Source organism: Alligator mississippiensis, chromosome 14 (genome assembly GCF_030867095.1).
Source record: "Alligator mississippiensis isolate rAllMis1 chromosome 14, rAllMis1, whole genome shotgun sequence".
Lineage (NCBI taxonomy): Eukaryota > Metazoa > Chordata > Crocodylia > Alligatoridae > Alligator > Alligator mississippiensis.
Genome location: NC_081837.1, coordinates 28,876,864 through 28,947,230, shown reverse-complemented (window position 1 = coordinate 28,947,230; position 70,367 = coordinate 28,876,864). Strand labels below are relative to the sequence as shown.

At 47.9% G+C, this 70,367-nt stretch overlaps 1 protein-coding gene across 1 annotated transcript; it reads right to left on the bottom strand.

Annotated features, from left to right (window-relative positions):
* Positions 1 to 9,655: 9,655 nt before the first annotated feature.
* On the bottom strand, positions 9,656 to 58,851 carry LOC132243166 (myeloperoxidase-like). The gene is made up of 12 exons (XM_059717547.1): positions 58,830 to 58,851; positions 57,339 to 57,432; positions 53,394 to 53,569; positions 47,421 to 47,544; positions 44,810 to 44,939; positions 42,398 to 42,601; positions 38,403 to 38,718; positions 36,663 to 36,823; positions 32,357 to 32,609; positions 16,112 to 16,282; positions 13,599 to 13,836; positions 9,656 to 9,956 (listed from the first exon to the last, which is right to left on the bottom strand). The coding sequence occupies exons 1-12, from the start codon at positions 58,849 to 58,851 to the stop codon at positions 9,656 to 9,658; spliced, it is 2,190 nt and encodes a 729-aa protein (XP_059573530.1).
* Between the last annotated feature and the right edge of the window lie 11,516 nt (positions 58,852 to 70,367).

Below are 70,367 nucleotides of genomic sequence, written 5' to 3'. Positions count from 1 at the left end.
AAGTCCACTTTATGGAAATGGGAGACTCCTCCCTGGCTTACTGCTGAGGGCAAGCAAAACTCGTGGGCATCCAAACCCCAAGCCTCCAGGCTTGGGCCTGCAAATAGGATGTCCGCCAAAGTTTTTGGAAAAATCTGAAACCCCAGATGGCCATTTATGGTTCTGGACTGACTCTTGGATCTGGAATTTGGTTTGGCTAATTTGACCTGGAATACAGAAAATAAAAAAATAAAAACAAAAACCAACAAAAAACAAGTTTCTGTTCTTATCAGTTTAAGCGCTGATACCTCCTCGTTGCTCGGGACCATTTCCTTGGGACTGAGGCTTGGTACCAGCTGCACTGGTCCTGGCAGGATGGTTGAGCTGGTGCCAGCTCCCCTTGGGGGCAGCTGTCCCCGTGGTCCGGACCTGGAGCTGATCTGTAGTTTGATGGCAGGTGACTGTGCCTGCTCCAGTGCAGAGTGGGGGAGGAGGGTGGGAGGAGGGATCACTGCAGAGGCAGCAGGGCTGGCCAACCCTCTCCAACTTTGCCAGCTCCCCCCCAAGATGGCTTCATTCCACAGCTGGGAGCAGAGTCTGTTCACAGCCCACTCCTGCATCCACACAGGCAGTAGCAGAGACCCATGCCTGCAGCCCAATCCACATTCCTGTCCCTAAACAGTGGCATCCCTGGCAGCACCCACCTCCACATCTTGCCATGCTGCATGTGGATGGGGTGCACGGAGCAGGGAACTGCTGCAGCAGTGGGACTGAAGCTCAGAGCTTGCTGGATTCCAGCCAGGTCTGGGGACTGGCTTTGCTCTCTTCTGCTCCCCAGGGCTTGGTACACAAAGTTGCATGGGGTCCAGCAGTGGCAGCCCACCTAGACGGGCTCGGTGCTGGTGGGGAAAGGTGCCCCAGACTGGAGTTCCTGGATCAGGGGTCTGGAGGCTGGGAAAAATAGAAAAGCTGTGGTTCCAGTCCCTGGGCAGCTCCACGAAGCAGCCAGGGGTCTGAGTCTACAGAACATGAGGATGGGGAGTAAGCCTATGCAAGTAGCCAGGTATTCAATCCAGCTTCAGATCCAGCCACTTCAGATGTCAGTGATCTGACCTGGAGCTCTGGATTGGTTTGCCGCTTCAATCCAGCTGAGCCGCCTTGGAGATTCGTCCGTAGGCTATAATGGGGGATCAATGAAATATCTATAACTTTGTTGTTTTGTCTCTGATGTGGGTGAAACATTCAGGGTTTGTAGTCTCTTCTGAGAGCATGAAATCTGCCTAGCTTTAAGAAGATAGGTGCAGGGGTTTGGGGCGGGGGAACTGCACCCTAAATTCTTGAAAGCAAAACTCATGTCACGTGTATGTGTTACACCACAGTAGGCTGAAAACTGCAGGGATGGTGGCCCCTGCTCAGGCCACAAAGCATGCCAAATTTCAAGAAGATACATGCAGGGGTTTGGGGGGAACGGCACCTCAAGCTGCTGACAGGCAAAACTTATGACACAGATGACCCTGTGTGTGTTAAGGCATAGCAGGCTGAAAACTGCAGGGGTGGTGGCTCCTGCTCAGGCCACAAAGCATGCCAAGTTTCAAGAATATATGTGTAGAGGTTTTGGGGGAACTGCACCTCAAGCTGCTGACAGGCAAAACTTGTGATGTAGGTGGGCACTTGGGCAACTGCGTCTGTCTTGGGGCACATGGAGGTGGAATCTAGTGCAGGGCTGGGTGCTGGGCCCTGCCAGGCCACAAAGCCTGCCAACTGTGTGTGTGTCTCACTGAGGGAATCTGTCTTCTGGAGCCCTGCACCTCAAGCTGCTGACAGGCAAAACTTGTGATGTGGGTAGGTGACATTGTATGTGTGTGTTAAGGTGTGCCCTTCCTGGGGCTGGGGCCTCTACACAACACGGCAGTGTGCCCCAGTGAGGCTTCCTCCTCTCCTACAGCCTCATGCCCGGTCCACTACTTTACGTGACAACAGGTAAAATAACTTAGCTGGCTCAACACCACTAGCAGCAGCAGCAGCATCAAAGGTACCCAAACAGAACTGTCCCAGAGTCTTTCTTTTCATAAAGGAATTGACAGCAAGAAGTAAAGATGTTGTGTTGTGTTGTGTTGTGTTGTGTTGGGTTAGACATATGATGTTACTCATGGTGTGTGATGGCTTATCTTGTTTTTGTATGTCTATATGTGTATTATGAAAGAAAAAGGAGTACTTAAAAATGTATCTTTGGAAGCTTTAGGGTTGAAAACCCCTTTGTCAGGCTGAGGAAGTACCTGTAGTTAGTTCTGGATGGAAGGAATAGTAAAGAAGCCAGAGGCTGGCTTGGCCCGCAATTCAGTGAAAATGGAAATGGAGGTGTCTGGGGTGGGAGGTAGGGGGAAAGGGAGATGTAGCAGGGCAGGTAAAAGTGCAGAGGTGCCTGGGGTGCCAGATGTCCGGCAAGTCGCAGTGTGCCAGAAGTCTACTGTGTATATTGAGTCCATGAGTTTCTGTACCTACTACCTAGGAGGCTGAAGAAGTGCAGCTCATAGGCCCAGCTCTGAAAAGTGGTTTGTACATTCAAACAAGCACCTAACCTCATCACCAGAACTGAAGCCAACTTCCTACAGCTCAAGACACAAAACCTGCAGACTATCTCCAGTACCCCCACAAACTGCACACCACAATCTATCAAAGACAACAAAACCCAACTACCTGTGGGGGCACGTTCCTCACCAAAAAAACACTCTGCCTGATCTGTCTCTCAGGCCTGATCCTGAGAGGAAACAAATTACAATGCAATGCTCTTTTCAGAGCTGGGCCTGACAAAGGGGTTTTCAACCCTAAAGCTGGCACCCTGGGCAGCTAAGCTAAGCTCACTGGGAGCATCACAACTGCACTGCAACCAGGAAGCGTCAGGCCTGTCAAAGACGTGACAGGTCTTGGCATTCCCCAGCCAGGACTTTGTGCGTGTGTGCATTAGCTGGAGGTTATGGCACCGCCTACCCACCTTTCACCAGGGGATTGTTGGTCCTGCCATTTATGGGGCTGCTGCACTGCCAGCAGTCCCACCAGGCCTCCCTACCCTGGCAGGGTGCAATTTTAGTGGTCATGCCCAGGACCTGGGACCTCCTCCTTCCCCATAGCCCCAATCCCATAACTCGAAGTTCATCCTGGCAGGAGAATGAGCTCAACAGGGGCATGTTCTTCCCCTGCTGGCTGGTGATGCAGTTAGTGCCCCCTCCAGCTGAGAGTGGGGCATTACTCGGCTTTTCAAAAACTCAAAAAAGGAAATTGATGCAGATGGAGTGAGGAGGGTGGCACTCAGTCCGTCTGCAGGTGGAGCTTGGGGAACCCCAGCAGTGGGAGGTTCACCTTTAGGACCACCAGCTGCTCTACCAATGTAGGATCCAAGCAGGTGTAGTGGGGTGTCACAACATCCTCAGCAATGCTTGCAACACTGGTCGGTGGACAGAACAGGTGTTGCTGGGCAGCCATGGCCAGATCCTGCCACATCTGGCTGTGGTTTGCCCAGTTGGCCAAGAGGTCACAGTCCAGTGGCTCCACATCCTCAGTGAGATAGGTAGCCACCGAAGCCTCAGCACTACCTTCCTAAGGCTGGGGTCTGATGCATTTGGACCCCAGTATTAAAGCCATGCCCATGGCCCACATTGGCAGTGGCTGGCATGGAGGAGACTGGCTGGTGCCAGTGCCAGTGCTGGTGCCAGTGCTGGTCCTGGTTCTGGGAGTGCTGACATGGGAAAGTGGATCCTCCTTGTCCACATCCCCTCACCTCTGCACTTTGGCCTCCCTGACTTTGTTGACCAGAACCTGCGTCCAGTGATCAAGGATCTGGGGGCTGCCAGTGCACATGCTCCCCTTCACCCTCAGGTTGCACATGCCCACCATCATGTGGACCGTACTGAACTGCAAGGGATCCAGCCGTCTCCTGATGCCCTCCATCAGCCATCTCATCAGTGCCTGCACATCTGGTGACAGCGGCCTGCCCCAGCAAGGAACATTGATCCCCTGGAACTTCTCCATTTGGTTCTCCAGTTCCCTCACTAGGGGGATCACCTGGCTAAGGAGGGCATCACCAGCGCTAAGGGTCTCGGTGGCCCCGAGGAAGGGCTTGAGGACTACCAAGATCTGGGAGATGGTATCCCACCCAGCTCTGTTCAGGGGGCTGCTGATCCCAATCTCCCCAAGCAAGGCCATTTCATGGATGGTTTTCTGTTGTTCTTCCAAACTTTTGAGCATCAGGTATGTTGAGTTCCACTGAGTCTCCACATCCTGCATGATTTTGTGCTGCGGGATGCTCATCTCTGCCTGTTTCTCCTGCAGCATCTTGCCCTGCTTGATGCTGTGGTGGAAATAGCCCACCACCTTCCTGCATCTCAAAATCAGCTGGCTTGTAGCAGTAGTGGCGGCGGCACCATCACTGGCAGCCCTGTTCCCCTCCAAAGCATCCCTCACTATTAGGTGCAGCCTGTGTGCCACACAGCGGATGCCAACAAAGTTGACATCATGGACAGCCTTCACCATATCGGCCCCATTGTAGATGACCATAAGCCCACGGGTAAGCTTGGCCTGCCCAATGAGCCACCCCTGCACCATGCGGTTCATGGCCCCCATGACCTCCCTTGCCACGTGGGACTCATCCAGCACCTCGGCTTGCAGCAGACCCCACCAATGGCCTGACTGATTGCACCAGTGCCCTGTGAGGTAGAGGAAGGCGTGATCACCCCCGGCTGCTCCAGATGTCAGAGGTGAAGTGCAAGGCTACCTACAGCCCTGCCTTGCACAGCTCCTCCCTCAAGTACTCCCTGCATGCCTCAGACAGGGAGGGCACCACCATCCTGCTAAAGGTGGTGAGTGTGGGCACTTTGTAAAATGGGGCCAGAAGTGCTATGAACTGCCTGAACCCTGGCTGCTCAACTAGGGAGAAGGGCTGGCTATCCAGAGCAAGCATCTCCCCAGTGCTCTGGGTGATCTTGCTCGCCTTGGAAACGCACCCCCTTTCTGTCCACCTTTCCCCCACTGGTCCAGGGTGGCCTGCCTCTGTTTTGGGAGAAAGGGGGCTTTGGAATGAGCAGGAAACTTCCCTTTCAGCACACTCACATGGGTGCCAAGCTGAGCAGGAAGAAGGGCAACGGGGTGCTGCCTCCTCAGATGCAGCAGCATCGCTGTGGTGGAATAGTGTCTCACTTTCTTGCCACGGCTCATGTACCTTTGGCAGTGCTGGCAGATGGCAAGCCTGGGATCATCTGCCAGCTCAAAATGCTCCCACACTACACTACTCTCCTGCTTCTGGGTTGAGGCTGAGGATCCTGCCTTATCCCACTCCTCAGCAGGCTGAGGCTCAACAGCAGGAGGAGTTGCCTCAGCTGAGCCACTTGCCTCCACAACCTCAGCCCCCTCCGAGGTGCTGCTTTTTGGAGGAGACCTGGGCCTAGGGAAAATTTGAGGGGTGTGGAGCACAAACTCAAATCCCCCCTCAGTCCCCAGAATTGCTTGAGCCAGTGCTCTCAGCATCCCTGGTTCCAGCTCCAGCTCCTCCTCTGGCTGTGGGAGGCTCATGCTGAGATGAAACTGGGGTGGAGGAGACAGTGATTCCACTGCTGGTGCCTACTTCTGGACTAAGCGGAGGTGGTGCAGGTGCAGGGACATCAGGCACAGACACTGCTTCCACCTCCTGGCTTCCACTGGCAGCACTGATGTCATGGCTGCTTGGGAAGAGAATGCATCTATGTTGGGGGTGGGGGGCTTGCAGCTCTATCTCTCCCCCTACCCCCTCTCCCTCCCCTGCCAGAAGACCTGGCACCTGCCTTTCCAGCATGCTTCATATTCATCTTTCCTATACTGCAAAAGGTCTCTGTGTGTGTATCAGTCCTTTTGTATTATGTGTTTTATTCCCTCTGTTGCGTGCATGCACTGGCCTCTTCTTTGATTGTTTGCTTCAGTGTTAATAGTTATGTAAAAATTGTGTGTTGTCTGTCTGTCAGTCTTCTTCTACTATGAATATCTGATTTTTCTTTATATTGTGTGTCTGTGTGTCTGTGTGCGTGTGTGCGTGCAATCTATGTGCCTCCCTGCACAGTGATGGATCACACTGGCAGGGAAAACACAGCTTTCTTTTTTCAAAGTTTCCAAAAAAGAAAAAAGAGCAAATATAAATTCAAAGAAATGAATTGAATAGTAATAGTAATTGAATAGCTAAGCTAAGATAAATCCTACCTAATCCTTTCTAACAAGAAAAAGGAGAGGGCAAGTTCAACTACTGAGTAAAGCAAGCAAGCTGAAATGCTTGAGTCTGAGGGTTCCTTTCTCATGCAATTCCTGAGAGGGAACAAGCTAGGAAAAGGCACAGCATGCCACCAAACAGAGGCTTTTATGTTGTTTCTAGGTCCCTCCCCCCAGGTGCTGTCATTGGAAAGGCAGCCAGAATGAAATCCTTCTCACCGATCACCTACATGTCAGTCTTCCCCCCCCCCCCCGCTCCCTCCCTCCCACTGTCCCTTCCTCCCCTGCTCCCCCCCCCCTCTATCTTTCAGTTTCAGTGTCCAAAGCATCAGAAGCATTTCCGAAGTGCTTTGGAAGCTCTGAACCGCTTTGGACAGCTTAGCTGAGCCCACGCTTCGATCTGGGCATACTGCTCTGGACTCCGAAGCACAATCTGAAGCCTCGCACAGCCGTAGTGGGGAGAGAGAGAACACTGTATCCTGGGATATTGGAGGAGTTTAACTTGAGCAGCTCATCTATGGGGAGTGGCCACACCTTAATGGAACAGAAGCTGGGTTCTGTGGATCAGAGATAACCCTACCCTGGAGTGGCATAACTTTGAGCTACATCATGAGTGCTTTAAGCCATTTTAAGGTATTAACATAAGAAAATCCAGGAGCTGGGAGCTCTAGGAGTTGTACAGAATTACTGTGCAACAAAGCCCTAACACTGCTTTTAATATGGTATTAAATTAATGTGCTTCAAAACCTGTATTTGTTCCATTGTTTCATTTACTACACTGACAATATTGAGAAATGGGAATTGCTGGTGCCTTACTACAGTTTGTACATAAATGAGAATTTATTGAGTTAAGATACTACAAATATAAAAATTTCTGATTCACCTTTCTAGCAAATATGGGAAGAGTATCCATCATTTTAACACTAAGGTATTAAAAACTAGTGCCAGTAGGCAGCCTAAAATCACTGATTTGTAAAATCTTTACTTCTGTGATTTGCTTGAGTCTGGATTTTCATATCCAGTAATATTAGAAAATTATGTTTCTCATAACAATGCCTACATGAAAGATAATACAGTACTTGTAAATGAATGACCTCAAAGCCAATACAAAAGCAGACACATCTGACAGTAGCTGTGCATCACTAGCTGTGAAGACACAGTTAGTTTGAGAGAACATGGCTAGTAGTCCTTCCTGGCAACATCCTGCTGTCAGCCCTCCAGGACAATCTTCATTTACATCAGAAAAAGTCACTGAACTTCGCATCTGTGGGGTGAAATAAGAGGGTGTTAATAAAGGAGAGAAGACCAGTGGGAGACTGGGATTGCCCACCAACTCTCACTATAGAAGTTATTTCACTCAACTCAGCTTCAGCTGCTTTCCAATCAGCAAGAATAACATCCTGTAATGTAACTGAGAGCCAGACTAGATAATTACATGGTCCCTACTGGCCTCCATCCCTATGAAGAGGTGCTGGTTAAAAATCAGGCAAAGTTTAAGCCAAATACATTCTGCTTATGACAAACACAACTGCTCTCCTGCTGCCCTGCCACTGTGGCATCTGGCTCCCCACTGAACTCAGACCCCAGTACAAAGCATTTATCCTGATTTTTCAAGGCATGATCCTGTGAGATCAGCTTCCCCTCTGTACCTAGGATGTCCCATGACAGTTGAATTTCACTGGAAGGATATGATTGGCCACTAGGGCTGATGGAAAACAACAGTTCTCTTTCATGAGAAATGTCAAGGTTTGGGAACAAATTTCCATCCCATGCAGTTGAAGGAACTAGTGAACACATTTTGTTTGATTAAAAAATACGTTTGCAAAAGGGAATTCCATTGACAATTATAGTTTTCAGGAAATGTTGAGTTTTTTTGCTTTGGCCAAAGTCAGAATGAAGGCAAATTAAAGAAAAAAAATCTTTTCTGTGATCTAGGAGCTGTTTTCCCACCAACTGAACATGCAATGAGAGATGGACCATGAGCAAGATCTTCATATGTGTGAGGTGCAGGAATCTGTAGAACAGCTCCCAGGGGAAGAAGCATTCTAAACCCTATTAGATGGGAAACTGAATGTAACACTATACAGAGGCTATCGGAAACAATCCTATGCTGATCCCAGGGAGGCAGCCTTTGAGGGACACCAACTCCTTCCATTCTGTGCTATAGGAATCTGTCTCATACAATGTTTACGTACAGGGATCCATATGGTGCTCGCAGAATATGCTCCACAAATAGTGAAATCTTAGAGCTCTAGGACCCAGTCTAAGTTGCAAAGGCATAAGCAGAAGAGTTCCTTCAGCTTCAGTGTGCCTGACTTGGATTATAACTGTGAGCAGGTTGAGCAGTTGCAGTCTGTTCAATGAAGAGGTTAGAGCTCCTGTGGCAAGGGTGCTCTGAACAGTTTGCAGCAGAAGGCCAGACACCCTTTTGGAGAACAGTGCTGAGGGACTGCAAAGCATAGTGGAGGGCCAGAGAAGCTTCAGGAGCAAAGCTTTAGTAGGGCAAATGCATCAGAGAAGGGAAAACCAGAGAACTAATGAGAAAGGACTTTGGTTGTGAAGGACATTTTGAATAAATGCTCTGTGTGAAACTGCTGTGGGACTAGGCTAGCCTACAAGGGCTTTAATCCTAATTATCTGAAGTGGATTAAACCAATATGGACAAGGCACTCCTCCAAAATATAGATGTACCCATTGGGAGGGAGCTCAGCAGGAAGGAGCAAATGTACATGTAGGTACACCTATGAGTGGGAAATGAACTGAGGGAGAAAGGTAAAGGTCAGGGACAGGGGAAAGAGTGGGGCTGTAAAGGGAGCACTAGAGTAGATCTGGGCTGAGAAGGCCAAGAAGTACCAGGAGGAAGAGTTTCCACAGGGGTCCTATCACCCATATTTCTCTTGGGCATGACTACACTTGTGCATTTACTGTGCAGTAACTGAAATTACTTCGCAGTAAGGGCATACGTCTACATGTGCATTCCTATGCTGCACAGTAAATATGGAGACTTACAACTCCAGTGTAAATTTGATACCTGCATAACGCAGGTATTCAATTTGGAACCAAAATTAATCCCAAAGGTTTGCAGCCATGTGGCCGGAGGTAGGAGCTTCGCCCCTCCCACTCCCCCCCACCCCCTAGTGGCCACAGGGGCACATGGCAGGCTGCTCTGACCCAGGACTAAATTTAGTCCTAGGTCACCCACACATGTAGACACCAGCCTATTCCCGTTTACCACACAGTAATTTACTGTGCAGTAAATTTAAGCTGGCATAAATGCATGTGTAGACACACCCACAGAGATATACCCTTGTGATTTCCAGGGCATGTCTTTGTAAGCAGGGAACACATTACCTGTTGTTTCACAAGATCTATTTGTGGGACAATAGGTGACATTTCACACAGTGATATGGATCAGCTGTGCCAGCACATATTCCATGACAGCTGATCCACTTCATTTGGCGATGTCTATTTCAAGGCTATGTGTCGGGGAAACGTGTAGGCAGAAGGCCAGAGAGATGGGAGGGTCCACTCTACCTTCTGGTCCGCTGTGACTCTCTTCTTTCCAGGATGACAAGTCAAGACTGTCAATCTTGCTACAGTTCACAAAGTCCCAGGGATAGCTGTTGACCTTGAACACATCCCTGGGCACCATTCTGATGCGGGTGTTGTCACAGATCACCCGTGACAATGAGATGATGCTCAGGGCACGACGCTGTTGCAGAGTAAAAACCCCCGGGTTCTCCCACCAGAACCTGCAAAGAGGCAGCAAGAACAACAGAGTAAGAATCTGTGCTTTTCTTCCTTGGCGGTGAACTCAGCCTGGGGGATCATGGCTTTATTTTCTCCACAGGGATGAAAAGATGGCTTTGCTGTAAAAAGCGTAAATGGAAGAGAGAAATGTAGGTCCAACAAAGCCACAAGTGAACCCCCCCTCCCCCATTGCTGCAATGAAGCTACAATTCCATCATTATTTAAACAATTTATTTCTTTATACTAATAAGTATCCTGTAATAAGGCAAACCCCTTGTAAAGTTACCACAGAATCCTAGGGACTCTGTGCAGCTCAAGTGCACTGTGAAAAACAAAAGATGTTAGTGATTGCAAAGCTGAGGACTGAATAGCAACTGTCCCTGTTATATTTGTTACATGTCCAAGCACAGCCACAAATAAAATGACTAAAGGCTCTGGGGTGTGTAAAGGCGCTGCCATACTGCCATTTTGAGCATAAAGTAAAATTAAGGATTAGTTGCCATCAGCAGATATGGCAAACAAAAGCTAAGTCTAGATTTCCATGTCCACAGTTAATTCATATTTAAATATTTCAGACCACTCAGGAATCATGGAGCGATGCTTTTGGCCAGTGCCATGCAGGAGCTCAGACTAAGGGTCAGATACAAATAGAGCTTGCAAACTGTTTAGGCAGCACACCATCAAAAATATAAGCACTGACACTCTGGAAGGGTGATCCAATTCAACAAGATTAAATCTCCTTCACAGAAAATGAGGAGACTTAGGCACTTTCCAGGAGCAACTAAGGAAGTAGAGATGCTCAGCAGGTAGGTACCTACAGAAGCCATGTGGCCTAGCTAAGAGCTGTGGGAAGAGTTGCCTGAAGTCTGACTCATCCTTGGACCTTAGGTATATAACTTGGGGTGCTTGGGATCCATTCCCAAGATGACCCAGGAGAAGCACCTACCAGCTACACACACTCACTCTTGAACAATGGCGGTGATGATGCCACCCACCTTTCTGCCTACTAACATGGTAGTTAGAATACTCACACAGGAAGTGGAAGACCTCGCTTTTAGACATTCCTCAGCTACAGGGGGATCACACTCACATCTCCCATTTCCCAGTGAGTGTTTCAACTGCTGGCCTACGTGGAAGCAACCTGCATGCCTCTGGTTGCAGTTGAGCAACCATACAAACAAGAATACAAGATCCATGGCGTTAGAAGGAGCGCAACCCCAATCACATTTGGTACTTTTATGTGCAGTGAAACAGCCTCACAAAGATGAAATGAGAGCACCCAGTTCCAGAATAGTGTATAGCTTGTGAGGGAACTCTCCTGAGGCTGGAGCAGATGGTCCTGAATCCCCTGAGGCGGCAGAAGGAATTGCATTGAGTTCTAGGCTTTTCTCCTGAACTGAACTCGGTCTCCCACACCCTGCTCTAATGACTAGACTGTGGTATAAAAGGGGAAAGATCACCAACTTTTGAATGTATAAATGGCCTAAAGGCCATTCATTGTGGGAAAGTGATACCTGACTCTGATACCAGAGTTAAAGTTGTGGCAGAGTTTTTGTTTACCAGTTGAATTAAAACTGCATATTTTAAGACCTGCTAAGGTGGCAATAAATGAAACACACTCAAATAAACAGGTTTACATGTTTCATGTTGGCCTGATACAGACTGGTCTCCATCCATTCAAACATTACCACCTTCAAAGAGATGTAATGGTGTGCCTTGCTTTTCTTCAGAGTCTGTTTTCAGAGACTAATGTACTGGGGCTCTAATATTTTTGCTTCACAATCTCTTTCACATAAGAATAGGTGCTAATCATGGCAATATCAGCTTGAAGTAGCTGAAGTATCCCTTCTCTATTTAAAAATGTCTGATCAGTAAATACACTAACAGGATTCTGCTGTATGTAGGCACTGCAATACTTTTTTCCACATAGAAGTTCCTGTGATAGACTGTTTTCTTCACATGAGGTTGTCATGATGCAGTTTCCAATAGTGCTGGTACAGCACTGGCCACACTGTCTCAAAAGGTATCACATAATAAAAGAGTTCAGAGACAGGCAGCAAGGGTGATCGAAGGCATGGTGAAACTCCTTATAAGGAGAGAGAAAAAAAAGAAAGTAACTGGAAAATGGGAGAAGACAAAGAGGAGGGACCATGAAAAAGTGCATGCAGGAATAAACTACCTGAAGAAAAGACACTGGAATGCCTGCTAACACTGTTTCACAACACCAGAACTAAGAGAGAGTTGATGAAACTGGGAGGAAGCAAATTCAAACCAGATGAAAGGAAACACTTTCCACATAATCCATAATTAGGCTGTGACACAGGCTATCTATGAGACAAAGAATTTAGTAAAATTCAAAGAGGATATCCACATAGATAACAGAAATAGCTAGGGGTATACTAGATATTAGGCCTTAAGATTTACACCAATGTATCAATTACAAAGCAGATGATTGATTGAATGTAGGTGACAGCTCATCCCACACATGCCCACTGTGGGATTCTTACCCCTTTCCCTAAGCAGTTGGCACTGATTACTGTAAGAGATCGGGAATTGGGGTAGATGGAGTGTGGTTTGATCCAGGCTGGTTGTTCCTGTGCTCCATGCAGGCTGGTGGCATGCAGTGTTTCTAGATGTGGATCAGCTCCAGATTCTGCATGGCCCTTACACAAGCACTTGAGATCTCCCCGCTTTACCTAATACCATAGGGACAAGGGAGGGCCTTTCTCCAAGGCACCAAGTAATTGGTCTCTCCATACTCCTCAGTGGGTAAATGACACCTCCACTGGAGTAAGGACTAGCAGGGAGGGGCACAACTACAGGCCACCTGTGCAGTATGAAGTGCCAGACCAGATGGAGTTAATCAGCTGCCCCTCACCACAGGAGGTCCTTTCAGGTGAGACATACTCTGGTGCTGTGTCCTGGAGCTGGGAGCAGTGGGCCGGTCCCCTAGGGAGGAAATGAAACAGGTTGCTGAACACATGCTGCTGGTTGTCTCCTCTGTAAATTGCACGTGTAACGTATGCATTGTGTAATGTAATGCATCGTGTGCACTGAAAAAATGATATGTGTGTGGGACAGAAGGGGAGCAAGCTTGTGGAGATCAGCTGACTGACCATAGACTACAACTGGAAGCAGGAAGACAATGTGATGAAAAACCCTGCAGAGCCCTGCTGCTGGACTGCAAATCCCAGAAAACCTTGGGGGCAGCAGGAAGAAGCAACCTCTGAGCCCTGACTGGCTATGTGGGGGCGATGGTGCTGCTGTTGGATGGACTGAAGGAAAGAGGTGCCTCTGCACAGAACAGATGAACCACAGACATGATCCCTGACCAACAGATCTAGACAGAGCGACTCTAGACTTAAGTCTGATTCTTGGGAACACCTCCAGAGGTAGGCAGGGGACTGGGCTGAATGTATGTACCCCAGTGGTACTGACGACTGCCTGTTTACTTGTCCTCTAAGTGTATGTTGTTATACTGTGAATGCCTATTTACCCGTTTTTGTCCTTTCCCATTGGTCTGTGACCCTAACCCCTAGGATACTCAATATAAAGTAAATCCCTCATTGGCTGTAGTGATTGTGCCTGACACTGCAGGGGTTTGCTACACATGGAAGAACAGATCCATTTGCAGGTCAGCCTACCTGTCCCCATCTCGCAAGTTCCTGAACTGAACACCAAAGATACAAGCCAGGAGGGGCCCCACTCTGCCCTGGGGAACAAAGGGCTCTGCAAGGGCCCCAATCCAGATGTCAATGTTGTCTGGTGTCCCATACAGGTCTAAGAACTTCTTTGCCATATTTTGGTTTCCCAGCACATGAGCGAGTTCATCCAGGTTGTGAGGTTCTGAAAGCCCACAGAATCGTCGCCAGGCATTGTACCCTGTGGGAGCACAACAGAGCAGTCATTGCTACCATCTTCCTCTCACCAGAAACAGCAGCTCCACCTCTGTGCCCTGATTTGCTGTTTCACATTAATGCTGTCTACCTTGTTGATGTCTATTAGGGTTGTGCAAAACGGCACCGTTCCATTTTTACTTGCGTTTTGATTTGAAACTGCTGATATAGGCTATAGGTTGACAGGCTATAATGGGGAAGCTCGAAACAGCCTATAACTTTGTCATTTCTGGTCTGATTTGGATGAAACTTGCAGAAATAATAGCCCCTTCTAAGGTCATGAAGCATGCCAAGTTTCAAGGAGATAGGTGCAGGGGTTTCAGGGAAACTGTACCTCAAAGTCTTGAAAGCAAAAAACTCATACCACGTGTATGTGTTAAGCCACAGCAGGATCAAAACTGCAGGGATGCTAGCCCCTGCTAAGGCCACAAAGCCTGCCAATTTTCAAGGAGATCAGTGCAGGGGTTTGAGGGAAACTGCACCTCAATCTGCAGACAAGCAAAACTCATGACATGGGTAACACTGTGTGTGTGTGTGTGTGTGTGTGTGTGTGTGTGCGCTAAGGTGCAGCAGGGTGAAAGCTGCAGGCCTGCTAGCCCCTGTTGAGACCACAAAGCCTGCCAACTGTCGAGGAGATAGGTGCAGGGCTTCTGGGTTCTGAGGCCCTGCACCTCTAGCTGCTGACAGGCAACACTTGTTACAAGGGTGAGGGTGGGTGACACTGTGTGTGTTAAGGTGCGCCCTCACTCAACTGACACCAAGGCAGAAAGCAGGGCACTTCATATAATGCTGCCTTTTATGCAGTTTTTCCATCCATCCCCCAGAGCACTGGGATTAGAAGAGACCTCAGGGAAGGATGACAGTCACTGGCCAGCTACACAGTCAATAATGAGAGTAGTCCTTCCCCTCCCTTCCTCCCTCTTCCCCCTCCCTCTCCTTACATCAGTTTCTGTTTCCCTGCAGGCAAGCCCAGCTTGAGCTTTAAAACTCGAAATGTTTCAGCTTGCCTTATTTTGTTTTGAGGCTGTTTTAAAGCTCTCTGTTACATTTTGATTTTGCTGTTTTGAGCTCAAAACAAGTTGAAACAGCATTGAAACAAAACTGCCGGCGAAATTTCGCACAGCCCTAATGTCTATCTTGTCCATGTTCTTAAGAACCCCTTCCGTAGATGCTGCCATCCAGCACAGAGCTGACTGCAGCCAGCAGCGTGTTTTCCCAGATGCTGTTTACATTCACAGGTTGGACTGACCAGGTGGGTCACCTTTGCAAGTAGGAGTAGCCATTAAAGTCATGTCTGCACTATGGGGACCTCAGTGACCCATTCCCACTTGCACACTCCAAACTCAGAGAAACACCAGTGCAATTGCTCCAGTGCAACCCTCTCAAGGCTGAGAGAGAGGAGCTGCTGGGGACAATGCTAGAGACACCTTACTGATATATTTCCAGGGTGGGTGGTTTGTGTTTGGAAACCTCCCAACCAGGATGCAGTGGTTCCACGATGTGGGCAGAGCCTTAGAAGGTAGGTATGGTGTCCTATTTACATTATAACTGTCAAGCACTGGGGATGAAGGGATCAACTAAGGCTGAAGAATGGTTTGCACTGTAAATCCCTGTTTTCAGGTACTTCCAACTTTCTGAAGTGTCACCCCATGGCCTGGCATTTCTACAAACCAGACTGTGTCCAAAGAACAGAGTCCTAAATTAAGGCCAGTGTACTGATGCACTACCTATCCAGGGACTGTAGTCTTTGCTGTGCGCCCAGAGGACAGTGGTCCCAGGGACATGGGTCTATGCTGACTTGCAGCAACTCTTGTACTGAAAAATCTACAAGGGATAGGAGACTAAGACTAGCCTGGGCATTTTCTTCAGCTCAGACCCCTCCACAGGTCCTCACATCTAGCCAACATTTAAATTATGCTCATTGCTCCACACAGCACCACTAAGACATGACCTCTATTATTCATCCTGTCCCCGGTCACCTCATGTCTCAGCTATTGCAACATAATTTTCTCTGGCCTTTGCAAATGCAATTTTATCTCACTCAGACCTAGCCAGAAGACAGCTGCAAAGATCCTTTTTTCCATCCCATCACATTAATCAAATCACCCTTATGGGCTGGTTCCAGTTGCCTGTGTTTATAGGCAACTATTTACCAGGAACCATCCCTTCCTGCTGATCTGTAAAAACCCTAGGACATCTTGAGAACTGCCACAAACATAGAAGAGTAATATAACAAGACAAGCAGTCTTGTGCTTCTCTACCTGGAAGACCATGATCTCTTCCCCGTTGCATGTTAATGGCTGGTAGATCCAAACCCATCACTTCTTTTTGTTCAAAAAGCCGCTCCTGGAGTTCCACAACAACCATTTGGCTCTGCTTCATCAATTTTGCATGATCAACGAGCAGACCACGGAGAAGTGGATCAATGCCACCTGTAATAAAAGCCCATGTGAGGAAGAGACAGAGCAGTCAGTAGCTGGTGCCACCTCTTAGGCTACATTTTGTATAATTGCACCTTAATCCTAATATTCCCTTTTCTCCTAAAGGGTCATTCATTAGCCCAAGTGTCCTTCACTCTCTGGCTGTTCCCTCTATGAAGCTGCAGAGGTCTTTGTTAACCGACAGTATGTATCACATTCTCACATTCGATTAAGGAACTGGAGTGGTTTAAGCAGTGTCTGTAGATACAAAGGCTGTGGTTTTATAACAAAATCAAGTCACAGAAGACCAAACAGTTCTATTAAACAAACTATGTAGGCATCAAAGGAAGAGTCCCCTTCAGGAGAAAATATTCTAGTTTTACTTCAGAGCCCCAAAGCAGATACCAGAAGAGGCCTGGTTGGTAAAAACTAATTTGAAAACATATTTTTTTCCCATTTTGTTTGGCATTTTTCTTTTTTTGTAGGGTAAGAAGAAAAAGGTAGAGGTGTCACCCTGTAGGCAACTCATTGAAACACACTGTTGCCGCTTGTCACAAGTAGGGATGGTCTACCCATGTCAAGCAATGTAACTTTTCTATTTGGCAAGTAGTGCATGTAATCACGATCTTGGAATCCAAGATGGCTGCCACGGATTCGTGTTTTGGTCAATATTTGGCCCTCACTAGGATTAGAAAATGAATTCCAATGATCAAACCAACATTATATGAATTGAGGAGACCAATTGTAACATTTCCATCATGGTAGTTATATTGGATTCCAAGGTGGCTGCTGTGAATTTACAACTTAGTTCATTATTAGATACCCAAAAGGTTTGCAAAACTGATGCATCAACTCTGTTCTGTTTCAGATGACCTTGACATGAAAACCTCTGATGGAGATTGTCAAGAAGAGACTTGCCCTTGTCACCCTTAAGCAAATGTTACAACAGAGATGATAGCATCACTGAATACAAAGAAGCATGGGAGGTATGACTCAGAATTTACAAGATGCATCGTGTGTCTTGAAGTAGATTCCCAATCAACAATTAGCCAAAGTACACATGCTGGAATTGCATGAATAAACAAGGCACTCATTCAATGTAGAACAGCAAATAGGTAGAGCCCTTTTCTCCCCAGCACCACCTGGGGTGATGAGGATCAATGGTAATAAGCTGATGGAGAACAGGTTTAGGTTAGAGATCAGAAGGCAATATTTTACAGTTAGGGTGGCCAAAGTCTGGAACCAACTTCCCAGGGAAGTGGTCCTCGCCCCTACCTTGGGCAAATTCAAGAGGAGGTTGGACGATCAGCTGTCTGGGGTCTTGTGAACCCAGCATTTGTTCCTGCCTGTGGCAGGGGGTCAGGCTTGTTCTGTTCAGGTCCCTCCTGACCCTAGCTACTATGAAACAACTGCTGAATTCAACACTTGTTACAGCAATATTCTTGATAAACTATCATATTGAGTTGATCCTGTGCTGCAATATTCCAAAAACTTCAATTGGCACTGTTCTTGGACCACAAAGGACATACTGAGAAACTTAAGAAAGCCATGCAAGGTAGAAACCCTACCAACAACATCAAGTGAAGAACACACTGGTAGATCATCTATTCCAGCAGTTTGCACTGTACATATTAATAGTATGTACATATTCTGCCAGAAACATTCTAATAAGAAAACCATGAGTCTAGTGTTGTCACTTGAATCAACCAATGCATTACACAAGCTGGCAGAGAAGAATCAAGTGTTGCATTGCTGAATTGGCATTGAAGATCTAATAGCTGTTGAGGCACATTACCATCCTGAATGCAGACAGGAGGAACAATGGAGGTAACAAGTCTCTCATTCCCATTCACGTGTGGATCTTATACAAGAAGATATTCTTCTTTCTCCTGAAGTGAGAGTATGGTATCAAGTGACTGATGAACTAGATGCTGGTTTTGCATGGGAAAATGTGTGCAGTCTGAAAGATATACTTGAAAGAGATTGCATTTTAGTGGAGGATGAAGGCAGTGAATGTCCTCAGACTACACTGAAGCAACTTAAGCAAGAACTTCAGACTTACTACCAGACAGCCATTCAGTTTCAGCACCAAAGTCTTCCACTCCTTGTATTCTGAACTGCTATAATTGGTAAAGCCATACAAGCAGTAGTAACTTCACATATAAGTGATGAAGAAGAGGTTCAGAGAAGAGTTTTCAGACACACAAAACTTGTACCATGCTGCTCTCAAAGTTAAAACAGATTTGAAAGTTATAGCCAGTAGGGGTGTGTGAAACAGGCCCTATTTGATTTGGATTTGGCCCGAATCTGGGACAGCGATTCGATTAGTTGATTCGGACCACTGGCCCTGATTCGATTTGGCAGAATATGAATCTGAAGATTCAATGCTGATTCAGAGAATCAGCAATTCGGACAGGGACACAGCTTTAAATGTTTTTTCTACATACCTCGAGGTACCAGGCATGGCTCGCGAGTGCTGTGATGCTGGGGCAGATGGAGCATCCCACAGGAGTGTGGAGGGGTTCCCCACATGCTCGGCGGCAAACCTGGAAGTGGACCAAAAGTACTTTCAGTCCACTTTTGGGTCTGCCGGGAAGCGTGCTGGGGCACCCCCCTGCACCTCCCTCGGCTCGGCAATCATCCACGGGGGGACCCCGGGTGCCCCCCCAGATCCAGAAGGCACCAGTTGCCGAGCTGGGAGGGCATGGGGGGACCCCCCTGAATGCTCTCCAGTGGACCCAGAAGTGGATCGAAAGTGCTTTTGGTCTGCTTCCGGGTCTGCTGCTGCACTAGGGAGCCCCCCGTGCCTCTGTGAGACACTCCATGCGCCCCAGCATTGAAGCATTCACAAGCCACCTGCTACCTAGAGGTATATAGAAAAAACATTTAAAGCTGTGTCTATGTCTGAATCACCGAATCTTTCCAACTCTCTCCAAATTGATTTGGAGGGTTCCGATTCAATTTGGAGGAATTAAAGGGTTCTCTGATTCAATTCAGATTTGGAGATTCAGCCACTGAAGTGAGCCAAATCTCCACCTAATCAAATCAGGGACAGAAGCTTCACACAGCCCTAATAGACAGCATGAAGGGGTACAGCAACTTGAATAAAGAGCAAGCCCAAAGAATGTGTTCCTGATAGCCTTTACATATTGATCTATTTGATTTTGGAAGATGATAATGATGACTTAGATCAGAGGCAGGTAATTATTTCAGGCGGAGGGCCATTTACCGAGTTTTAGTAAGCCATCAAGGGCTGCAAGGATAGCCTTGCCTCTTGACAGGTGCCACACCCGCTGGTCACCATCTTGGGACTGAAAGTCCCACCCCTAGCCCCTGACCTTTGCCACCAGAAGTCCTTCCCCTTGCCACCGCAAAAGTACTCCTTTCAGTAGAGGTTTGCCATCTCAGCACCAGAAAAAATACTAAATTATATTCTAAGAATCAAATATTTACTACAACATTCATTAATTTGATTTCAAAAAATATTTTTGTCCTCATTCACGTGTTTGTGTAGTGTACATAGAGGTGATTGCACAATAGCTTAAAATAAAGTCTTACTCTTGTATATTGTAGAGGGGTGTGGGTGGGTGGGTATAGGTCTGTGGGTATGTGGGGTTTGGGGGAGGGTGTGGGGTTTGTGGGGTGTGGATAGGTGTGGGTGTGCATATGTGGGGTGGGGGAGCATGTAGGTGTGTGTGGATATGGGGTGTGGGTGTGTATGGGGTCTGTGGGGGGCTGTGAATGTGTTGGGGGAGGGTGGCTGGTGAGGGTTGTGGCATGTGTGGAAGGGGAGGATTTGCCCACAGCCCCCCTGTGGCAGGCCGAGCCCCCCACAGCATTCTTCCAAGCCACACTCCTGCTGCTTCTGGCCCCGGGGCACCGGTGCAGCCCCGTGCTCCCGCTTACAGCCACTTCCCCCCATCTGCCACTGCTGTCCTTCTGCTGCTTCCTTGTTCCCTCTCCCAACCCCCTCCACAGGTCACTGCTCTGGTACCACATCCCAGCTGCATAGCCAAGACTGCAGGATGCAGCAAGAGCCAGACCAACCCAAATGGCACTGCACAGATCCAGCTGAGAATCGCAGGGGCCAGACTAGCTCCTGCTCCATCCTGTGGCCTGGCACCACAGCTAGGAACCATGTGGTGCCAGGGCCACCAGCAGAGGGGTGGAGGGGAGCGGTGGCAGTGGCAGGCAAATGGCTGCAGCAGGCATGAGGAAGTGGCAGTGAGTGGGTGCCAGTGTCAATGGTGCCCAGAGTGGAGTGGCAGGAATGCTGGGCAGAGCCTGGCATGGCTCTATGGAGCCAGGCTGGGCTGCATCAGCAGAGAGAGGGGAAGAGCCTTGCCACCCTGGCCAGCCCAGCTCCAGAGCCCTACCAGCCTGGCCCCATGCTCCTGCCACTCCTGGCCCCAGTGCACCACATGGACCCCGTGCTCCTGCCCAGCTGTTGCTGAGCTCTGCATGCCCGCCCACTGGCCTTTCCCCCTGCCTGCTGCTGCTTTCACAGCTTCCCTGCCCATGGCTACCACTGCTCCTCTCTACACTGCCACCTGCTTCTCTGGCACCACATGGATCCTGGCTGCAGCACCAGGACTTCAGCAGCCAGCCTGGTCCAACCCTGAGGACTGGGGTGATCACAGTCCTCCCCTGCCTCCCCCCACTTTCTTATCTGAATTTCCCCCCAGTGCAGGGAGATAGGAACAGCCCTAGGGGCCCAGGTCAGAAGCCTCTGCTCCACACAGGGGTTCTGGCGGGGAGGGGCGGCGCAGGCTGGGGCCACTGGGCCTTGCTTATGCAGCTGCTTGATCCTGCTGCTGCTTGATCCTGCTGGCTTCCCCTGGGTCCTACTGCTCCTGGCTTCTGTCAACTTTGACAGACAACCAGGGGCAGATATATTAATTTTCTAAAATTTTTAGGGGCCCCATGGGCCAGATAGAATGGCCTTGTAGGCTGGACCCAGCCTGCAGGCTATATTTTGCCTGCCCCTGACACAGATGTTGAAAGTTCTGTGCAAGACTCTAGACAGGCATGTACTGAATATATATCAGGATTTGATTTTCCTGCAATCAAGACGCAAAAAGATAATGCCAAAACATGTTAGGCTTGCTGATACATCATGCAACTAGAACTAAGAAGCTGGTAGAAAAATCTCCATGCTCCTGGGTGCATCATACCATATGACGCAGCTTGTTGCATTGAGACCACCATTGCTGAAAAAAACTTAAAGGAATTTAAGGAAAATTGAGTTGTTATCCCAAGGAATCTTATTCCCAGCCATTTTGCTCAGTTTTCACATTGGACAACATTAACATCTTGAAGGAGACATTGGAAGGAAAACACATTTCATGCAATGCAAATTGTAGCATTTCAAAGAGGACTATCAAAACCAGTTGAAATTGAAGGTATAGAACCTTGAAAGATGTACTATCTGAATTTGGCGAAGTCTCTCCAGTGATGATGACCCATAACAAGTCATTGAAACCACCTGTCCATAGTACAGTAGTAACATGAATGAAAAACTCAACAACAAAGCTGTTCAGTACATATCAGCAGAGCTACCATGGATACTGGGTAGCATATCAGCCAACAACCATGAGAACATTGCTATACCAGAGTGGACAGCATTTAACCAGTTTCTTTCTGATGATACTTCACCACCACTGATTTCTGGATTTTGTCCATACTGCTGGCACCAGCATCTGAATACACCATTTGGACTGCCATCATGCAATGTAAAACAATTACAGGATGCCTGGGATAACAGCACACAGTAATAACATTTGATCAGGCATTATATTGCAAAGCAAATGAACTTGTGTTGGCTCAGCCAGAAAAGACTGAAAGAGTAATAGATTTCACAGATTTCTAGAGTCAGAAGGGACCTAGTAGATCATCGGGTCCGACCCCATGCTCCAGGCAGGAAAGAGCACTGGGGTTAGGTAACCCCAGCCACATGCCTGTCTAATCTCCTCTTGAACATCTCCAGGGTAGGGGAAAGCACCACCTCCCTTGGAAGCCCATTCCATATTTTAGCAACCCTTACCATAAAGAATGTCTTCCTTATGTCCAATCTAAATCTGTTCTTCTTCAGTTTGTGGCCATTATTTCTGGTAACTCCAAGGGGCGGTTACCAGACTGGGATCATTTGACTGGGAGGCTTTGACATCATTATGGTTTACCTAACAGCAATTGGTCAGCATTGGATGGCAACTTGGGCATCAGTGACCACAACATGTTTGAGTTCAGGATCCTGAGGAAAGGAAGGATGGAGAGTAGCAGAGTAAGAACCCTGGACTTCAAAAAAGAAGTCTTCCACTGACTCAGGGAACTCCTGGGTAGGATCCCCCGGGAGGCCAGGGGAGGAATATAAGAGTATTGCTTGGGCATGCAGGGATGAAATCAGGTAGGCCAAAGCATAGATGCAGTTAAAGCTAGCAAAGGACATGAAGGGTAACAAGAAGGGTTTCAACAAGTATAATCAGCAATACGAGGAATATCAGGGAAAGTGTGGGTCCGTTATTGAATGTGGGAGGCAACCATGCACCCCAGCTCTGGTGAGAGAGACATGGGCGGAAGCCCGTTGCGCCCCCATGAGCCCTGGGACCCCCAGGACCCCTGACGAGCCTGGTCTACCTGGAGGTAAGCAGGGGCCCGTGGTGGGTGGGAATTAGCCCAGCTGCTGGGAGGCAGCTGAGAGAAGCTGAGGAGGGTCACTCCCCCTCCCCCACCTCCTACTTTATTCAGCCCCACAGGGAACCACACAACCGGAGCTGGAACCAGCCCTGGAATGGTGTCCTCTTGGGAGTATAAGGAAGCCTATGGCTTCCAATCGGACACTTACATGTCTGTACACCAATGCCAAGATCTTGGGGAATAAACAGGAGGAACTGGTCCTCCTCTAAACAAGAATGACTACAATCTCATAGGGAGAACGGAGACCTGGTGGGACTCCATCTATGACGGGCTATACCCTGTACCAGAGAGACATGCCGAAAAAAGGGGTGGGGTGTAGCTCTCTATGTTAAGGAAAGCTACACATCCCTGCAAGCTGACAATGGCACCCATGGAAGGTGACTGGAGACCCTCTGGGTCAAAATATATGGGGACTATGGCATAGGGGACACAATGGTAGGAGTCTACTACAGACCTCCTAATCAGGAACAAGAGCTCAACCAGGAATTCACCAGGGAACTGGCTGAGGCTGCACACTGTCAGTGCATGGTTGTCATGGGAGACTTCAACTACCCAGACATCTCATGGGACGAGCACTCAGTGAAATCCAAATGATCACAAAGCTTCCTCACATGCATGGACAAGCTCTGCCTAACTCAAGAAGTCTATGGACCAACAAGAGATAAAGCGCTGCTGGACCTGGTACTGGCAAAAGGGGATGATCTAGTCAGTGACCTAAGAATCAAAGGAAAGCTGGGAGACAGTAACCATGAGCTAATCACTTTTACAATCCATTGCAAAGCTGGCAAGTCAGTCAGCAATGCAGAAGTCCTTGACTTTAGGAAAGCTGACTTTGATAAGCTTAGGAGGCTTGTTGTCAAGGCCCTAAGGGGCCATGACTCGACAGGGAGGGGAGTGAAAGCGCAAGAGATGTCCATCCCATCTCGGAGGAAAGGTAGTAAAAGGGCACAGCAATCCCCTTAGCTCAGCAGGGAACTTGTGGGCCTCCTACATCTAAAAAGAGAGACTTATAAAGGATGAAAGACAGGAATCACCACTGAGGAGGAGTATTCTGTACTGGTCTGGACCTGTAGGGAGCAAACTAGGAAAGCCAAGGCTGCAACCGAACTCCAACTGGCTACATGTATCAAGGATAATAAAAAGTCCTTTATCAGATATGTGGGGAGTCGAAAGAAAAGCAAGGGTAACATTGAGCCCCTGTTAAACCAAATGGGGCAACTGACCCCCAGGAAAAAGCCAAGTTACTTAATGGGTACTTTGAATCAGTTTTTCACCAACCCAAAGGGACCACCTTACCTAGCATGATGTGGGATGGCCAGGGTGAAGGTGAATTTATTCCCTGCATTGGTGTAGCCCTGGTAAAGGAACACATTGAGACGCTGGACACCTTGAAGTCAGCTGGTCCTGACAGATTGCACCCCAGAGTACTTAAGGAGCTGTCAGGCATCATGGCCTAGCCACTGGCAAGGATATTTGAGAACTCGTGGTGCTCAGGTGAAGTACCCGAAGATTGGAAGAAGGCCAATGTGGTCTATCTTCAAGAAACAGAGGAACGTAGATCCGGGGAACTACAGGCCAATCAACTAGACCTCAATCCCCAGAAAGTTTCTGGAAAAAATTATCAAAGAGACCATTCTAGACAAGCTGGCTGATGGCAACATCCTGTGGGACAGCCAGCATGGGTGTGTTGCAGGTAGGTCTTGCCTGACCAATCTCATCTCCTTCTATGACCAGGTGACATAGGTGGTGATTCAAGCACCTATTTCAAGAGAAATTTGGATATTTATCTTGCTGGGATCCTATGACCCCTGCTGACTTCCTGCCCCTGGGGCAGGGGGCTGGACTCAATGATCTTCCGAGGTCCCTTCCAGCCCTAATGTCTATGACATATCACCTGGACAAGTGAGAAGAGATTGACATCATATATCTGGACTTTTAAAAAGCCTTTGATCTGGTGTCCCATGATCTCTTCATAGCCAACTGCAGCCTCGGCTACATCACAGTCTGATGGCTGGGGAATTGGCTCCGAGGTCGGACTCAGAGAGTGGTAGTCAACGGAAGTAAATCATTATGGTGCTCCGTGACCAGTGGTGTCCCCCAAGGCTCCATCCTTGGACCTGTTCTCTTTAACGTCTTTATTAACGATGTAGACACTAGTGTCAGAAGTGGACTGGCCAAGTTCAGCGATGACACTAAACTTTGGGGTAGAGCTTCCACACCTGAGGATACACTGGTGATCCAGGCTGACCTGGATAGGCTCAGTAAGTGGGCAGATATAAACCTGATGTCATTCAATATGGAAAACTGCAAGGTACTCCATCTCGGGGGAAAGAAAATGTGCAGCATGCTTATAGGCTCAGCAGTGCTATGCTTGCTAGTACCACAGCCAAAAGGGACTTGGGGGTCATGACTGACCACAAGATGAACATGAACCACCAATGCGATGTTGCATCTGGTAAAGTGAACAAAACTCTGGCTTGCATCCATAGATGCTTCTCAAGTAAATCCCAGGATGTCATCCTCCTGCTGTACTCAGCCTTGGTGAGGTCGCAGCTGGAGTACTATGGCCAATTCTGGGCTCCGCAATTCAAGAAGGATGTGAAGAAGCTTGAGAGAGTCCAGAGGAGAGCCATGCACATGATCAGAGGACAAGAAAACAGGTCTTATGAAGAGAGGCTGAAAGCCATGGGACTCTTCAGCCTGGAAAAGTGCAGGCTCATGGTTGACCTGGTGGCAGCCTATAAGTATATAAGGGGTGTATATCAGGATCTGGGGGAACGCCTGTTCACCAAAGCACCCCAAGGGATGACAACGTCCAATGGCCACAAACTCCTCCAAGACCTTTTTAGGCTGGACATAAGGAAACACTTCTTTACTGTCCGAGCCCCCAAAGCCTGGAATAGACTCCCTCCAGAGGTGGTGCAAGCACCTACTATAGACTCTTTTAAGAAACTTTTGGACACTTATCTTGCTGGGATCCTTTGACCCTAACTGACTTCCTGCCCCTGGGTTAGGGGGCTGGACTTGATGATCTTCCAAGCTCCCTTCCAGCTCTAATGTCTGTTAATCTATGACTCTAGTGACAGTTGATGTAGAAAAGGCTAAAGTACTCAATACCATCCTGATGCGTAGAAAGACTAGCAAGTATGGCAGAAGACCAGCTTGGCTAAGCAGGAAACTCTTCAGTAAACTACACCACAAAAAGGAAGCTTATAAGAACTGGAAACTTGGACAAATAACTAGGGAAGAATATAAGAACATCACTCGGGCATGCAGGGATGAAGTCAGGAAGGCCAAAGCACAATTGGAGTTCCAGCTAGCAAGGGATGTGAAGAGTAGCAAGAAGGGTTTCTACAGCTATGTTGGTAGCAAGAGGAGGATCAGGGAAAGTGTGGGTCCCTTACTGAATGGGGGAGGCAACCTTGTGACAGAAGATGCAGAAAAGGTTGAAGTACTCAATGCCTTTTTTGCTTCAGTCTTCACAGGCAAGGTCAGCTCCCAGACTACTGCACTGGGCAACACAGTTTGGGGAGGCGGTAAGCAGCCATCAAGAGTGAAAGAACAGGTTAGGGACTACCTAGAAAAGCTGGATATGTACAAGTCCATGGGGCCTGATGGGGTGCATCTGAGGATGCTACGGGAGTTAGCTGACGTGATTGCAGAGCCACTGGCCATAATCTTTGAAATGACTGGACAAGGGCAAACGTAGTGCCTATGTTTAAGAAAGGGAAAAAGGAGAATCCAGGGAACTACAGACCAGTCAGCCTCACTTCAGTCCTTGGAAAAATCATGGAACAGATCCTCAAGGAATCCATTTCTAAGCACTGGGAGGAGAAAAAAGTGATTAGGAATAGTCAGCATGGGTTCACCAGGGGCAAGTCATGCCTGACCAACCTGACTGCTTTCCGTGATGAAGTGACCATTGAATGTGGTGTACCTTGATTTTAGCAAGGCTTTTGATACGGTCTCCCACAACATTCTTGCAGGCAAGCTAAGGAAGTATGGGCTAGATCAGGGGTTGTACAGGCTAGATCAGAGGTGCTTAGGAAGGCCCTTCGGGGGTACACGCAGGAGGGCAGAGACAGAGCACTGCCACCCATAACCCCATGCCACTGCCTCCCAGGAGCAGGTCCAGGGCAGGGCAAGGGCAGCAGTGCACCTCTGTGGGCTGCACAGGTGTTGCCCAGCTGGTCAGATGAAGAGGAAGTGGGGGGAGTTTGCATGCAGTGGCAGCCACCACTGCCATCCACCACCCCATGTTTGGCCACACACCACCCCCCTGCTCCACATCCGGCTGTGCGCCACCCCCACTCCTCCCCTCCACTCCATGTCTGGCTGCCAGGGGTACGCTTATTAAAAAAGGTTGAAAACCCCTGGGCTAGATAAATGGACTGTAAGGTGGATATTAAACTGGCTGGAGCATCAGGTTCAGAGAGTAGTAATCAATGACTCTATGTCTAGTTGGCAGCCGCGATCAAGTACAGTGCCCCAGGGGTTGGTCCTGGAACCAGTTTTGTTCAATGTCTTCATCAACGACCTGGAAGATGGCATAGAGTGCACCCTCAGCGAGTGTGCAGCTAACACCAAGCTAGGGGAAGCAGTAGATAAGCTGGAGGGCAGGGCTAGGATTCAGAGTGACCTAGACAAATTGGAGGATTGGGCCAAAAGGAATCTCACGAGGATCAACAATGACAAGTGCAAAGTCTGCACTTAGGATGGAACAATCCCATGTACCAGTACAGGCTGAGGGCTGACTGTCTGGGCAGCAGCTCTGCAGAAAAGGACCTGGGGGCAGTGCCGTAGCAAGGGGAAGGTGAGCAGGGAGACTGCCCCACGCACTGAAGTGAAGGGGCACCAACAGGCACTGCCCTGCCAGGGCGGGGCATGGGATGGAGCTGCGAGCGGCTCATTTGGGGGGAGTGGGGATGGGGGAAGGGTGGCTCCTGCCACTGCATGTACTCCCAGGCAAGCATGGGGAGGCATGTGGCCCTGGATCTCTGTGCAGGGTGAGGGTGGGCTGCCACTGCAGGATTTGCCCCAGGTGACAAATTTCATCACTATGGCACTGCCTGGGGGTTACAGTGGACAATAAGCTGAATATGAGCCAGCAGTGTGCCCTTGTTGCCAAGAAGGCTAATGGCATACTGGGCTGCATTGGTAGGTATGTTGCCAGTAAGTCAAGGAAAGTGATTCTTCCCCTCTATTCAGCACTGGTGAGGCCACATCTGGAGTACTGTGTTCTATTTTGGGCCACTATAGAAAAGATGTGGAGCCACCTTCAACTACCTGAAGGGCGGTTCAAAAATGGATGGAGCTAGGCTGTTCTCAGCGATGGCAGATGACAGAACAAGGAGCACAGTCTCAAGTTGCAGCAAGGGAAGTTTAGGTTAGATATTAGGAAGAATTTTCTCACTAGGAGGGTAGTAAAACATTGGAAGAGGTTACTTAGAGAGTTGGTAAAAGCTCCACCCTTAGAGGTTTTCAAAACCCAGCTAGACAAAGCTTTGACTGGGATGGTCTAGTTGGGGATGGTTCTGCTCTGAGCAGGGGGTTGGACAAGATGATCTCCTAAGGTCCCTTCCAGCCCTAACTTTCTATGATTCTTCTGGATATTAGAGTGAAATTATTCAATCAAGGAAAAGCTTTGGATAAACTTCTGCCTACATACAACTCCTTTGTTTATCATGTACATAGAGCCAGTTATCAAAGTCTTGTTTGGCAAAGTGTGCTCAAACCTAATCCACCATTGAGATCACCTGACCAGTGTGGTTGGCATGCTGAAAGTGATGCTTATGTTCCTATCATAAACACGCTTCAACCATTATTAGCATGTTACCTTCAGATAATAAGTTGCAAGTACAAGATGGAATGCTAGGGACCTGCATGTTCATGCAGGCAGGTTAATGTGCCATGCACTCGTGACTGTGAGTGCTATGAGAAAACATGTTGTAATCCATATAACTACAGAGATTCAGAAATAGATTCAAGTAATGAAAAGATCTGAAAAAACTGCAATTACCCATTGGATTAATGTTATATATACCATTGTATTACCATTATATTACTGTTGGATTAGACTATTATATTTTCCTATTGTCTTGAGCCAAACTATATGTCTGTGTGTTTCATTGTCATTAAGTGATGTATTATTATTATCTGATTTATCTGCTTTCCAAAATAAAAAAGTATTGTCTTATTCAGTACAACTCAAATAAGTATGCTAGGCTGGGTTATAATCTTTTCAGTACTGTAGGCCTTCTAAGAAATTTGTAGTGGTAGAATTTGTGAGGTTTTAGTATTAAGAGTATTATTTACTGGATTTTTAAATTACATTGAGTCAATACGTACATGCTAATGTCTCAGCCATCTTGGAATCTGATATGGCTAGCAGGACAGAAATGTTACAATTGATCTCTTTGGTTCATACAATGTTGGTTTTCTCATTGGAATTAGTTTTCTAACCCTACTGGGGGCTGAAATAGTGACTAAACATGAATTCATAACAGCCATCTTGGATTCCAGTATGGCAGCTACACATACTACCTGTCAGATGGATTTGATTTTTCTGACATGGGTAGACCACCTCTATATTAAACACACTGTTGTCACTTGTGGCAATGAGCTGCCTACAACAACAAAATCAAGAAACCTTATTGGTCATTTTATACCCACCTATTAAACATGTTTCAAGTTTTCAGGGAAAACTTAGAAACTGGAATTTTGGGGCTTTGGTGATAAAAAGGAATGACTTAATTGTTAGCTGAAATTTTTTTCAAGAAACATAAGACATGTCAGAGTCAGGCAATGTCTGGGAGACCAGAGAAACAACAACAAGGAACAAACACTATTTACTGAGAAAACACTTAAGAAGAAATTTCCCCCTGAACTCTAACTATGAGCGAGCTAGGTCAGGCCCTGGGCAGAATGGGGATTTGCTCATTTTACATTTCCAAAGCTGTTTAGTTTTAGGTGGCCTCCCTTGTGGTTCCAAAGTAATCTTACCACTTAGCTTTGGAGACTTGGCCATCACTTAGTTCCTCCCACTCAGGAACACTTTTCCAAATACATAACTTAAGTTTTCCTTTTCATAGCTTTAAACTTTTGTTCTTGGTTCCCCCTGCTGATCTCCACTGAGGAACCCTTTGTTCACTCTGGCACTTACAATCTTCAAGTAAGTAACTCTTCCCCATCATTCATCATTTTACCACCTGCTGTAATGACTGTTTGCTTGATCCCAGCAGTTTCACACTGTGCTAGGTGCTGTGCCAGTGCAATAGCTGACCTGACTCATAGCCCATGTGTAGAGCAGCTTCCCTATGTGCCCTCCTGAAGAACCTCATGGGCTAGGAAGTTAAACTCTTATTTACTGTATCACTGAAGTGTCAGGAGGCCCAAACCAACTTCAGGACTCAACATATTCTTGGACTTCAAGAAAGCCTCTCACCTGGTGTCCCGATGTCCTCATGGAAAAGTTGGGGAATTGTGGCTTAGACAATTTCACAGTTCAATAGCTGGGGAACTGGCTCCATGGATGGACCCAGAGAGTCAGAGTTGATGGATCCAAATCAACATGGCACACTGTAACTAGTGGTGTGCCCCAGGGCTCCATTCTTGGACCGGTACTCCTCAATGTGTTTTAAAAGTATCTTGATTCAGGTGTTATAAGCGGACTGGCTAAGTTTGCTGACAACATCAAACTATGGGAAAGTGCAGAAAAACTATGGGGAAGTGCAGCCATCCTAAAGGATAGGCTGGCAATCCAGGCCAACCTCAACAGGCTTACAAGGTGGATGGATCAAAACCTGATGGCATTCAACAGTAAGAAATGCAAGGTGCTCCACCTTGGGAGAAAGAACCCATACCACTCTTGTGGCTCAGCAGTGCTACACTAGCTAGCACCATGTCTGAAAGAGACTTGGGGGTCATGATTGGCCACAAAATGAACATGAGCCACCAATACGACACCGCAGCCGGCAAGGCAAACAAAACTCTAGCCTGCATCTTCCAATGCATCTCAAACAAGACCTGAGAAGTCATCCTCCCACTTTACTTAGCCTTGGTGAGACCACAGCTGCAATACTGTGTTCAGTTCTGGGCTCTGCAATTCAGAAAGGATGTGGAGAAGCTCAAGAGTCCAGAGGAGAGCCACATGGATGATTAGAGGACAAGAGAACAGGCCTTATGAGGAGAGCCTGATAGACATGGGACTCTTCAGCCTGAAAAAGCATAGGCTCAGGAGTGACTTGGTGGCAGCCTATAAATATATAAGGGGTGTGTACCAGGAAGTGGGAGAATGTCCACCAAGGCGCTGCAGGGGAAGACTAGGTTCAATGGTCACAAACTCTTGGAAGGCCATTTTAGGCTGGACATAAGGAAAAACTTCTTTACTGTCCGAATCCCCAGGGCCTGGAATAGACTTTCCCCAGAGGTGGTGCAGGCACCTCCTCTGGATTCCTTTAAGAAACACTTGGATGCCTATATTGCTAAAATCATTTGAACCCTGCTGACTGCCTGCCCTTTGCCGGCTGAACCCAATGATCTTGCGAGGTCCCTTCCAGACCTAATGTCTATGAAATCTATTAAATCTAGGTTGGGAGGTGAACAGGCCTGACCAAGACCAAGGTCCTGTGGCACTTGGTGCTGGACTTACAATGTCTAGACATAAGACTGCAGGGGCAACACAGAGGGGGTGCATGTGGATGCACGTGCACCCCCCAAGCGTGGCAGTGCACCCCCTGCAAAAGTGCTGGTGACATCTGTGGGAGGTCCATGATCACCGCTGGCTGCCACCGACACTGCTGGAGGCACCTGTGGGTGGTCGCTGACCTCTGGTTGGCGCTCACCCCCCCGACAGTGCTGGCAGCATCTGTGGGAGCTCCCAGCTTACTGCTGCCGTGCTCCCACCACCGCGCTCCCACTGCCTGCACAGCCGTGCACCCCAGCCACTGGGGGCATGCGTCTTTCATGAAACTCTGATAATGCTCTGTGCTACGCAGGGGGTTGAGGGCTATTGGTTTATGAGTACAGACTGTTTAACTGTAGATAAAGCTATACAGTTCTTATAATGGTGAGAATAGGGAGATCATCTGGTTTAAAATAACTAAGCAGGATAGTTCAGTGTCCAACTAGTAGGATACAAGATATAGGAAAAAACTTTCTTAGTGACCAACTGTAACTTTAACAAATGTTCTGGTACATAGATACAAATGAAAAATAATCTAAGTAGCTTTAGGCTCAGATTCAACAAGGAACATAAACATGCGTTTAAAACCAATTAATCCAATGGGATTTAGGTGGGTATTTAAAGTTAACTACCTGCTTAAGTACATGGTTGAGTCTTTGCTCTAATGTTAGAGCAAGATTGCAATCACGGACCTGGTGAAGCATGCTTACCTTCCATTACAATTCTCCAGGAAGCACAGAAGGTGAGGTGAAGAGGAACACGGGGATATGAACTTGAAGGCTGGAAATCCTCATTTAGCCGAGACACAAAAGGCTGTACAGAACTATGACCAAATCGGAAAGCCAGTGAAAACACGTTTGTCACAGTGGGATCAACTGACTCATTATAGCCACTGTACAGTGGTACCCACTTCTCCTTCTCATCTCCAAATACACGGGGCAGGTAGTCTCTGTATGTTATTATCTGGAAAGGAGACAGGGTTAGCAGCTCATGCATACATTTTTGAAAGGAGAAAAAATTATCATTTTCCAGTGTTGGCTGGCCAAAATTTTCTGTCAAAGTGCAAAATGCTAATTAAAAGTCTCCAAACCCAGAAATCCATCAATTAGGCCTTTCCAGGCACATCACTCCATGCCTGCTCTTGCAGGCCTGGTGCAGCCTCACTGGCAACCTTCTAGGATTGGAGCATGTCATCAGGTGGTAGGGCATGCATAGCCCAACCCAGGCAGGCTCTGCTGTTGCCATTGTATAGACAAGGCCTAGGAGCTCTGGCCTGACAGACTGAAGCCAGGAAAGCCCAGGTGGAAAGGCTGATTTCTTACCCCATGTTAGATTCAGTGGTAGGAAGTCAAGCAATTGGATCAAAAGAGCAGGGCAGCTCACAACAGGAGTCTCTGATGTGCACACCTGGTTCTGGTGAGCAAGGAGCTCTGTATCTGTGGTACTGAAGGTGAAGCCCTTCTCAAAACAGCTCCAGTCACACAAGATTCAGCTCTTGCAGAGTGTCAGAGTTGAGGGTTCAGTGCAGGAGCCTGAAACACTGTCTCTGGGAGGCTGACTTTGGTCTGGGAATGCTCTCAGATCTGCTGCAGCTCAGTGCTTTGAGGACAGAAAGTGCTGCCTGAGAAAGACAGACATTTCTTCCTGCTACTACCCCAGGATGATGGATTTGGAGTTAACTCTTTTACATCACAGGCCCAGCAGACAGCATCTTATCCAAAGGCATGATGGCTTGCAGCCAGGCCTCCTCCTGGCTTTTTGCCTCTGATAAAAGGAGCTTCAGAACAAACCTAGACCCTGCCCTTCACTGAGTCACTGAAGCAGATTCTTTACTGATCCGTTACAGGCTGTCTGCTGTTGCACCAAATGCAGTATTTGCAGAGAAGGAAGCCTCCCTTCAACAGCCAGGTCAGGGCTCCAGCACAAAAGCTAACATGTTAAATCTTCCTGTGTAGTTAAGTAAATTTGCAGAGCACTGTGTGTAAAGTCCTAAAGAGGAGGAAAAAGCACAGCTGTAAGGATAAAAACATAGCAGAGGGACTTATGACCTAGAAATGTGCTCAAAACATTTGGATTTTCACAGACAGTGCCAAGAGGGAAAGATAAATCATGTCCAAACCTGAGTAAGAAATTGTCTCAGTCATTAAGCATTGTTAAACGTGTTCCTGACGTGGTGCCGGGTGCTTTTTATTAGCGATCCATGCTAATTAAAAGTGTCAACGCATATCAGCGGTGCAGCACATCTCCATGCTGAGAAAATGTAGGCAGCACTTTGAACTAACACATATTGACCATGTTTTATTTCAAAGCACACCACCACCATTTTCTCAGTGTGAAGACATGCTGCACCGCTGATGTACGTTGTGAAGAGGGACTGGTTAAAAAAGAGATCCAGGGAACAACAAACGCAATCGCAATCACGCCGGGAGAATGCCGTTTCTGGAGCAGCTGTTCTTTGAAGTTGGAGAGACCCAGCACGGCATTGTCAAGATGGAGATAAATAAGATGCTGGCTCAGGAAGTAATAACAGAATCCCGTAGTCCATGGCGTAGCCCCCTAGTAGTTGTATCCAAACAAGATGGTACCTTACGATTGTGTGTAAACTTCATAAAATTGAATGCAATTTCAAAATTTGATGCTTTCCCTATGCCTCAAATTAGTGAATTACTAGAGAGGCACAATTTATATCCACACTGGATTTGACTAAAGGGTACTGGCAAATACCCATGAGAAAAGATCAAGCAAAAACCACTTTTGGTACGCCCTGGGGATTGTATGAATTTAAATGTATGCCATTTGGCCTACGTGGGGCCGCAGCTACATTCCAATGGCTGATTGATTGGGTCTTAGCTCCACACCAACGATATGCTATGGCATACATAGATGATATCATTATTTATATTAATGACTGGGAACAACACTTAGAAGCCCTGTGGGCAGTCCTACATGAGTTATGATTAACTGGTCTGATGGCGAATCCAAGAAAATGTACGCTCAGGAAAGCTGAAACTAAGTATTTAGGTTTCATGGTAGGCCAGGGATGTATTAGTCCTCTAACAGACAAGATAGAGGCTATCTGAGACTATACACCACCCCATACAAGGAAACAAATGTGGGCCTTTCTAGGATTGGCTAGTTACTATCGCCAGTTCCTTCCATATTTTACTGAAGTAACAGCCCCATTAGCAGACTTACTAAAGGGAAGAGGTAATGGACCCCTCACGTGGAGCAAAGATCATATGGAAGCTTTCTGAAAAACACAACAGGCCTTGTGTAAGGAGGTGGTGCTTCACAGTCCCAACTTCAACCATCCTTTTGTCCTTATAGACACATGCATCCAACAAAGCCGTGGGCGCAGTGTTGACACAACAGGTGGATGGCGTGGAATGTCCTATCGCCTATACTAGTAGGAAGCTACAACCCCAGGAACAAAGGTACACCACAACCGAATGAAAGTGCCTGGCCATTAAATGTAGAGTAGAATATTTTCACTACTACCTCTTAGGATGCAAGTTCACATTAATAACGGATCATGCCCCTTTAAAGTGGCTAAAAACCACTCAGTCTGATAATGCATGGATAACTCGTTGGACCCTTGCTTTACAACCTTTTCATTTTGATATCGAATTTAGGCCCAGCTGAGCCAATGTGGTGGTCGACTTCCTTCCCCGATGTCACCCAAACAAAAACTCCCCAAAGAAGCATAACACCACTGCAGATGAAAACTATGAGAGGATGCAACAAAAATAGGTGCCTGACGGCATCTTAAGGGGGAGGATGCGTGAAGAGGGACTGGTTAAAAAAGAGATCCAGGGAACAAAAAACGCAATCACGATCACACCGGGAGAATGCTACTTCCGGATCAGCTGTTCTTTGAAGTTGGAGAGACCTGGCACAGCGCGCAGGGAAAGGGAAGACGGAGTGTGTTTTTGAGAGAGGATCGAGACAGAGGAATCTCAGGAGCCGGTCTGATTAGGAGAGAAGGCTCAACCAGAGGGAAGGATCTGGAGTCCCTGAAGAAATAGGGTGCCTCATGAGCCACTCAGAAGAGTAGTGTGACAAGAATAGAAACCGTGAGAAAGAAGGAGCCGCGGATACTCGTCAGCTTACACAAAGGTCCAGTTCATTCTTCCCTGTTCAGTTTTTATGGGGGTTTTTTTAAATTTGATTGGGACTGGGGGTGTTCTGAGTGTGTTGGGAAGAGGAAGAGTCCAAATCCGGGTTGTGCTAACACCAAAACAAGAAGGAAGCAGGGGCATACAGAAGGACTTATTAATATCTCACCCCCCTCCTTCCCCCGGGAAAAAAAACCCAGAACAAAACAAAAAGGGAGAAGAAAGAAAGATACTGAAAGAAACAGAGAAAAAATAATATAAATAGTTCTGAACGTGACTTTAACTTGTTGAGCTTTAACTTGTTGAGTACATGTCTTTATGGTGTTAAATAAATGCAACAAAAAGTGTTCTCAAAGGTTTAAATAAAAGTATGTAAAACAGTTTGAAAGATTCACAAGCTGTATGAATGCTCACTGATAGAGGCTGTAAGAAGAAAAAAAAGTTAATAATAAAGAGAATTGATCAACCATATATGAATTGGACTCAATTGATGATTAAAAATTCTGGGATGTTGTCTGAAGGAACTAGAGGAGAGGGGTAACACAGTCAAAAATCTCTCTGTATAGTCGGTGTCCTACTGCACCAATAACACCTCCCGACTGATAACATCAAATTAGATTAAGATGTGGCAAGTGAGAGTTGGAATATAAAGCAGAGGTACACAAATCTAGCAACACAAATCAGAGACATAAGAGCAAAGATCAGACTCTCAAGTATTAAGGGAAAACCCCACACACGTGATGCATGAGGCTGTCAAAGCACGTCAATTTATGTGCTCCAGCAGACTCAATTAATTGAGTCTGCTCTGACGTGCTGGGTTTCGAGCGCATCAGAGCAGGTTTCCTGCATGTGTGTAAGTGCCTTAAGTAAATGACAGCAAAAATGATATTCCAGCTGGTACCTGGGTCATAGCACCAATTATTTTTCGGGCTTCCTGGTAGAGCTTCTCTCCATCCCAGTGGCAATTTAGTTTCCTTAACTCAGCAGCCAGGCGATTGTGTTCCCGCAAAAAGAGGGTGTGCAGAGCTGAAAGCCCCAGATTTTCAGGTGCTCGTGCATCACCTAAACAGATACAGATTTAAGTAAGCAATGGAACTGTTTTAAAATGTACAAAGGAGATTCTTAAACTGGGTTGGGAGCAATTCAGCAGAATTAGAGCTGAAAAATTGCCCATAGTTAAGGTTGACTAGCACTTTTCCTGCCAAAGATTGTTTTCAATTGCTTATAATGTTAAATTTAAACCATTCTGACTGAAATTCCCCATCCAAGTATCTACCCTGGCTGAATCTTCTTTGGACATTTCCAGCACAAATGTGAGAGTGCACGCATGGTATTATTTGGTCAGTATTTAAAAAAAAATTCTTACACCTGTTTCATTGAGGAAGTCCAGTCTTTGGAGCAAGAACTTTTAACTGGGCAGAGGAAAGGCCTCAGTTGTAAAATTGTGGCTGTGTCGCTCCTATGAATAGCAGCCCAAATCTGACAAACTTATGAGTCTGAAATACTCCACGCAGTTCATTTTCTGTAGAAGTTTGTTGGAGTCTGGTAGAAAAAAATATCTAGGTCTTCTCTTTGCCCAGAGCAGGCTCCACACGGTCCAGTCCATGTGGTAGCTGCACCTTGGATGCACTTCCACAGAACAGCTGAGCACCAGGCAGCTGGAGCCAAGCAAGATGTTATTAGTCCAAGTGCCCTGGAGAAGCCAAAAAAGGAAACAAGTGGCTTGTTCCTCTGGCACCCTTGTGCGGAATCAGACAAAATGAATGCCTTAAACTTTGGTAAGATGGCCATAACAGCTTTGTGGGGAATTGCTGGCTCTGCATATTAGAGCAGACAAAGGGAAAGTGTTTGTTCTTTGTAATTCCCCTGCAACTGCTTCACTCACCGTGGCCTTGAAGACAGCAGAAAAAAGTATGTGCCTGTTCTTCCTGAGATAACAGAGTGCTTGCTAGTTGTCTTTGACTGCTTACTCAGAGAATTTTATTTTTGCAATCATGTCCTGTGTAACAGTCTGTTTAAAAGCTTATATAAACTGGATGATTCTGTTTAAAGGTGGAGACCTCCCTGGAGTGCTGGTGAATCCATGTTACTCTGAGCTCTCTCCCACAGTACTGTGGATCTGAATAAAAGCTTCTACTGACCTGACCCTAAAGTCTACATGTGTTCTTCCACGACACTTGTGTACTGCTTGGAGCCCCATAAGGGCAGAGGTTAAAGAGAACAGCCTGGCTCCAATGCCAGGGGATGGGTGCAGGGAAGAGAGGAGTGACAGAACCCAAGGAAATATGGACAGGAGATGAGGATGGAGCTCAGATAGGAGTTGAGGACAAGGAGGGAGGGGTTGGGAGGCATACCACAGTATAGTCCCATGAGACCCTGGAACAGGCATCAGGATTCCCTAGCCTCAGCACCACTCTAGGTGGCCTGTCCATTGGAAAATACAGTTGTCAGTGACCCTCAAGAGACTGAGGGTCAAGAGGCATGCACCCTGTTCTAGATCTGCTCTAAACCAAAGATGGATTCACTCAAGGCAACCTTAAAGCTCGGGTGATACAGAAGGTCAAACAAGATCACAGTTTGCCCATGGGTCTTTAATCTATGAAAGTTTCTCATGCTCTCATGGTCTGGACACATAACTTACCTGCTTTAAAACAGGGGATGTTTGCTGTCTTGTTTGTGAAAGTACAGATACTTTTGGTCTTGTTCTCAAAAGGCAGTAATTCTAACCCTGCATCTGTAAATTTCTGGTTCACAGCCATCAAACCCAGCTGGTTTGTCTGATTCCTCAGATACCTAGCCAAAGGTACTTCATTGCCATACACCATGCTGGCATCAATGAAGGAAGTGATTGCATTGATCTGTTCTCGTATAAATGTTCTGGGATTGCACGCTGGAGCTGAACGAGTAAGTGGCATACAGATATTTGAGCTCTGAAAACGTGGATCATCTGAAGGAAACTAGAAAACAATAAAAGCAAATTACTCCCAATGAAAACTGTAGCTATCCAACTCATATTATGTAGTAATATAGCAGTATCAGACCCTTCAGAAAAAGAGATCATATACCTTACTCAAGGCAGTTGTGAGAACCTGTTTTTCAGAGGGCAGCAGCATAGAGCTGTGTAAACCCTAATGCATGGTGGTTTTACAGGCCTTATTAGAATATTCATTAGCTTTAATTTTTATGTTGTATATTAGATTGTATAACTACTCAATCCTTCTTCAAATCTTGCTGAAGTCATGGCCTCAATAAAATCCTGTGACAATGAGTTCTAGTTGTATGAAAATATTTTCTTTTAGAAGTTTTAAAATTTGCTGTCCACTCTGTGTCTTTGTGCAGAATTATATGCAATTATGCAATTAGAACCCTAGCACACAGGGATGAAAGGGACCCCACAGCACCATCCAATCCAGTGTTTCCTAAAGTACAGCATACCTCTCCTGAGGATATGCAGAAAACTTCGAGATATAATGCAAGACAAAAAGAATGGAAGAAGGAAAGGGAAGAAAAGAAAGAATGAACCCCCACACCTCCCCAAAGAGCAAACCTACAATCTCGCTTAGGTTGTGGGATAAATTACAGTATAGTTATAGAAGACATGGCAAGGTGGCATCTTAAGGTGGCTTTACATGTGCTCTGAGATGGTTTAATTAGAGAAGCTTTTGTTTGATGAGTTTTAGTTAAAGCGCCCCCACTGCCATTTTGAAGAATGGGAATGCTGAATATATGAGATACTGAGTCTGCTGGAGTGTGCTAATTACCATGTGTCAGAGCAGGTGTTGGGTACATGTAGAGGTGCCCTTAAAGATTAACTGGTTTAGAGAGGCATGAGCTTTTGTAGGCAACAATCTACTTATCAGATGCTAGGAATTAGGGCTGTGCAAAGCTTTGGGCCCTGATTCCATTCAGCAGAGATTTGGCCCAATTTGGTGGCTGAATCTCTGAATCCAAATTGAATCAGAGGACCCTTTAGTCTCTCCAAATCAATTTGGCAACCTCCGAATCAATTTGGAGAGATTCGGACAGATTCGGTGATTCAGACGTAGATACAGCTTTAAATGTTTTTTTCTCCATACCTCTAGGTAGCAGGGGATCTGAACGCTCTGGTACTGGGACAGATGCAGCGTCCCACAGAAGCATGGGGGGGGGGGTGGCTCCCCAGCACGTTCGGCAGCAAATCCAGAAGTGAACCAGAAGCACTTCCGGTCTACTTCCTGGTCCACCGGGGAGCACGCAGGGGGCACGCCACCTCCAACTCAGCGACTGGTGCCTCCTTGGTCTGGGAGGGGGGGGGGGGCACCCAGGGTCCCCCTGTGGCTGATTGCCAAGCCAGGGGCGTATGGGGGGTCCCCTCAGCACACTCACTGGCAGACCCAGAAGTACTTCCTGTCTACTTCCAAGTTCATTGCTGAGCACGCTGGAGAGCCCCCCGTACTCCTGTGGGACACTCCATCCACCCCAGCACCGCAGTGATCATGAGCCGCACCTGCTACCTCCAGGTATGTAGAAGAAAAATTTTAAAGCTGCGCCTGTGTCCTAATTGCTGATTCACCGAAACAGCATTGAATCTTCAGATTCAGATTTGGCCAAGACGACTCAGGGACAGTAATCCAAATCAACGAATTGAATCACTGTCCGTAATTTTGGGCTGAATCCAAATCGAATAGGGCCCGTTTCGCACAGGCCTACTAGGAATGGATTGGTCAAATGTATTATGGTTCAGGCAAGTATATATTTACAACCATATAAATATAGTTGTAGTGACCATGTTTATTATCCATAGCCTGGAATCCTAAGAGTATATAGCAGTATAAAACATTTTTAAAGTGTATAGGAGCCCCAAAAACATGAGAATCAGGGATCTAGCACATCTCTCTGCTTCTAGGCAGGATCAACTATTCGTAAATCATTCTTGTTAGATCATTTTTTAACGTGCTCTTAAAAACTGCCAAAAGTGGAGAGTCCACAACCTCTTTATATCATGTATTCCAGCCCGGCTCCCTGGCATCACCTGGGAAGTAATATAAGCTCAGCCTCAGAATACATATGTTCAGTTGTTATTTTGGCAGGTTGCCATCTTATTTTTGCAGACTAGAAGTGACAGAAAGGAAATGGTGATTTGGTAAGTGTTATAGCTCAGCAAAGTATGGGGGCTGGCAGGTATTCATTTAAAAGCATGATGGGATCTGATCCCCAGTCTCAAAAAAACCCCCACTTCTCTTATGCTACATATTCATGGCAGGAGGTGTGATTATTGGGATCAAGGATCAGATCCCAACATGTCACTGTCAGCTGGGAGCCTGGGGCATGTGTTGGAAATTTCTGGACTGGTGGGGGAGGAGATTGGGGCGGGGGGAACATGAATTTCGACCAACTCCCCTGCCCTGACAGCTGCAAACCCACAGGCTCTTCTTCCAGAACCCCAGGAATGGGGAGCCTCTCCCCAAACCTGGGATCCCATTCCCATTGGATGTTTAACAACCATGTGCGCAGCCTCTTCCCATGTTTCGGTCCCTGTGGCTTGATTGTCTAAAGTTCCTTGACTTTAGATTGAAAGGCATTTTAAAGTGCCTAGCTCTGCAGCTCCCTGGGACCTAGGTCATAGGGCAACAAAGGCTCTGGGGCAAGGCAGAAAAGAAAATGGGGGTTGTCAAGTTCCTGGTTCAGGGGAGCCCCTCAGCTCCCCCCATACTGGGAAACCTTCCAACCTGCACCCCTGGCATCCCATTTTCAGTACTGGGACTGGGTCTGCAGAAAGTAGCAGACCTATGACCAGATGAATAAAGAGTCACAATGCATAATCATGGACTCCATGCTTCCTGTGGTTAGGAAAGCTTGACACACACACAGCCCAAGTCCACAGTGGACAGCAAGGGCTCCACTACTTTTACATACACTGGGTGACTCTACACATGCAATTAGTTCAAAGCAATACACTCTGGACCAGTTTCAGCCAGAGTAAACTACTCCCAGGCACAGCATCTATACATGCACCTGAGACAGCAGCAATTTGAGCTGCATCTGAGCAGTTTATGCCAGGGCTGCTTCTGTCCTGCTCAGCCTGAACTGGCAGAGGGCACAGACGGTCAGCCCAAGGCTCTGGGTGGTAATGTTGAGTGTCAGAGGAGCTGGCTGGGGCACACGGGTGTTGAAAGTGCAGAGCCATGTGGCTAGGCAGCACACAAAAATCTTTTCTGCTGCTGCCTGGGCTGACCAGGTGCAATTTACATCCATAGCCAGCATCCACACATGCATTTAAGTTCAGCTAATTACTGCACCATAAAATAATACTGACCCTGACAGTACTGTCTTACAGTGGCATTAATTAGTTTACTGTAGCCTAATAATGTCACATGTATAAATGATGACACTTTACTCTAAAGCTAATTAGTATACTTTGCAGTTAGATGCATGTGTAGATGCAGCCACTGTAAAGCAGTAGCAACACTAAGTCTAAGGCACCAGCTATTTTGGCTGCTTCTAAAATGCATCTATTTGCTATAGATGGATAAATATTAAGCATCTGAAGTCCTCAGAGCTAGAATTCAGTGTCTTCAAATGCTTTTGAAACTCTAGACTGAAGAGCCCAGGTGCTATATCTGAAAGGGAAGAATGGAATAAAGGTTACATCAATACCTTAATCGGGAAGCAGGGTGACTGATAGGTGCAACTGGTCTCACAATTAATTGTTTTACTGTTGTGGCCTTCACCAGCAGCAGGGGCCAAGTCCAAGTCATGGTCCACCCACTGACCCCATTGCATGAAAAATAAAGAGCGCTCCTGGTCATGAGTGATGTTCTCATTGGCTGTGTGAGCAATTTTGCTGGACACATTTCGAACCTGCAGGAATTCAAAACAGAAACTTATGTAGAGGACATAGTGAACATAAGCAACCCCAGAGAGGAAGTGCTGTGACTTACAGGTGGTTTGTTAAAATACTGAGGAGAGTACCAAACACAAGCTTTGGTGCGAAATTCAGGTTCTGAAGCTATACGATTGCTGGGGGTGCAGCCTTCAGTCATCCACATGGAACTGCGCCAATAAATATCTTACTGTATTTTCCCATGCTTTCCTTCACCCACAAAATCAACTATCCTCCTTCAACCCCCTTCCTAAAACTCCTTTACCCTGGAGGCATATGAAGCTCTTGCCCAAAGCAGTCAGGCAGTGGCCACAGTTCACCAGCTGCCTGTCTACCTCTAGATAATATGCAGAGTGAAGTGGTGGAGATTTTTAAAAGGAAAAACACCTAAGTCAAGTGAAAGGGACAAAGAGCCTTGTAAGGCTCTGTTAGCACTAGATCAGGATAAATGGCCTCACAGAATTGCCCTCCTATTTATTAATGAAGCCTCTAGAATTAGCAAGAACAGTATTGTAAAGCAGTGGTGTCCAAGAGGCCTGTGTGAAGCGGCTAGTTTTCACTTCGGATTCGGCCAATTCAGGGGACAGTGATTTGATTCAGTGATTTGAATCACTGTCCTGAATCGATTCAGCCTAATCTGATTCAAAGATTCAGCAGCAGCCAAATCTCTGAATCCGCCAGGCCAGGCCCACCCCCCGTCCACTCCTCCATCCCCGCAATGGCTGCCTCACCTGCCCCAGCTCCCGGCACTTTGAAAAAAAGCCCTGACTCAGCAGGTGCTGCGCCGGGGAGAGGGAGGGAGCAATCCCCGCTACCCTCACTGCCTCATGCTGCACAGGGGCCTCTGCATGAGCCCCCCAAACCCCCCCTTCTCCCCCAGTCCCCCCCATGGCTGCCCTGCCCACCCCAGCTCCAGCCCTTCAAGAAAAATAATACCAAGAAAAACCCCAGACTCACCCTTCCTACTGGCAGGAGGGGCAATCCCTGCTGCCTCCCACTTCCCCAAGCCATGAGGAAGCGAGTCCCTGGGTTTCTCTTGTTTTTCTTGGTTTTTTTTTAATTACAGGGCTGGAGCTGAGGCAGACAGGGCAGCCGTGAGGAGGGCTGGGGGGCAGGTGAGGAGGGGGAATCGGGGGGGCTCCCCCATGCAGCATGGGTCAGTAGGGGCAGCGGGGATCACCCCCCCCCCCCCACCTGGCAGCATCCAGTGAGTGGGGGCTTTTTTTTTTAAAGGACTGGGAGCTGGGGCGGGCAGAGCAGCCCGGGGCCGGGGGGGGCTGGAACAGTGGGAGGGAGTTGGGAGTGCTTGGGGGGCTGGGGGAGCAGGCAGGGGGATGGGGCCTGGCAGGGGTCCCCCCCATGGTCCCTTACCCTCTTCCCCAATCCTCCCTCTCCCGCCCCGAGACCTTTGAATCCATTCAGACCTTTTAATTGGTCCCCTGATTCGATTAGGATTCAGAGATTCGGCCACCGAATCAAGCCGAATCGCCTCTGAATTGAATCAGCACCCGAAGCTTCACAGAGCCCTAGTGTCCAATCTTCCAACTTCATGGGCCAGATGAGTTGTGTGGGGTTACTCCACAACCTGGATCGCACACATGGTTGGTGTGTGGGGTAGGGCTAGAAGTGTGATCGGGCACACCATTTGTCAACAAGCCAGCCTAGCCCCTTGTACCTAGATTCAGTGGCATGCTGGTCCCACCTCACACACCTGGATATGGCTATGGAGCAACTGCATGCACCAGGGCAGGGCCACATTTTCAGACCTGTAGAGAGCCCTACAGGCCAGATAATTTGGCAGCATGGGAGCAGCAATTAATGCTGCTACCACTCACCTGCCACCAAATTTCTGGACCCATGGGAAGTCCCACAGATAGCGCAACATAGCTTTGAGGGCCAGCTCTGACTCATGGGATGAGCCGTCTTCTCTGCACGAGGGTAGCTGAACTAGTTGTGAAGTGCAAGTGTCACTCCTTTCCTGCTCTGCACCCCTCAGGAGAAGTTGGAGTGGGGCTTTCAAAATGACCTTAGCCCAGGGTCAGGTTTGTATTTGTTCCCTCAAAATAGGCTTAAATGGTATTATAACCTAAATCCAGTCCTATAACGAAGAACTTCATCCCCGTGATGGAAATTTCTGGAAAATGGAGTCACTAAGCAAGGAATGAAATGACCTCAGCACCTCTTACCAGAGGAAGTACAAATCCATTGTAAAGTTTTCCTTCAGTGACTCCTTTGGGAAGAGAGATGCCATCCTCATACTCTGCCGGAAGCAATCGGGCAAATCCATGATTGGAAGCTCCCAGATGAGGATGTTTCCTGAAGCATTGGAAAGGAAAAGCAGCAACTGAGCTACTGCAGAAAGGACACCCCTGCACAGGGGCAGAACATTTTTCCTTCTTGAACTCAAAGCTCACTGAATCATGATGGTCTGAATGCTATTCCAATTTAAGAGGCAATAACTGCATTTTGTTCATGACAAAACCTCAAAGCAAAGCCCTCAGTCTGCAAGTACCAATTACAGTTAATAATAAAAAGAAAAGAAGAACCCTTGTGTTCCTATTACATTCCCATCATTAATTCAGAATTTAAAATTTCTATGGCTTCCATTACCATACTATCCAGGTGCTCCAAGATCTTTAATGCATCTCTCCTCAAGACACCCCTGGGAGGCCAGAAGTATTATCTCCATTTTAGAGAACCAAGACTCAGAGACTAATGACCTTTCTGAAAATCCCACTAGGTGCCCAAATGCATCATTCAAAACCTACATCTCTTTCAACATTTCATCCTTGACTTCACTGAAATCATGCAATGAATATGCATACAATGAAAATATTACCTCTAAGCTTATGCTTGAAAGGAGCTAGAGAACTGTGCAGTTTTACAGCATCTGAAAATATGTGGAATAATATTGATAAGCTCAGGATTTCTTGGGGGAAAAGATTCTGTTTGAGATCTTTGTCTTGAACATCATGGCACACCTAAGAGGGGTCTGGCTAATGCCTAACCCATAGTGTAGTTAGAACATGGTGATGGAAATCAGAAAAACACAGGTTTAAACACCCTGTGGAAGGGGGTGGGGGCTAGGACCTCAGTTTCCTGCTTGCTAGGCAAGTGCCCTAACTGCGCAGTCCTGGGGCTAAAACATGGAATAGTCTTTTTTTTCTGGGGTGTACATAGTGTATAGCTGCCCAGCTAATGCATGCTTAATATAAATGGGTACATTTTGTCCACACTGCAGAGGTGATAGGAATGAAAACTGTGTGCAAGTTTAAAAAATGCATGTCAAGTGGTGAGTAAGGGCAGCAGTGTAATCATGGGTGGATAAGTAGGGCACAAACCTCTACTTCTGCCTCAGTGAGAGGCCAGAAAGGAACTAGCGGGGCACCTGACCCTCTGGTCCCATTTCCCTTCCCCGTCTAACCCCTAAAACTTGCACTTGCAGTATCTCTGGCTCTGGTAGCAGGGAGGGAAGGGTGGCACATGGTACAGGGGCAGCTGCCAGAAGTTTGTGCTGCAGGGAGAGATGTCACCACCTTTTTTGCTACCAAAAACTGGTGTTTAAATGGCTGGTTGACATGTCAGCAGTAAAAAAAAAAAAAAAAAAAAAGCAGGTGACATCATCCCCATGGCAGGGAGCCATTAGCAGCTGCTCCCATATTGTGTGCCACTGACTGCTGGGGCACAGCACTGGCCAGGTATACCTTGAGTAAGTGCCATTGAGGTGTGCATGGGGGAGCAGAATTCTGCCCTCGGCCTTTACTGCCCTGCCCCTGAGAAGAGGCTGGGGCAATGCTCTGCTAGTGAGCAAAGGGGTCTCTACATGAAGTTAATACCAACTAGATGATTTAGTCTAGGTAAAGCAGAGCAAGCTGAAAGTAGCTTGTGTACTGCAGCCTCATACCCTGACCTGCGACCTAGACAAGTACTGCAGTTACGTATACAGATCCGAAAAAGTTGCAGTGTTTGCTCTTTAGAAATGTGGCTTTCAAATGGCCCCATCTGAGAAGGTGTCTGCACAGGCAGCAGGACCTTGCTCCCCCCACTTTGGGAGCTAGGTTGGTTGGGGTGACTTTAAGCCTTCCTCACTTGACAGGTTTTGGACTCCTTTGCTGCCAACTCAGCCGTAGTCCAGGTCTCAGTGAGCTGCATAAACTAAACCAGTATGAGGTCTCCTTACAGTATTTTGAGGGCTCAGCTGGGCTTGTTCACATGCACAGCGTAGGTCACGATGGAGAAAGAGTTTCAGGAAGGACCTGTTGCTGTGCTATGCTTTCCTGCTGGAGCTGAGCTTCAGCACCGGGACAAAGTAGCTAACATTCAGTCACACCTCTGCAATAAGGCTTGTAAATATTCTGGCTAAGAATGAAGGTTGAAGTGACTTATTTTCCAATCAGCCTTTCCATGTTGCTCTGCTTGCCTCCTGTATTTACTCATGCTTCAACTTTATATAGTCCTCTTGTAATAAAGGAAGCTGGTGAAGGAGCATGAACATTAACTCTGTCCTTCACGTGTGCAATATTAAAATCTGTGTCATCATTACAGACTTCCATTCTATTTTTCAAATACAGTATTGTCTCACACACTATTCAGACTGTAAGATCCTTCTCTTGGTTATATGTTTCTACAGCACCTGGCTCTGTTCCAAGACTGGATTTTTTAGGTGTTACATTAATAATAATACTCTTTTCCTGTGCCTGGTGGAGTGGTGTTTACACAAACTACCTTCAGGCATTGACACTGACTCTGCAGACTGAAGAACACCCTGGCCCTAAGGAAAAAGAGTTAGCGCTTTACCTGTTGTTGCATTCTCCTGTGATGGTCCGGTAACTGCTAGTCTCTGCACACTTGATGGGACAAATTTGATACTTGCAGCCAGTAGCTTTGGAAATTGTTGCCTTCTGTTCCCCATCTAGCAGATCTGCAAGAGAAAAGAATCAAAGGGATGCATCTCTTTACTCATGTCGGTAATAGTCTCTTCAGTTTTCTAGGCCAATCTCTGATGTATTTGCATTTCCCCAACATTCTCAGAAATAAAACATACAGACGTATAGAAAATTAGTCAAAAACTCTTTCCAGTTTATGCAAATAGAAATGACATCAAATAATGCTAGCTCTCAGGATGGAAATTACCTGAAATTTTAACTTCTGGGAGAGGTCTGATTAAATTTCCTCCTTCTCTTGTCTGTTTTGGAGTTCACAGAGAGGAAGATGGAGATACCAGGACTGAATCCCCTCATTTAGGATACAGGCCTGATTCAGACACTGCTAAAATTAACTTTATTTCAAGGAGTTTAAAGTTTCTGGTAGCTTATCCAGGGATCCTGGTTTTCTCCGATTAAAAATTGCAAATTCTCTGATTAAAAACCCAAAATCCATGATAAAAATTAAAGGCCTCCCATAGCCCCCCCTCTGCTCTACTTGTGTAGCAAAACCCCCCTTTTTTCTTTTTTAATATATATATATATATATATATAAATATATGATAGATATGCATTCCCTTCCCGTCCCCATTTATTTCTGGCTTTTCTCTCTCTCCCTCTCTATTCCCTACAGACAAGCATAAGCGAGCTCAGACTTAGGATAAGCTTTAACATTTTTATTTTGGTAGCAAGTTTTTGGTTTTGGATATCCACTGTTTTATATTGTATTATTATTAGGTTTGTATTGATTCTTACTGTCATATATTGTATTATCATCATTTTCATATTGATTTTTATTGTTTCATATGGATATTGTATGGTTTAGGCCTGTGTTTGTAAGTGAACCAAAGTAATGTCAAGTCTCCATCTTGTGTCCTCTGCCTGGGCATCCCCTGTGTTGCAACTGTGAGTCACGTACCCCTCCCACGTAAATTGGTTCCCGGATGAATGAGAGCGATTGGGAATGATTGAAATACAATGGTAGCAGGCCTCTACTGAATGGCCTGTAATGACTGGGCCATCACCTCACATTGATTCGTTCAGGAACCACAGACCTCACTCAGGAACAGAGACAAGAACCCAGCATTAGAAAGACAAAAGACCCTGCAGAACCAGCAACTCTACCATAGTACCCCACCATTACAGACACCCGAAACTGCATATCCCTGCATGGAGAACACATGCTTAATACGTCAGGGGCTGACCCTTGCCTGGGCATGCTTCCTGTCACTAGGGTCAAACACTAGGGTCACACAAGACAGACCCAGTGGGATGCCCTCTCCATCTGGACCAGCACCATGCCACACCACCTATCCACCCAGAGGCCCTGCCAGCAACACCCCCCTGTGGACAACACCTACTGGACAAGGACCCCTTTCCAGCCTGGATAGGCAGCTATCACCCCCCACCCCATCTTCAACCAAGGACTTGGACTCTGCTTCTCTTCCCTACCTGGACTCCAGCCCTTTCACTGAGTCTCTGTGTGTGTGCAAGCATGTGTGTGTGTGCACGCACCAATAACTTCATGGGGCTGTGTAGTGGGTTGTCTGTGTAGTAAAACTGTTATTTGGACCCCTAAGTTGGGTTTTGTTTTACTATGGTTTGGCCCTGCTCCAATCTCTGCTCCTCGCCCTCTAACTTCTGTTTCATTTCTCCCTCTCCTGCTTCTGGCTCACTGCCGCCTTTCAGTCTCTCCTGCCGCTTCTCCTGTAATTTTCTGCTCTCCCCCTGCTCCTACTGCCTTTTCCCTGTGACTTTCTGCTGCCTTTTTCTGCTTTCCTGCTGCCCTGCTGCCTTTCAGTCTCTCCTGCTGCTTTTCGTGTGATTTTCTGCTGTCCGTCTCTCTGTTTTCAGGCTTCCCCTGCACCTTCTGTAGTCAGGGGGTTCGCACACGGAGGCCGCCACCACAACTCTGCCACTGCACCCTGCACTACCATCCCATGGCGATCTGCACAGCTTTGTGGGCAAGTGGTGCAGGGCGTGGCAGCAGCAGCGCGGTGGCAACCACCACGTGTGGGCCACATACATGCCACCTGCTGGGGGGTGGAAAGGGGGGCTTGCATGCAGTGGCGGCCGCTGCACAGCTGCTTATGCCCCACAACTGGCTGCATGGCTCCACGGTGATGCAGGGTGGAGGCAGCTGCATGATGGCTGGGAGGGCGGGGGGCTTTGTGGGCAAGCCCTGCCACTATGGAGCCATGCCCTTCGCCCCTGGATTCTAGAGATAAAGTGGGGCTTGGGAGCTGGGGGGCAGGGCTGGAGACTGAGGGAGCAGGAGTTCCTGCCGGCCCCCGGTGGCACACTGCAGCCAGGTGCAGGTTGGGTGGGATGAGGGCAGGGATGTCCTTCTATGGGGGGGCTTTGTGGGCAAGCAATATGGGGCGCACATGCCGCCCAGCTGGCTGCCCAGGGGAGGAGGAGGCTCGCATGCAGCCAGCTGCACAGCTCCGTGGCCGGCTCTGCAGTGGCAGCAAGGGATGGGGACAGGGAGGGCTCGCACATGGCAGCCGTTGCTGTTTACCTGTGGGACCATGCCTGCAGAGACAGCTGCTGCATACAAAACCTCCTCATGCCACCATGGAGCCAGGCCCGGACTTGTGCAGGGTGGCAGCGGCAGTGTGGTGGTGGCTGGGTGGCACGCACCCATCCCCACCACCATCCCGTGCTGTGTGGCAGCCATGGCTGCCACCACACTGCCGCTGCCACTGTGTGGCTGGATGCACAGCTCCATGGGCATGGCCCTCCAGCGGCAGTGACAACACGGAGAGGTTTTGTACGCAGCAGCAGTCTCCACTGGCAGGGCTCCACACATAAGTGGCAGCAGCCACCACATGCGAGCCCCTTCTGCCCCCAGCCATCATCCCTCGCCATGGCTGAGGAGTCGGCCACGGAGCTGTGCAGCCAGTCACATGCAAGCCTCCCCCTACCCTGGGCAGCTGGCTAGGTGGCATGCGTGCCATGCATTGCTTGCCCACAAAGCCCCCTGCAGAGGGGCACCCTTGCCTGCAACCCCCCCTCCCCCCCAACCCTGCACCTGGCTGCAGTGTCCCAAGCCCCACCTACCTCTAGGCTGCAGGGGTGAAGGGCGAGTCTGGGCCTGAGCCCAGCCTTGGCTGACTCAGAGGCTCAGGCCCTGCCCTTCCCCCTCTCCCTTCCCCTCTGGGTAGGGCTGGGGATTTCCCACCCTTTCTGCAATCTGCTTTTGCAGGCTTGTTCTAGCCTGCACGAGCTTGTTGCAAAAGTAGAGATTCTGCAGATTTCTCTGCTAAAAAGGGAAATCTGCATTTTCTCCGATAAAAACAAGGAATCTGTGGTTTTCTCCATTTTTCCGTGGGAAACATTATAACTATCCCTGGGGCATCATTTGAGAATGTGACAGTGAGAGAGCAGGCCAGCAGGAGAGAATGATACTGATTTGGAAGATGCAGCAAACATCGGTGAGGAGAGAAATGACAGATATGGAGATTCTAGACAGAAGCCACAACACGTTGTTCGTGCTCAGGCCGACGGCCCTGCAGATTTCAGTGTGTTGTGTGCGCTGGTCAACTACCACTGTGAAGACTGAGGGAAAGAATGGGTGCGCCTACATGTTACTGTATGGTTACATTGCTATGGCGCCATGCTTCAGTATTTCCTTTTGGTAATAAAGCATGGCACAGTATGGGCGGTCCCTGCACCATGTATGCAGCACATGGTTAGATTTTGCCACTACGTCACCACAGTGGCACACCATACCCAGGGAGTGTGCCGCTACAGTGACGTAGCGCAGCATATGGCGACGTAGTGTATTGTGATGTTGCCATAGGGTGATGTGTAGACGCGCACAATGAGATGGATTCTACAGCCTGGGGATTAGGTCATTCACACAGGGTGTGGGAAAATCGCAGGCCGGTCACGGTTCTAATGAATATTTAATTATGCTAAACAAAGTAGAACAGCTTCCACAGGAGAATGAGAGGTGCCCATCCCAAAGCTGCTGGGGCATTTTCCTGCAAGGTGGGAGACCTCAGCTGAGATCACACAGAGAGGGACCCTGTGTCTCCCATGTCCCTGCTAAATGCTCTAACTTCTGGGTAACGGAGAAAGATGGCACTATCACTAAAGGATTTGTGCTGGGCCCAGTTTAGCAGCTGTGCTATAAGAACAATGCCTCAATCCACATGAGCGGATGAATTCTGTTTCTCCTCTCCTGCAGAGGCTCAGGCACCGAGGTACTCCACCCTGTCAGGACTAGGTGCCTGTGCTCATAGGGAGATCTAGATTTTGAAAAGTGGTGGGGAGGATGCAGATGGTGCAGTATCATATGCAATGCAACATATTCTTCTCTGGGTAAAAAGAAACTAGAAGCTTTAAATGTTATGCTAGGGGCATAGGGCTATATTATTCAGTTTACAGTTGAAGGAAAACAAGAATAACTTCATTGGAATTAATTGGTATTGGCTCGCTATGTGATATATAAAAAGACAACAAACTATGTACAAAAAAACCCCAAAAGATTATTTTTTTAGTTATCTTGGCATTAGAATTAAATGTCAAATCTTTTTTTAGATTTATAGAACAAAATCTAGCCTTCTTGACAATGCATCCAATGCTTCACTGCAAGTTATGTCCATACCTTAGTTGATATTCATCCGAGTTAATGTTTCCATATCTTAGTTGACTTTTTAGCTAGGGTTAAAAACAGCTTGTAAGGCTGTGGATTAGGAGCTACATTAAGAGATCAGGTAATAGGAAAACTGCAGAAGCAAGAATAGCTTGATTAGTGGAACATCAAGACCATTAAAAATAAAGGAGTGTCCTGTGGAATGAAGAGCTTAGACAGAACCAGGTAGATTACAATGAGCCATGGCATCAGTTGATGCTTTCACTGCTGCCTGAATAGAAATGTTACTCCCGCTGCCAGGCAGTTGGCTTTAAACTTTGGGTGGACCAGGAATCAAAAGGGGTGTGTGATTACCACTTCACCACCACCCCTTGATCCACCTAGCTATGTTCCTTACCAGCAGTAAACAGTGGGGAATTTAGAGCCCTTCAGGGTCAGGCAGCAGCTGTGAGGTGGCTTTGAGGATCTGAACTTGAGGCTTAAGTACCTGAAATGGCTATAAGGTGCCTACATTCCCTCCTGAGTTTAAGCCTGCCTTCCTAACAGGGAAGCCAGGAGGGCAGGAATAGTGCTGGATTTAGGCTTAAGCTACTTAAGCTACAGTTTAGGGCCTCACAATACGAGGGACCTCTAAATAAGAGAAAAAAACCTGACTCAATATCAAGTTTTATAATAATCAGTTGGTAGATAAATGATATCAAGGAGATATGGAAAAATGTCTCTCTAAATATGGACATTTTCATTCAAATATGACAAAAATATACATATATATGGCTCCACAGTTATTATTCATATTGAGTTAATAAATCTGTGAAAAAATAACAATAATTCATCTTAAAATTTCATGAAAATCCATTTTCATGGATTTAGTGGATTATTTTTATCATATGGGGCCTCTTAAACTGGACATAATTTAGGGCCTCAGCACCTCATAATCCAGCACAGGGCAGGGAGCAGACTTCTGCTGGAAATGGTGGGAGTTATATCATGTGGGATGCTTAACATGAAGTGGGAAATGAAGCAGCAAATAATCTGCTGGGATCAGTTCTGCTGGGACAGTCTAGGGACTGTGAAACTAAGAGATGGGCTCCATTCCCTGCATCTGCAATTCTGCCGGCAGTTCACATGCTTTGTCAGGAAGGGGCTTTGTACACCTGGCTTCCTGGTAATGCAGATACTTCAGATACTACCCTAGAGCAGAATTGCCACATAATGTAACTATTTACAGTTCTGTACGCACGTTACCTGTGATATTGAATGGTCTCTTCATATTCTGCTGTAGCTTCTTTTTCAGGAGACTCAGGGTGGTTTCCATGTAATCAGCAGATCGGATTGCTGATCTGGTCCCTGCCACTGGCTCTGTTAAATGTTTTAGGAAATCTGATGGATTGACTTTGTCTTCCTCCAATGCTTGCTTTGATCTGAGAAGAAAGGAACTCATGAAGTGGCACCTCATTTACAGTAACCTGCAGCTTAGCTCCCTAAAAGGAGATCTGTACTCTTGTGCTTGGCTTGAACAAACTTTCCACATAAGTTATGAGCTGAGCTCCAGCTTCAAACCAGGTCATAGTCATTGCTCTAACCAGCATCCTCCTGGTTTCCGGGATTTTTCTGTATTGGGGATACATAAAGACACCCTTTGGCCCATTCTTGGCAAACATTTAGTGCTTTCTATATGCGCTTCCTACACTGCAATATGCAGAATTCTGTTCACATCTATGAAGGTTTGGGCAATCATTACCAATATTCTGAATTATTAAATTTAATATGTAAAATATTTTAAAGTGGTGAGATTTACACTGCTCTACAGAGGAAGGGGCTTTCGGTTCTGTCCCTAAGAGGTCAGAAATTATCCAACTGTCATTAATATACTTTAGACAATATGAAATGCAGGGTGGAGAAAAGCCATGGGAACAGGGCCAGAACTCCCTAATGGCAAGGGCAGCATCTGTTTTATTAAGCCATACTCTACCTGGGTTCTCTCTTTTTGGTATCACATCTCTCTCCCTCCTGGCTGCCCAGTGGACCAGCTTCAAAAGAAGGGTTAGAACAGGGGTAGGCAATGTTTTTTGGTTGGAGTGCCAAAAAACACCACAATGCCTACCTCAGAAGGTGCCAGAGTGCCAGCATGGCAGAAAAACAAAATGAGGGCAAGGAAGACATGGCAGTATGCCCTGCTTGTGTCCTGTGGCCCCCACCCAAAGCCCCTGCCCCACAGCCCTACTGCCCCTTGCCCCCCACCCAAAGCCCCTGCCTCACGGCCTGGGCTCTGTGGCTGCCAGCAGCTAACCCGGCTCTGGGTAGCTGCTGGAGCCTGGGATAGTCCCAACAGGGCTTGCAGCATCCCAGCTGCCTGCTGGGAGCAGCCCAGGATCCCAGCTGGCAGCAGCTCCCCAGAGCTGAGGCCGGCTGCAGCCAGGAGGCTCCAAACAGCTGTGCCTGGCTCTGGCATCAGCTCCGCACCACTGCATGCAGGCATGCCTCGGAGCGGGCAGTGGGCCTGAGGCAGTGCAGCCCTGGTCTCTCTCCCACTCCCAGCATGGAGGTGATGAGCCCAGCACAGCTGTTTGGAGCCAGCCTGGGCTCTGGGCAGCTGCAGCAAGCAGCAGGCAGGCTGCAAACAGCTGCACCGGGCTGCACAGCTCTGGCATCATCTCCATGCTGGCAGCGACTGCATGGGCACCTCAGGGCGGGCTGCGCTGCCCCGCTGTCCTGCCTGGTGGTCAGAGTACTAAATGTAGGTGATGTAAAAACTTTGTCTCCACTGCTTGGACAAGAGTTCTTAGGTAAGTCCAAAGGTGTGGAGGGGCTTTCTCCACCATCACTTTATACCTAGAGGATTCTCTTCTGCCACAGATGAAAACAGAATCCAAAATATGTGCAAGCAGCAAAAATTGCAGCTGTGAAACAACATAACATGTCACTTGGGTGTGATAAAGTAAAAGTGGATTTAATTCCAGGTGCAATACAGAATTCTGTGGCTCTCATTGCCAACTTCCCACCATGGTGAAAACTGATCCATTGTTCCTACACTGTATTCCACCTTGGATCTAGTTCTAATCTACCACAGAGTTTACTGTAGCTTCATTAGCAGCCTCTTGTATGAGGCTTTTTTAAATGGCAGCTGCATTATTCCAGCTGGTCCAGTCATGCTCTATTTAGCTGTCACTCAAATAATTCTTCTAAACTAGGTATGAGGAAAGAGTTTCCATTGCACCTTCTTTCAGTTGTGTTCTAGCCATCTCTTCTCAGTTATAGTGATCTTTGAGAACAGTGCTGGAGGAGAGGACATTTTAGGCATAATTAAAATGTAGGCAGGAAATAAATAGTTATCCTTGCTGGAGAATTGCTAGAGTGCTTCTTCAGCAAAAGAATTCTCTCGAAGCCAGCAGGAAATGTCTTCTAGGAAAGACTGTCAGAACAGGCTTATCAACTGAACTGCACAGTGGTCAGAGACCACTTGTAAACTCAGCATCCAGTTTCCCATCTCACACAATCTTCTCTGTGCTCTGGTCCTTTCTGTAAAATAGAGATAGCATTTCCCCATCTCACGGGGGATGAAAATGCTGCTGGCCACATAGGTACCTAGATAGAAGCTGCCCACATAAGCATTGCTTCATTCCCCAATCCTCTGATCCCTGTTATATTTGCCCAAGTGTAACAAGAACCAAAATGGCCACTGGCTTAGGCCACAGTGCTGTTGTGCATGCCACTACAGAATATTTTGAACATAAAGTAAGACTGCGATTTGGCAGGCTGGAGCATGCTCAGCTCAGACAGTCTTTACAACTCAACTCATTTCTTTATTTTCCTGGGCACACTTACTTCCCAGGAAATACCAGAACATAGATCTTCAAGTCTGTAAACAAATATAAACATAGCCCATCCAGGATTACTTCAGTCCTGGGCCTTCTCCCAGACCCTGAGAAGGTGACTCCAGCTCTCTGCTGCTCTCTCAGCCCGAGAGTCTTCCTTCTCTTCCTCTAGAGTGAATTCCCTGGTATGGTACAGCTGCTTCCAGCCTCACAGCTTCTGGGTCTCTTCCCAGATCCCAAGAAAGTGCATTGGTCCAGTGTTGCAGCTGCTAGCCTGGCAACTCCCAGTCCAACCCTACATCTCTCTTTCTCTCTGTTGGGGTCTTTCCCCAGGCCCTGAAATCATACCCTAGCCCAGTATTCCAGCCACTAGCCTGGTAGCTCTCTCTCTAGCTCCTTTCCCTGGGAGCCTTTTAACTTCCCTGTGTGCCAACTAACTATTCCTATGAGCCCGTTGGTGCCCCAAACACCCATGTGGGAATTCCACGTTTGAGGCCAGAGTGGCCCCTCTGACCCCCTGGCTCCATTGTCCCCCTCCCCCAGCTTTCTCAGCTGGGCCTCCTAGCCCCATTGAGCCCCCCAGTTTTGCCCTTGCCCCAGTTCTGAGGCCCTTGCCCTTGCTCTTTGCATAGCTCTCAGCCAATCATGGAGACTGGTGCCACTCAATGTCATGTACACAGTAGCGGGGGCTGGATTGGGCAGCCCCAGCACACCCATTGGACCAGCTACTGTCCTGTCAGCACAGAGCCTAGCCAGGCCTTTGACTTGCTGGCAGTGGAGGAGTGGGCCTACACATGACCATGTTCTGTGCTAGAGGATTAGCTTTCCTGAACTTTGTCAGATTATGGGAAGAGGGCTCTAAATTCCCCTTACTAACATGCCCTGCCTCCTGCTTTCCCTGTTAATGTCAAGGGAAAAATGCACCTCACTGATCTCAGGAAGCACGTGATCCAAACAGACAGGCTTTTAAGGAAACGTGAGCCTAGCCCTGCTGAGTTACTCAAGCCACATCAAAACTAGGGCAGACTCAGAAGCATGGGTGACTGGTGCCTCCTGTGTCAGGGTGGGCACATGCCCCCCGAGAGGCCAGTCAGCGACCGAGGGGGAGTCCCCCCCATCGCCAATCTTACCGGAAGTGCCAGCGGAAGTGCCAGCGGTACCTCTCCTGGTGCCCCCACTCTCCAGCCAGCACTCGCAGGGGGGCACCAGTTCTCCCGCCTGCCCCCCCCGCCCATCACCTAAGTGGGGAGCGCTGGCTGTCAGGGGGTGCACCAGCACTCTCAGGGGGTACACATGCATTGTTCTCCCTAAATAACATCTCCTTTTCCCTCATTTTATTATAAAACTGTATCCTTTGTATGGGTAACAAACTCACCTTTTCCGTGCATGCTTATATGCTGCATCCACCAGCTGCTTGGCTTCATTAACACTACTCAGAATGGCTGGAGCTGACAGTACCTCTGGGATATCTAGCCCAAAGAGAAGAATGTTCAGAACGTGAGGACGACTCACTGCACAGAAAGGAAAATAGTTTTTCTTACCTCACGCTTTCAATCTACAAGATTACCCCTCGGGCACTTAAAGCCACACCTGAGTTTGGATTAATACTCTAAATATTCCATTTGAATGGCTGTTCAGTGGTAAGTGATAAATCTAAGACCTAATAAGGCTCACTAGTTTAAAAAAAAAGTGATGAGGAAGTATGTTCAGTTCACAGAGTGCTTGGCTCTCTAGTTTCTTGAGAGGACTGGGATGCACTCAAGGAAGAATTGTGCCAGGCTAGAGTTTCTGAGAAGGGCCTCATACTTCATTGTCTCTTCTTGCTTTCCTTCTCTTCTCACAACACCCACGCTTGGAATTTCCTGGGATCTGAAAACCCAGCGAGCCGAGACCCAGAGCAGCTCTTCTCAGCTTCAGCCTCTGCTACCAGGCAGTATACCGCCCAGTATTTCCAGTCCCAAGGGTTCAACAGTCACAAGCCAGGTCAAAACCTCAGAAGAGGTTTATAGTTTCTGTGTTGAGAGATCATTTGCCTTCTGGTTTTTGAGCTTCTGAAGTTTCTCATAACCACTTTTGGCATGCCTGGACAAGTGCACACATGTGTTTCCCTGGGGACAAATAGCACCATCATATGTGTGTCATTGCTAGTTGTCCTCAGGGAATGCACCTGCACACGTGCTCTGTCACGGAGCAAATTGCCCTGGGTTGGGTAGGGGAGGCTGGGGCCAGCTCCTGGGTCCTGGGTGTCTCCTTGGGCTCCAGGAGGTGATCTGGGCATGTGGACCCTGGCTGGCAACTGAAGCATGGCTCTGGCTGGCCAGGCTCTGGTTTCAAGTGGCAAACATTGCTGCCACATGCGCCGTGCCGCTTTTTTTTTTGGTGTTCTTTTTTTTTAATACCGGGATTTCCTGGTATCTAAATTTGGCTCTATGCTGCAAACACGTAGTGCGGAGAACCAAATCACATGTGTGGGGTGCGTTTTGTGGTACCTCCAAAGCCTTCGAGGTTCCACAAAGCTCATGTGCGTGCTCATGTGGATGTGCCCTTTGATTTTACAATTTAACCTGAAATCCAGATCAAGTTGTTAAGGGTCTTTTTAAACATTGCTCTTTGAGCTATTCAAATGCTGATCAGTGTTTGTGCTAGCTCTAGTGTGGAACAATCACATGTTCAAGCTAGCAAGGGCCTTGAGGACTAAAAGATAAGAATCCCCTGCTCTGCCCCTCCCCTCCCTTCCAGGCTTCCCCCTGACCCCTGCCTCTCAAGGCTCCCCCTGTTTCCTCCACCCCTAGGACTAAACCCTGTCCCTCAGGATTCCCACATGCCCCTGACGCTCCCCCCTTCTTCCTCAGCCCTTGCAGCTCACCTGTGCCCCCTATGTCTGCCATCCTACTTGTGGCTACCGGCCGAGCCCAGAAAGTGGCAGCAGTGGCAGCTAGGCAGGCAGGCTCCCCTTCCCTGCTTGCTTACCTGGGACAGTGCTGGCAGCCACAAGTGGAAGGAAGCAAGAGAGGGAATCTGAGTGAACTGCTTGGGGGAACTGCTCTCAGTGGGCACTACCATATATCTTATTCAGATGAGCTGCACTAACCTATCCTTGTGGTAAGTTCCCATCAGCATTTTTGGCACCAGGGGAGGGTGCTGGAGCTTGCTCTGGTCTCTCTGAGGGCTGCCCCAGTATTACAATACCTCCAAAGCTGGTGCTTGCTCCCTTCTGGGGGAGCAACTGCCCCCTTGTTTTAAGGGCCCCCCCCCACACACACACACACACAAAAGTTCCCATCAGCATGTTTGCCCAATATGGGCCGTGTATTTTATAGTCATGCTAAGTGTTGTCTGCACTTAATCAACTTCAAAGTTGGTTTCTATTATGGAACACATACTCAGACAATGTATTTAATTCAGCTTCTTTGTGTGCAAATGTAAGATGAGGGTCTTCTTTCCCCGTGCTGATTGGCAGGAAAAACCTCATCTTGTATTTGATTAAATATGGTAATAAGTGACAGGTTTAAAACTAACAAGTGCAAGTTCTTTTTAATGCAATGTATAGCTACCATGTGGAATTCATTGCTACAAGACAGATAACATAGCAAGGTTCAAAAAGGGACTGGAGAAATTCATGGATGATAGATCTATTTAACAGCTATTGAACAGAATGATGGAACATGTTTCCTCCAGCATCAGGTGGATGCCAAGAGGGCCATCGGACTGGGAAGCAGCAGCCGGGAAAGGGGACATTTTTGATTGAAAGGGGGAAGGGACAGTTTCCCTCCCCACCCCCTGAAATCTATACCTGTTACTGCACAGTTAATCTACTACCTCTTTTTAGAAGAAGTAGGCAACTGTCCAGTAAACTAATCTACTGCATAGTAAATGCTGCACACATGTAGACAGTAATGCTTTATTACACAGTACATTAGTCTACTGCACAGTAAAGCATCTCATGTAGACACACCCACAGCGTTACTTCTACAAGTAGTCTGGAGATGCGTGGCTGACAGTCTGAATGAGGCCATTTGATTTCAGTCCCACTAGAAGTAAGGGGAGTTTTGAATAAGGAGAAATGAGAAAGGTTGAAGCCAGGAATGAAGATTACCCAGAGATTTTAATATTCTGAGCTCCTCCAGACTCAGGCTGAAATTCTTAGTATCGACAGCACAGCTCTGCCTGCATAAGATGCTGTTTCTCTGGCTTTACTACCACTGGTCTGGCACTCTGCACAGGAATGCTTAGGCAGATGTGGAAGGGCTGGGAAGCTTCACGTTTCAGAGATGAGCAAAGAATAGGAGTGACAGAAACATGCCCTAGCCATGAGCAAAACTGAAGAAGTGACAGAAGCAATGCCAGGGAGGATCCAGTGGGGAGGAGGAGGAGGCTATGGAAGAGCTGAGGGCAAAGGCAAGCCCCTGAAGAAGTAAATGAAGAATGTAGAAGTAGCTAGGGAGAAAGGAAGGGGCTGGACGTGTTCAAACCCCAGGGTGTTGAGGGAATTGGCAGGGGTTATCACGGGGCCCCCGGCATGGCTTTACGAGCACTTGTGGTGCTCTGGCCAGGTGCCGGACAACTGAAAGAGGGCCAATGTGGTCCCCATCTTTAAAAAAGGGAAGAGGGAGGACCTGGGCAGCCAGAGGCCCATTAGTCTTACTTCAATCCTAGGGAAGCTCTTTGAGAAGATTATCAAGGAGCATCTGTGATGGGCCAGCAGCAGGGATCATGCTCAAGGGAAACCAGCATGGTTTCATTAGGAGCAGGTCCTGTCAGACCAACCTGATTGCCTTCTATGATCAGGTCACAAAATCATTAGACACAGGTGTCATGGTGGATCTAGTCTTTCTGGACTTCAGGAAGGCCTTTGACACTGTCTCCCACCCCATTCTCATTAAAAAGCTAGGTGACTGTGACACTGATGCCTACACAGTCAGATGGATTGCAAATTGGCTGAGGGGTCATACTCAGAGAGTGGTCGATGGGGCAATGGGGTGAAGAGCAGCCTGTTTAAATTCACAGACAACACCAAGATTTGGGGTGAGGTGGGCACGCTAGAAGGGAAGGACAGATGAGAATAGGATGGGGTTCGATGTACATAAATGCAGGGTGCTGCACCTTGGGAGAAGGAATCCACAGCATACATACAGGCTGGGGAGTTCTCTTTTGAAAACATAGAGGTGGAACGGGATCTTGGAGTCATTATTGACTCCAAAGATGAACATGAGCTGCCAATGCCAGACCGCAGCCAGCAAGGCCAGCCATACCTTGTCATGCATCCAAAGGTGCATCTCAAGCTGGTCCAGAGAAGTAATACTTCCCCTCTATGCGACTTTGGTCAGGCCACAGTTGGAGCACTGCATCCAGTACTGGGCGCCGCACTTCAAAAGGGATGTGGGCAGCCTGGAGAGGGTTCAGAGGAGGGCCACCCACTTGGTAAGAGAGCAGCAGGACAGGCCCTATGAGGAGAGACTGAGGGACCTGAACCTGTTCAGCCTCAGCAAGAGGAGGCTGAGAGGGGACCTGGTGACTGCCTACAAACTCATCAGGGGAGATCAACAGCAAACAGGAAGATCCCTTTTCTCCCCAGAAACACCTGGGGCAATGAGGAACAATGGTAATAAGCTGATGGAGAGTAGGTTTAGGTTAGAGATCAGAAGGCAATATTTTACAGTTAGGGTGGCCAAAATCTGGAACCAACTTCCCAGGGAAGTGGTCCTCGCCTCTACCTTGGGCAAATTCAAGAGGAGGTTGGATGATCACCTGTCTGGGGTCTTGTGAACCCAGCATTCATTCCTGCCTGTGGCAGGGGGTCAGGCTAGATGACCTGTTCAGGTCTCTCCTGACCCTAGCTACTATGAAACTATGACAGATTACAGCAGGACTTGGACAGGTTACAGGGGTAGGCAAATGAAAATAGGATGGGATTCAGTACTGACAAGTGCAGGGTGCTGCACTTGGGCAGTACGAACCAGCAGCATACCTATAGGCTGTGGAACTCCCTCCTCAAAAACAAGGTGGCAGAAACAAATCTTGGAGTCATTATTGACTCCAAGATGAACATGGGCTGACAATGCAAAAACATGGTCAGTAGGGCTAACTGTACCTTGTCCTGCATCCACAGATGCATCATAAGCAGGGCCAAGGAGGTGATCCTCCCTCTCTGTGCGACACTGGTCAGGCCACAGTTGGAGTACTGCATCCAGTTCTGGGCGCCGCACTTCAGGAGGGATGTGGACAGCATTGAGAGGGTCCAAAGGAGGGCCACTTGCATGATCCAGGGACAGCAGGGCAGACCCTATGAGGAAAGGCTACAGGACCTTAACCTGTTCAGCCTTCGCAAGAGAAGGCTGAGGGGGGACCTGGTGGTCATTTATAAACTTACTAGGGGGAACCATCAGGGTTTGGGAGACACCTTGTTCCCCCGAGCGCCTCCCAGAGTAACAAGGAATAATGGCCATAAGCTGCTAGGGAGTAGGTTTAGACTAGACATCAGAAGGCGCTACTTCACAGTCAGGGAGGCTACTTCCAAGGGAACCAACTTCCAAGGGAAGTGGTGATGGCTCCTACCCTGGGGGGCTTTAAAAGAAGGCTCAACGTTTACCTGGCTGGGGTCACTTGAGCCCAGTTTTCTCTCCTGCCCAAGGCAGGGGGTTGGACTAGAAGATCTACAAGGTCCCTTCTGACCCTACATCTATGAATCTATGAAAGGCATGAAGGAACTGGAGAGGCAGAGAAAACAGTGCAGCAAGGCTCTCATGGCTTTCAGGTGCCTCTTCATGCTTCTTTGCTTTTAATAGTTTCCCTGACAGGTGCCCCCCATGTACAATAGCAGCCAAATGTGGGTATTGGGGAGATTTAAATGTAGTCTCTATTTGCAGTAAACTCCTTAGTTGGCCTGCTGCCAGCCACGGCACCAGCCCCTTCTGACACCTGGAAGTTGCTCCAGGCAACCACATTGTATAAAGCAGGGGTGGGCAAAGTCCAGCCTACAGTCATGCCTGCAGCAGACTCTATTTCCCAGCAGCCCCTGCATGTCACTGCAGCTGGTTTCCATGCTGGAGCGGTAGATACATGACAGCAGGGGGCTAGGTTTTCCATGGAGACCAACCCCAGTAGCACTTGCAGGGAGCAAGGCAGAGTGGGGAGCTGCTCCAGGGCTGGGGCTGGGATCTTGCAGCAGTGACAGCATGGTCTGAAGCTGGGGAAGAGATGCGATTAGAGCACTCCTGGAGCTGCTCCAAAGAGGAGAACGTGGTGAAGGGGATATAACCATAGGAGTCTGTTACAGACCTCCTAACCAGGAGGAAAAGCTTGACCACAAATTCTCTAGGGAACTAGCTGAGGCTGCCTGCTCTTGGTGCATGGTTGTCATGGGTGACTTCAACCACACCCCTGGAGCATGTGTAAAAGAGCCCTAAGCTTCTTGAAAACTCACAGCAAAAGCATATTCCTTAAATATATGCTGTACTTTGGATGGAGAGAGGCATCATAGTCTGGTTGAGAGGCCTACACTGATATACCCATGGATCCACACTCAAAACATTATGCCCATAAAAGAGAGCATCAGCAACAGAATAAAGGAGGCAATACCATCTGAGGAGGAACCACATGCTTGAACCAGGCTCAGGGTCACCAGGAATCCTAAAATGATGATACATGGCTTCACTCCTGGAAAGAAACACAAATATACCTGGGTTATTAACAATGAAAGAGGCAAAAGACCTGTGTGTTTCACGCATTGCTCAAAGACATTGACATCCATGGACTGCTTTGTCATTATCAGAATTCAAGGAGAAAATATGGAACCAGAACTAATGAAGTCTGCAGGCTGGTGAAGAGCTAAAGAATGAGGACAGTTGGTCAAAGACAGAGAGGGACTCAGTTTTCTTGGCAAGTGGCCCACAATCGTTACTCTACAAGCTCATGCTCTGAGGAACAATGTGTAATGAGGCACTACCCTGGGGAGGGAAGGGGAGGAGAGGTGATTGCAACACCCTTGGTAGCTGCCCAGCCCCAGCTCAGTTTACCTCTCTGAGGGTATCTCCCCTTTCTCGCTTGCCATGACTTGATGTTGTGTTCTACATCTAAGGGAGGCTGCCTCAGAGTTTTCTGAACTAGGTCCCAGTCTCTGGTCCGTAGGCTAGCTAACATCTGGGACACCTGGGTGCGTTTGTTGGGACTCGGCCCTTCCAACCACAGTCCCACTGCCTAGGCCCACTGCACCGGACCTGAAGCTTGGTTCCCAGCCTTGTCTTGGCCCACTGCAAACCTGGTCTGCCCCGCTTGGGGTTCCAGGCTCATTGGCCCCCATGCTGCACCCTGCTCCTAGCCTGCTGCTTTCCCACAATGCCTTGAGCCTGCCCCCAGCAGTGCTCAGATCTGATAAATGCCCCTAGGGCACCAGTGGGACCTTGAAACCACCTCTTTTAGTCCCAAACCCAAGACACCAGTCGTAAACTGTTAGGCAAAAGAAAAGCCCCCTGGCAATAACCTAAACTTTCCCCTTCTGGGCAATTGAATAGCACTAAACAGAAAAAACAGATTGAATTTTATTAGTAGATGTTTAGGATTGTGAATCCAAAAAGATGACAAAAGCCAGCAGGGAAATACAAATCGCCCGAGCAAGGGACTAACATTAGAGGGATGGGGGCGAGGAGGGGAACACAACTAGGTTACAGAAAATACAGTGTTAGCCAGCTAAGCCCGAGGGTGGGGAGAGAGGGGGAGGGGGAGGGGAAAAGGGAGGGAGGGAGGGGGTTCACGACGCTGAGAGAGAAAGAAGATAGATACACACAAACCCTTACAATGGTCCACAATGGTCGAGGAAGTAGGTCGAAGAAAATGTCTCAGTCCATATACAGTCTCATTGCGGGGAGTCCTCTTCATGTGGAGTGGGGTGGTCCATTGCTGAAGAATCCTTTTGAAGTTAAGTCCATCTGGTGTGGAGGAGGGTTCAGGCAGTCCCCTCTGGGTCTGGTCCAGCGACGGTCCGTCTGGTGGGGTTGGAGTACTGGCAGTGGCCTGCGATGTGCTGCACGTAGATGTTATGGGACCGGCAGATGGTGTCGAACACCACGGGGCACAGCATCTGCTTGGCGTAGTGGTGGGAGATGCGGCAGGCATGCAGGATGCTCTCGTTGCTGGGGTCCCAGGCTCCGAGCGTTCCCATAATGACTGCGTCGAGCATCATGTTGTAGCCATGGCCCCTCAAGATGTCCGCCAGCGGGGTGTACTTCTGCTGCTTGCGAGTACACTATATATGAATCTATGAATCTATGAATCTATGAACCCCTTTAACCCACACGAATGGCTCCCCCCCCCAAGCGGGAGGGCAGGCAAGCACCCAAGGCAGCTGCCTTCTGGATTAGGCCTTCCTGGGGGCTCGCAAAGTCTGGCCAGTAGCTCAGCAGTTCTCCAGGCACTCCTCGGCTGCCTCCCACCAAGGAGCTTTGGCAGGGCCTGTTTTAATAGGGCTCTCTGGCCTCTTCCCCTGCTGGTCACTTTCCTGTCCTAGTCCATCTCAGGCAGCTGCAGGGCTCCTTGCTGCTGCTGGCTCTGGTAAGTGCTTGTTCCAGTTTTATCTTTGAGGGCCTCGACAACCAAACTTCTGAGCTTTTGGAAGTCAGCTTTCCTGAAGTCGAGGATTTCTGCATTGCTGACTGATTTGCCAACTTTGCGATGGATAAGGAAGTTGATCAAATCATGATCACTGTTTCTGAGCTCTCCTTTGATGCTCAGATTGCTCACTAGATCATCCCCTTTGGCCAGAACCAGATCTAGCAGCGCCTCGCCACTTGTCGGCCCATGGAGTTCTTGAGTCTGAGCTCGTCAATGCAGGTGAGGAAGCTACGCGACCAATCATATTTGGCTGAATGCTCCTCCCATGAGATGTCAGGGTGGTTGAAATCACCCATGACAACCATGCACCAAGAATGTACAGTCTCAGCTAGTTCCCTAGAGAATTTGTGGTCAAGCTCTTCCTCCTGGTTAGGAGGTCTGTAACAGACTCCTATGCTTATATCCCCTTCACCACGTTCTCCTCATATTTTGACCCAGAGGTTTCAAGTTGCCCTTCTTGGGTGCCAATGTCAGCTAGCAGGGAAGAGTACTGCTCCTTGACATAGAGAGTTACACCCCTGCCCTTCCTCTCAACTCGGTCCCTCTTGTACAAGGCATAGCCATCTATACCTGTAGTTCAGTCATAGGTGGAGTCCCACTAGGTCTCCATTATCACCATGAGAGCATATTTGTTATTGCTTAGCAGGAGGGCCAGTTCCATGTTTATTCTCCATGTGCCTGGGAGGGAAGGGGGAGGGTGGGAACTAAAGTCAAAACACCCAATAATAGATTGTCCTACCAGCTGGCCTTCAATTTGTAACATGCTTGAGTGACTCTTAGAGCTCAAGACATGTCCAATTCAAACCATGGGCTTCATCTGACAGAAGCAGAATGGAATGACATTGAAAGCATGACAATTGCACCAAAGCCTGTTAATGTAACAACAAAGATTCTTCAGTATGAACAACTAACAATACTTGATTTATGGTGCTTGGTTAAAATGCCAATTGGAAACAGCAAAAGCTTTATCCCATTTAGCTCAGAAGCTTAAGGAATGTATAGAAACAAAGACACGTTTCCAAAAGTGAAAGATCAGATGATAAATTGGACTCTCTTCTTAAAGCTCTGAAATCTCCAGAGAGAGAAAGATATCTGAACAAATAAGAGACCCCCAAAATATAGGGCCATATCTTGAGTCATTTACAGATAAGCCACATCTCAGTAAAAGGAAGACCTATTTAAAATACTGGGAACGCCAAAAATAAAATGCCATGCTGAAATTGTATCAACTGGCAAAAAATTGTAATGGCAGTTCCAGCAACACAAATCAGTGTTAAAAGAGCATTTTCAGGTCTTAGATTTATTCTATCCAGAACAGAGGTCCAATATGACAGAGCAGATACTAGATGTTATTTTAGTTCACCCAAACAAATTGTTAATGAAAAAGTAATTGTTTTGACAACACAAAAACCCTGGCATTCATGTAAAGTTGAAGTCAAATGCAGGCAAATTTCATAGTGTCATGGTTTCCCAGTGCTTAGGGTCAGAAGGGACCTAAACAGATCATCAGGTCCGACCCCCTGTCCCGGGCAGGAATGGGTGCCGCGGTCATATCACCCCAGCCAAATATCTGTCCAGCCTCCTCTTGAAGAGCCCCAAGGTAGGAGAGAGCACCACCTCACTTGGGAGCCCATTCCAGAGCCTGGCAGCCCTAACTGTAAAGTGATGTCTCCTGATGTCCAGCCTGAACCTTCTCTCTAATGATTTGTGGCCGTTATTCCTAGTAACCCCGGGTGGTGCCTGGGGGAACAGAACCTCCCCCAATTCTCCCTGGTGCCCCCTGGTGAGTTTGTAAACAGCCACCAGATCCTCTCTCAGCCTTCTCTTGTGGAGGCTGAATAGGTTCAGGCCCTTTAGCCTTTCCTCGTACAGCCTGCTCCACTGCCCTTTGACCATGCGAGTGGCCCTCCTCTGGACCCACATCCCTCTTGAAGTGCAGCACCCAGAACTGGACACAGTACTCCAACTGACCAGCACTGCAAAGAGGGGAAGGATCACCTCCCTGGACCTGCTTGGGATGCATCTGTAGATGCACGACAAGGTGCAGTTAGCCTTATTGACCGCTTCCTTGCATTGACAGCTCGTGTTCATCCTGGAGTCAGCAATGACTCCAAGATCCCTTTCTGCCACCATGTTGACAAGAAGGGTGTTTCCTAGTCTATAGCTGTGTTGCTGGTTCCTTCTCCCTGGATGCAGTACCCTGAACTTGTCCGCCTTGAATCCCATCCTATTCTCATCTGTCCACCTCTGTAACCTGTCTAGATCTAGCTGGATTCTGTCCCTCCCCTCCAGCATGCCCACGTCGCCCCACAACTTGGTGTTGTCAGTGAATTTGGACAGCGTGCTTTCCACACTCACGTCCAGATCACTGATAAAGACGTTGAACAGTATAGGCCCCAGGACTGAGCCCTGGGGGACTCCACTGCCCACATCCCTCCCGGTCGAAAATGACCTGTCCACCACCACTCTGTGGGTGTGACCATCTAGCCAGTTTGCCACCCATCTGACTGTGTAGGCATCAGTGCTGCAGTCACCTAGTTTTTTTAAGAGATTGCAGTGGGAAACTGTGTCAAAGGCCTTCTTAAAGTCCAGGAAGACGACATCTACCCCAACACCCTCGTCCAGGGACTTTGTGACCATATCATAAAAAGAAACCAGTTTAGTCAGGCAGGACCTGCCCTCAATGAACCCATGCTGGTTGCCCCTGAGCATTACCTCCCCGGCTGGGCCCTTGCAGATGTGCTCCTTGATAATTTTCTCAAAGGTCTCCCCAAGGACCGAGGTAAGACTGACTGGCCTATAATTGCCAGGGTCCTCCTTTCTCCCCTTCTTGTAAATGGGGACCACATTGGCTCTTTTCCAACCCTCTGGTACATGGCCAGTGCCCCACAAGCGCTCATAGACCTCCACCAATTCCCTCAGCACCCTCAGGTGAAAAGCATCTGGACCTACTGATTTAAACACATTCAGCCCCTCCAAAAGTTCCCTAACTAGGTCGTCCCTGACCCTAGGCATGGTGGTGCCTCCCCTGGGTCCATCCGCAATTCTAGTGGGGGAAATGTCCCGGTCCCTGTTCAGGAATATGGAGGCAAAAAAGAGGCCTTTACTTGTATAAACGTCTAAATGGGTATTATAGATTTTCAAATGTTTCTGCTTGAAAATCCTATTTCTTATTCTGAAATGCATGAGAGAAATTTTGGTTTAAACCAGTAACAAACCTTTTCTCTCTCTCTCTCTTTTTTTTTTTTTTTTTGGTGGCTTGCACTGGAACTGAACCCAAACTTATTGAGTACACCTGAACTGAACACAAATAAATACTGGGTTGATTCCCTGAATTTTAGGGGTTTAACAGCAAATATAGTAAAAAAAAGTTTGGTCATCAGTCAAAAGTTTGCAGTAAAAGGAAAATTTTCTTGAGTTGGCATCCCTACTTGAGTGCTGCAACAGGTTTACACTGTGCTGCCACTCCCCCTCCCCCCCATTCTGGAACAGACTGCCAAAAAAGCCTATCTGTGACCCAGCAGTGTTATAGCTGACAGGACTCAGCAGCTGGAAAAGCATGTGGCTGGGGGAGGGAAGGGTCTAGGGGAAGACAGACAGAAGGCTTCGTGCAGGGTGCTGCACTCCTGCTTGGTTATCAGGTTGGCACTTTTATACCCTGTGCTTTAAGGTTGCATTCTGCTTGTTTTCAGCCACAGGGTTTGAATCAGCTCCAGCTGCTTGACATTTTTACAAATGGCTCAAGTTTGGGGTTTTTTTACAGATTTTATGCAAAGACACTTTTAGCTTGACTTTTTTGTAACTGACAGCCCATAACTTTACAGACAGTGAGTTGGCAACTCTGGCTATACAAGGGACTCATGAGGTAAAGCACAGGTTTCCTGATAGGGAAACCTGCTCTCCAGTGTTTGCAGTATAGCTGCTGTGAAGTAGCAGCTCTGGCCTTTGGGGGCTGCTCATGGACCCAAAGGGTGCATCCAGATGAGAGTGCATGTGCAGTATACAGTGCCACAGACACATCTGAGGTGCCACAAACTGCACGTGCAGGCATTCGCTGCACTGCTAATTTGTGGCACAGCAGGTTTTTTTTGACACTGGGAGATCCTGGTGTCAAAAAAACCTGTACCTGAAAAAAGCAGGGCGGTGCATGTGACACCACCTGAAACTGGAGCCAAGCCAGCTGGAGCTGCACTCTGGATGCTGGTCAGGCTCTGTGCACTGGATCACCATTGCTGCAGCCCTGGGAGGCCCCCAGGACCCAGGTAAGATTGCTGGGACCAGCCCAGGTGCTGGCCCTGGCCTTCCCAACCCCACTTGGGGCAACCCACTGTGTGTCAGAGCATGCGTGCACAGGCGTTCCCAGGGGACAAGTAGCAGTGGTACAACTATGTGCCCTTGCTATTTATCCCCAGGGAAACACACGTGTATGCTTGTCTGGACAAGCCCATAGCATATGGACTGCAGGTAACAAAGGGAACAGACACAAAGTGGAATTTCTAGGATATCGTTGGATTAACATGGATTACTCCTGCCTCAAGAGGACCTTAGACAGTGTTCTTGCTCCGAGTCTTCCTTCCCTGCTGCCTTTGTCTCTCACAGTCCAGTCACAGGCAGGAAGAATTTGTGATTGGGAAGGAAGAAGGAGTTTATAAATAAGGAGGAGATAGCTGGATGGAAAGGTCTCAATACTCTGGCCATGAACAACTGCAGCCAGGTATGTAGATTTTAAGCCCAGAAAACACCATCAGGTGATCTAGTTTAACATTATGTGAGAGGCAAGGATTTTGTGGGTGATATC

What these genes read in the sequence shown, in the direction of transcription:
- LOC132243166 (XM_059717547.1), bottom strand. Translation starts at nt 58,851, where the DNA reads ATGGCAGACATAGGGGGCACAG. An exon ending in TAATTGGTGCTATGACCCAG is followed by an intron (nt 32,610 to 36,662) that starts GTACCAGCTGGA and finishes TCTCCTTTCCAG; the next exon opens with ATAATAACATACAGAGACTA. An exon ending in AACTTGCGAGATGGGGACAG is followed by an intron (nt 9,957 to 13,598) that starts GTAGGCTGACCT and finishes GCCTCTTTGCAG; the next exon opens with GTTCTGGTGGGAGAACCCGG.